Genomic DNA, 72,089 nt, shown 5'->3' with positions numbered 1-72,089 from the left:
AGTCAGTGATGTGGTATAATAATGACAGAGACAGGCACTGCTACTGCACTACTACTATCTGACCTTGCGAACACCAAGACTCTAAATAAAGGATTTTCCTTGAAAACCCCTTAAGTGGAAAACTGCCGAAGGTAAAAGCAGAAATTTAATTTTTTAAATATTTAATCTTTTCTTATTCTCGGTTCAAGTTTCTAAAAAAAAACAACAACGAAAAAAAAACAGATACAAGCTTGCATGCTGTGTGTTGCAGCTATTTTTATATATCACCAAGAATGTTTGCACTTGTTGGATTATTTCATTACTGTGAAGGTATGTAAGAGAAACAAAGTTTTCTTCATGAATTCATCACTCACGGGTTGAGTCACTGACATACAAATGATGAGTTGGGAGGGCGAAGTATTCCTTATATACTACAATATAAAAAAATACAGTTAGATAGTTAGAGATGGGGTATACTCAATAAAATGTAAAACATTATCAAATATATTCTTAAATTTAATATGGTTTAACACTTTTAAGGATCAGTGTGTGAGATTTAGTGTGATTTAGTGACATCTAGTGGTGAGGATTGCAGATTGCAACCAGCTGAAACTTCTCCCGGTTAGAATTTCTTCAGTGTTCATTGTTCAGGAGGTTTTTACTGGGAGCCAAATTATCTGTAGAGGTCTCTTCTTCTCCAAAACAAATGGCTCCGGCAATTTAAAGCAGCAAAAACACTGAATAAAGCAGGTTCGTGTTACAAAACAGTGTTTCTGGTTCACGTTTTTGGCATGTCGGAGATGGGGGGCCAGCCCAGTACCTGCTAATGTATGCTCACCTTTTTTCTCTGATAACTTAAGACCAGACCCTCAGGAGGTTTCACTGGAGTAGGATTATCCGCAGAGGTCTCTTCCCCTCCAAAACAAATGGACCTGATGATTTAAACCAGTGAAAATACCAAACGCAACGGTTTCACATTAAAAAAAAAAAAGTGTTTTTCTGCTAGCTATGGTGACTGACGCAAAAATGGGGGAATGCAAATGGCCCTGTTAGGAGCCAGTGTTTGGTTTGTCTGTTCTGGGCTACTGTAGAAACGTGGCAGTCCAACCAAAGATGCTCTACAACAAAAGCTAACGCATTACTAGCTGCGCCAATTGTACGAAACGATCTACACTTCTGTTCTAGAGTAGTAAACGTTGTGTAGACAGATGAAATCAGACTTAAAACAATACAACATCATATACAGTACAAATTTGATGTTTGTTCCTTATTTTGCTGCTCATTTTTATCTGCTAGCTTAATGTCTGATATCAACCAAATGTAAGATCACGTCAGCTGTTGCCAGATCTTGCGAGAGTATGTTGCTAAAACTGAGACATGTCACGAACAAAGATAATTTTCTCCTAATCTGTCGGTGTGAAAAAATGCCGTTTCAGTGTCAGATTGTCTTGAGGGGTTGGGGCTTATAAAAATGGGTCCAATATATACTTCACTGACTAAGGGGCGAAGGAAACAGTCTTAATCTGTACTGATGTTCACTCAAGGGGCGGGGCAGTGGCAAAACCCACGAAACACATACAGGAAATTAATCTCAAGTGGGCTGTCTCAGTTCATCAGCGGTCTCTGGTGCAATATGGCCATCTTATTACACAAGGACCTGCTCCCTATGTAGATACAAATGGCTCATTCTGAGGCAGCAGTTCCCAACTGGTACAGCCACGGGGTCCAGATTTCGCTTTAGTCATTACCTCAAGGTCCACACAGTTTAATAAATTCAGCGCCATTCTTGCGTTTGACCACGTCATCGAGATAGTTCAGTAAACCACACGTCAAAATAAAAGCTCTGTGCAAGAAATTCACTGTACTTAAAAATAAAGTGTGTTATTTTACAGACTTGACACGTTTGCAAGCCCTTTGTGGTCCATTCAGAACAGATCTGCGACCCACTTTTGGACCATGGCCCACCACTTGGGAACCACTGTTCTAAGGTAACGAAACACACTGGTCCTTTAAGTGGAGCTGGAGAAAGTAAAAGCAGAAATTAAACTCTTAAAACATTTAATACTTTTTTTCTTTTTCTCATTTAAAGTTTTTGAGTAATCAACACAGATACGTGTTTCCATGCTAAAAATAACAATGCATTTATATATGTAGATGAGTCAAAGTGAAGTATCACAGAAATTATAATTGGGGGAAAGGGAGCCTGCTGTGATGATCACACACAGTTTGAATTTAAAGAAAAGCAGTGTGTTGCAGCTATTTTTATACAATGTGACTGCGGTGCATCGATGTGTGCGTCTTAGCTTTATTTAACCTCCATCTGAAAGACAACCTCTCTGTTCCTGTGATCCTCGGATTCTCCACAGAAATTCTGTTTGTGAAGGCTTCGACCGCTCACCCATTTTAATGTCATTACTATTCATGTGTTCTTTCTACCCATAAAGTTAAATATTGTCATTTTCATTACTCCTCCATTTCTGATGTTAATGCACGGCAATCTGATGGAATGCCCTGTTTAATGTAGGTCTTAATTTTACACAGCCGTGCCGACAGAGGAGTAGAGTCTGTTATTGGCACTTTCAGTTATTTATTTTTCCATGACCTGGTAGTGCGCTCATTTAAAAGTAAACAGCCTCCTGTTTGACTGAGAGGGTTTTTTAATGGACTCTGCCAAACTGTATCCCAAAATTGGATTAGATGTAGAGGGGATTAAAGTGTAAAATGTTTCTATGCATCAACTCATTTTTCTCTGATATAACGTATTACAAATGCAGATCCCATAATGCACTGTGCATAAAAGCACGACTTTTTTGTCTATTGACAAGGTGAAAGCACTATTTGAGAATGCAAATTACACTCTGAGATTGAAAGGATGAATAAAAAAAGCAATTTACTCTGTCAATTTACTGTATTTTTGAGAATATTATTAGCAATCGCTGTTCGGGCGAGGCTCCGGTAACAGGGTGAAATTTTAAAAAGTAAACAACCTCACCCTGGTGTCCTGCTACACGTCACAGCTGTACAGTGAAGTGACCTCTGCTCCAGCCAATTTAAACACCGCACCTCCACCTCTGAGAGGAATTATAATGAGCCAGACAGATGCAACAGCAACTGCTGCATCATGTTGTCAGACGGTTTGGATCATCAGAGGTCTCGTGGTCAAAGTTACTGTCATATTGAGAAATTCAATTAAGATTGTACATGAACATACCTGCGTTTGTATCCCCAGATGTACAGTGTTAGCTGGCAGAAATCACTGGCTTCATTTGACCAGTGGTGGAAATATAAAAACCTTAATACCACAGTTTAAAATATAAGATGTTAAAGTCTTGCAAGTATTAAAGTGTCCTCAGTAAAATGTAATAAATCATTAAAAGTCAAAGCACAGTCTGATCTATTTAAAGGTCCAGTGTGTAGGATTTATTGGGAGATATTTGCAGAAATTGAATATAATAAGTTTTCTAAAGTGTATAATCACCTGAAAATAAAAATTGTTGTACCGTTTATATCTACAGAGGTCGCCATATTGCATCGCCATTTTCCTACAGTAGCCCAGAACAGACAAACTGGCTCTAGATTGGGCCATTTATGTTTTTACATTGAATACCATACTTCGCAGTTAATATATTTCTCTACCATATTTAACATGATGACAGAGCTACGATAACAGAGACACTTCATCAAAGAACAGTAGAGAAATGCTTGTTTACTGTAACTCATGATCTGCAGAAGATGTCCTAATTGATTTTATCTTGAATATACCACAACCAAAATGATTTGTCAAGTGACCCTGTGATGTAAAAGTAAACTCATACTTTCTTGATTATTAATACAAACAATAAATTACTCCATCTATTTAGGAAAAGCCACAGATTGAAAGCAGTGTAACCACTCTCAAATCTGTTCATTAACTTTGCACCAGCAGCCAGGAGTTGATTAGCCTAGCTTAGCATAAAAAATGGAATCACTGTTGAATCCTCCAACCAGATCCTCTAAAGATCTAAACCTCTAATTAAATGACCAAAACTCAAGTGATACACTGTGAACCTGGGGGATTTCGGGTCCTCGGGGGTCTGGGGCCTGAGGGCAGCTGAACCATTTTGCTGCTCCACAACCTTGTTAATATGGATGGGTCTTATCAAACATGTTATAAATCTTAAAGGATTAAATGAAGCGTCCACTCATCCAAAAACATATCTCATTTGCAAATATGTCAATACCCTAAAGGAATACCTCACCCACAAAAAGACCAATAATATATATATAATATTAATGCCATGCCATGTGACACCCTTTTATCCTCATTGATTATTGCCACAATTTTAATATTGTAGTAACACCCGTAAGTAGTTTGAGTAGTTTGTAGTTTGCAGTTAAGTTTGCTGTTTTATGTTCCATCGTGCAAATGTCACCTTCTTGAGAGCCTATAGTGTGTCTGTTCAGAATATGGTGGTTTATGCTAGTCAGGGGTGATTGATCTGAGACAACAAGGGAGGCTGAACTTCCCCTAAAATTTCATAGAAGAAATGGTCAAATATGCACTATTGAATTTACATTAAAATAAGAATTTACGTTGCATTAAACGTGCGCTAGGATGAGTTTAACATCATGACTACGATGTTCAAACGCGACCTCCCTGTCATACATTCTCATGTCAGCACGGTGGACGCGGAGCCTCCAAGCATTCCTATGAGACAGTGCTGAGCAGGTTTTTTTCACGCAGCAAAGCGAGACGCTCATTGGATAAATGTTCCTTTTATAAGTTACTGCCTCGCTACAATATGACACATTTTATGATGTAAACTTAAAGTGAGCTTCCCCTGTTTGAAAGACCAGCAGCCGCCACTGATGCTAGTTATTGTCATTTGTGTGTTAGTTTATAGTTTGCAAAGTCTTAGGGCTGCTGTGAAGCTGCACTGACTTAGGGCAACAAAGAAGTTTATCTTGGGTACGTCGGTACAATGGACAACCAAGACAGGACGGCAGAGGAGATACCGGCTACGCCAATACAGCCGGGCTGGACAGCCACAGAAAAGGTTCACAGGCTGAGATCAATGCAAAAAAATGTCAATTTATTTAGGACATCCGTGCACAAAAATAAAGGTGCTGAAAGTGCAAAAAATAATAGAAAGTGAATAAAAACAGCAGCAAACATTTCAGTCCTTGACTATCATCAGTGCTGTTTACAGTTTGCACCATTAGTGAGTGGCTATTACACTTCATGACACCAGATGTATTTTGACAGAGTTTTTGAGTCTAATTTTCATCTGTTACCTTTCGAAAATAGATTGATGGTGTTCAGAACTACTTCCTGTTCTCTGTGAAGTGGAAGTTGCCACAATATTCAGCTATAAAGACTCGTGTGTCCCAGCCCTCGTTTACAATAAAAAATATGAGTGTCCATGCTGGCTTCTCCCACCATTTTGGAGAGGGTCATACAATTATTATTATTATTATTATTATTATTAACAGGCATCCAGGGGATATAAAAGATTCTGATCTGTTTCGATGGCATATCGAGCCTTGTTTTAAGATACTGCATCCCTTGCCTTCAGGAGAGAGCGCATCAGAGACCGACGAAACATGTTTGAAGAGAATGACAAGCAGCTTATCACCCGTTTCTGACAACAAAGACATTCACAGACGCTCACCGATGGAATATGAGTATACTTAATATATGTATATTTCCTTATATAGAGAAATGGAGGCATGGCAGTATGCTGATTACAAACAACAGCACACGCCTGTCAGTTAAGAATGATTCTGATTCACTAACATAGATGGTGGTAAGAATGAAATTGACTGCTGTGCACGTGTTATAAATCTGGGGGTAATTTTGCATGCGCACTTATTGCATGCACAGAGTAAGAACATTTCAAGAGCAGGCCCAAAGTGAGCAGTGAGATCAGATATAGTGGATGGCAGAGATATGCTCATCATTATACTCAACAACAAACATACTGGAATTTCACATGAGCTCACTGATGTTGCAGCTTGTTTGCACCTTGGTGTAGTCCCACACTGCTCATCTTTGGTATAAAAATATGCAGAGAAGCACAGTCGGAAGTTATTGTATATGACAAGATTTATAATGCAAGTCATTTATCAAAATAAATGTACCCACAGGTAAGACAGTGATAAGGAATCTTATGTATAAATGTATGTGTAGATTGGATAAAGAAGAGAACAGCATAACTGATGCACTAGTTAATCCTAACAAAAAGTTGAACACGTAGTAAACTTCTAAGACATAATAACTCTGGTGTAGGAGTCATATGGTGCATTTCAAGAATAAGTGATAATGACAAGTTTTAATAAGGGTGCTTAACAGTGATGTGTGTTTTTGTGGTATTATGAGGGTGATGGGTGTTTTTTAGGTCTGCTTGATGGCTGTTTTTAGATGGTGTACCAAGTGGTGGCTCCTGTTTTTAAAAAAGGGGACCAGAGGGTGTGCTCCAATTATCAGGGTATCACAGTGCTCAGCCTCCCTGGGCAAGTTTATTCCAGGGTGCTGGACTGGCTGTTGAACCTCAGATTCAGGAGAAGCAAAGCAGATTGCGTCCTGGTTGTGGAACAGTGGACCAGCTCTTTACCCTCGCGGGGCTGCTGGAGGGGTCATGGCCTAAGAGAAGGCTTACAACCACTTCCCAAGGGGAGTCTTGTGGGGGGGTACTGCGGGAATACAGGGTACCGGGGTCGCTGCTACGAGCCATCTGGTCCTTGTATAACAAAAGTGAGAGCTGCATCTGTATACTGGACACAAAGTCAAACATGTTCTCGGTGGGTGACGGCCTCCGCCAGGGTTGTCCCTTGTCTCCGATTCTGTTCGTGATATTTATGGACAGGATCTCAAGGTGCAGCCAGGGGGAAGAAGGGGTCTGATTTGGTGACCTCAGAATTGCATCTCCACCCTTTGCAGATGATTTGGTTCTGTTGGCTTCATCACACCGTGACCTTCAGTATGCACTGAGGCGGTTTGCAGCTGAGTGTGAAGCGGTCCGATGAGAGTCAGCACCTCCTAGTCTGAGGCCATGGTTCTCTGCAGGAAAACGGTGGATTGCCCCTTCCGGGTTGGAAGAGAGTTACTGCCCCAAGCGAAGGAGTTCAAGTAACTTGGGGTCTTGTTCACGAGTGAGGGTAGAATGGAGCCTGAGATGGATCAGCGGTTTGTCCATCAGTCCATTGCAGTGAAGAAGGAGCTGAGCAAAAAGGCAAAGCTTTCGTTTTTCTGGTCCATCTATGTCCAAACCCTCACCTATGGTCATGAGCTCTGGGTAGTGACCCAGAGAATGACGTCATGGACACAAGCGGCCGAAATGAGTTTTCTCAGAGGTTTCTGGGCTCAGCCTTAGAGATAAGGTAAGGAGCTCGGACATCAGGAGGGAGCTCAGAGTACAGCAGCTGCTCCTTTGTGTCAAAAGGGGTCAGTTGAGGTGATTCAGGCATCTGATCAGGATGCCTCCCTGGCACCTCCTGTTAGAGGTGTTCCGGGCATATCCCACTGGTAGGAGGCCCCGGGGCAGACCCAGAACACGCTGGAGGGGTTACACATCTCATCTGGCCTAGGAACGCCCTGGGGTCCCCCAGGAGGAGCTGGAAAGCATTGCTGGGGAGAGGGACGTCTGGAATGCTTTGCTTGGCCTGTTGCCCCCGTGAGCGGACTTCAGATAAGCCATTGAAAATGGATGGATGGATGATTGAAATTTATACATAAAGTATGTCACTATCTAACTTGAACTAAAATTAATGGAATTGAATTAGGAGAATCTTCAGAAGCATCTTCAGAAACCGCATTATAAATGCAGTGTGAGAAAAGATAAGCAACAATGAGAAAGTATCATTATTTCAGCCAAACAGGAAATCTGTGTAATTAGTTGACTTTGTCTCAAATTATCAGCTTTGCTTTTGTTGCAGCTCAGCTCTTTAAACCATGTAATTAATCTATAGATGTAAAGATATTCCTGGTGCTTTGCAACATTCACACAATATCAACAGACTGACCTCATTTGCGGATATGGGTTAGAGTGTTTCCTGCCTACAGAGGCTCTGCGTAACTATAAGAAATGATCTCATTCTGGGAATTCCACCCTCCTTCATCGTGACATATATCTTTCACCTTTCAGTTGTGCTTTTGTAAACCAAACTGCGTGATCTATCTTTGCCTCTCTTTAAACTGACAATGTGGTGAAGTCCCTGTGGGGCGGATTGGATGTTGCATGAAAAGAAATGTTGCACGATGTTAATCAATGAATATTTTAATAAGTGTTTGGAGAAAAATGAAACAATTTTGTTTGAAAATGCTTTCAAACCTCAGCGATCCATCACTGAGCAGCTGTAGTGTGTAAGACAAGTGTTCACTACGCCGCACATGGATGTCAAAACAAGCTTAAGCTGCCTTATGATGCTGTATCACAGGACAGGTGTGCTACCATGCTAAAAGAACACATTAACTTGTCTGTGGTACTGTAACATATCTGTGTAATAAATAATGTTTTCCCAATCAGTTCTCACTGCGGAGGTGGGGAGCGGCTGTTAACCTCATTTGCTTTCACTGAGCCTGTCTCTGTCTGGGTATTTTTAAGTGTGATGTTTTCAAAGTCTTTGAAGAAAGACAACCTAGATTTTTTTTCCTCTGCAATTTCTGGGTGCTGTGAGCATCAGTCATATATTGCCAACAATTTAGAGATAAGTGATGATGAAAAAGGTTGAACTCAAGTATTACCTCAATTTAAAGGTGCAGTGTGTTTTAAATGTGGTTTCTTGCCAGAACAGGGTCATGATAAGGTCGCCTGCCAAGAGCTTCAGTCATCTTTGGCCTATAGTGTGCATGACCTGACATAAACTTATTATCCTGACATGACTTGAGCTAAATGATCTGACATGATTCTGGCCAAATTTGGTTATGTGAGGAGAAGCAATTGTTCTTGGAGCTGGTTGTCTGAATAACAGAAAAACAGTAGCTTAAGTGACAGGAAACACCTTTTAATGTGTACTGGAAAGCTGTATGTGTCAACTGATGCTGCTTGTTTGTCAGACACTATAAATTATCATGGTGTACTAATTCTTTGGCTTTCTAGTGAGTGAACCATCAAATGGCCAATCCTGTGTTTTGAGTCTCTTTATTCTGCAACATAATTGGCAACGAGGATGGGATGGGTTGTGGAAACAACATCCAGCTTGCTGCATCTTTTCACTCTGTGTGAGGAGCATATGGTGGCCACATAAAAAAGGTAGGAGAGCTTTAATTCTTTGAGTTTGAACAATGCTGCGCTTTAGCCAGTCACAATGGAGGGGGCGTGGCCGAGACATGCAAGTGTCCCCAGGAAATGTGTACCTACAGCGGATGTGAGTTACAACATGATTGAGCTAACTGGAGTAGTTTCATGTCGTATCCGACAACAGGAGGCTTTTAACAGATGACGTCCTGATGTTAGCTTTGCTAACTGTCCCTGTCAGCTGCAGCCACTGATGCTTTCTAGACATCGTGATTTCCCATAACTGAATAAATACCTCACATAGCAACACAAAACTGCTTTGCTAGCTCAATCATATTGTAACTAAGATATCCGCTGGAAAAAATATTTTATTCACAGACTGTTTATTGAGTTATTACCTTATTTTTATACAGTCTATGGTTATTACAGACACCGCTAACGGCTAACGTTAACAGCTAACGGTTAGCCCAGCTAATCTACGATAACCATGTTATTAATTACAAAACGTGCACACAGGTATAGTAACCTTTGTTCAGTCATTGTGTTTGTAGACTTAACAAACATCAGATTAGTCTACACGGTGATATAGTGACGTGAAAAATGTGATATATAGCTAAACTCTGCTGGTTTTCTACCCGAAGTATTTGTAAACAACACAGCGATTCCCTGGGGGCTCTGCCAGAAGTGAAGGGCGTGAGCGATCACCGAGGCTCCTGCACTTTTGTTAGTCCGGGCTGTGCCTCCAGAGGTAAAAAAAAGTATAGTTTTTTTTTAACCAATGGATTTCCAGATTGATGCGTCCCAGCCAACCTCGGCAAGTGGTTTGAGAGACAGGATCACGATGCCTCTTGGTGGTTGTTTACCTATGTATTTAGTGCTGTCCACTTGTGAGCCGATCAATCACCCAAAACGCATGTTAATACCAGGTGTAAACAGGGCCTTTGTGTTCCTCATGTCTCTAACTGGGGGCTGTACCTTCAACATGACTGACAAGCCCTCAGGGCAGCTCCTCTTTGTCCTCTCAGGTTGGACTGAGGGCAAACTGGACGCTATAGTGACTCACTATCACCTCTAACAGCACAAGTGGAATTACAAGACAGGACAGGCAGGGGCCAGCTGGTTAGCATGTTACTTGTAGCAGAAGTCTTCAACACAATACAGATGTCTTAAGGCGGATTTATGGTTGGGCACTCTACACTTTTGATAAGCGTCACTCAACAGAAATGACGTATTTTCCCGGGACACTTTTCTCTCATGTCGCACACATGGAGAATTTTGTTACATCGTAAATGTCAAATTTTGTCCCACTGTGTGATTGGTAGTCTTACTAACGTCGCCATGGAGATAGTAGTTTTCAATCCACACCGACTCCAACCTGCATTCAGCGCATCTGTCCACAGAGGCAGCCCTCTGTAAGCAGCAGGTCCTGGGGAGAGGACAGCAGTTGGCTCATTATACCTCTACAGGCCGGCCAAACTGCCCTCACCGTGCCGACTGACAATATTTTTCATGTCAGTGACACAGGAGGAAATCAACAGTGCTTGTATATATTGATTAATTGACTTTACTTCCCAGCTCAACGTAATGAGTGAGGGGAATCTGACGTTCACAGACAGATAGCTGATCAATTAATGCAGATATGGTTAATAAGTTAAAAGCACACACATATACAGAGGGATATTTGTGTTATTTATAAAGCTATCTGTGCTGATTACGCTTTACTAAATTCGACTGAAATATTCTTGGACTGTAAAACAAATGGAGAGGGTAACTTGGTTACTGCTTTTTAATTTCTGTGTCGAGCACCCTACCATAAATCAGACTTTAGACATAATGTCAAAACTAGTATTTCTTCTCATACTGTTGATAATGTTTTTTTGTTTTTATTAATGCTTTAAACTGAAATTGTGGCTACACGTTGAACCATTAAAGAATCACTTCACCCACAAAATGACCATTTATATATCAGTAATTCATGCTGAATTTCCCTAAAATTTGTTAAGGATTTCTCATGTGCCTCCAGTTAAAGAAACCTTTATCTACTCAACGGCTCATGCTCGTGACAGTGCAAGATGTAAACATAATGGCGTCGTCCTTGGCTGAACTGTAACGTTAGCTAGCTCAGTGGTGCTAGGTGAGCTAGCAGTAGATGCACTATTCCTTCTGCACGGTGATACAGTTGGTGGGTGTTGTTCAGTAGAAAGAAAATAGCTCCTACATGAAACTACTCACAACAAGGTCTGTGGATTATTTTGAGTAACCGGGTCATGACTTCTGGAAAGAGACATTGATGTTGAGTTTTTCAAATGCATTTTTTGGCACTTTGAGCACCACAAGCTGAGTGCCATCTAGTTCCATTATATTTGAGAGAAGGCGGACATCTCTAAGGCTCATATTTTCAACACTTGACAACTCGCACCAAAACACTCTAGATAGATTAATAGCACGCAGACAAGAGGAGAAAAATGTGTGTTTGATTTTGGGGTGAACTGTCCCTTTAAGCTACACCACATCTGAAGCTTTAGATACTTCATTAATCTCGCTATTAGGCACTCAGTGAAATCAACACCATCAGCACTGTTATTCATAATTCTGACCTCTTTCCAAAAATTCTTCAGAAGTTTTACTTTGCAATGCTTTTCTGGCAAAGCAAATCAGCCCTCGCAGTACTCTCATTTCATTTAATGAAGCCGAGATCATATTTAAATCTTGCACTGGCTCATTTTTAAGCCCACAAAGGAGCTCATGCTTAACTTTCCCAGCCTCAACCCACAGCATAAAGGCCTCTCATGGTGTTCATTCCAGCCAGGATTAATATTAAATACTTTGTTTTTACATTTATAAACGGGCTCACCTGCCAGATAGTTCACAGTAATGTCATACACAGGGCTCTTGCAGTGCTTGTAGTGAAAATGTTATGCATTTTTACATCCCTGCAGATGGTAGCGTCTAGGAAAGTCCATGCTACTCAAAAGTAGCTCAGGTTTCCTGGCATACCTAATAATACCACGTTGAAATTGTTACCTTCAGCAGGTAATGCAAGAAAGGTTGCAACATTTACAATCATAGTAGCAGACAGATGGTTTGTAATTGTTATCCTGGAATAATTTTCAAACCACAGAAGCATGTGCATCTGATCTACAGTGAATTCCACTCTACATGCAACAATATGACATGATATTCACGAGGTACAGGATTTAAGAAGGGGTTTGACATTCATCAGTTGTTCACAGGGATTACTGTCTACTCTCTCCACTTATATATATATATATTTTCTATTTTTCTGTAATTAATAATATATTGATGTGTAAATAAGTACTTATTCATTTATGGGTAGGTGTACACAAGGGCTGCCAGAGATACACAGTACATGATACACTGATTTCAGTTTGACAGAAAGCAAACATAACTACAGTTTTTACACACAGTCAACATTTAACACTTAATCCAGACTGCAAGCACCGACTGTAATTAAACCAGACAAAATAAATTAGTGAATTAAAACATCAGTGTATGTAAGACATTATATCTCAGAGTAAGTAGTGGGTGGTAAATCATACTCAGCCAGTCACGATTAAACACTACTGATGTTGTTCCCAAATCTAATATTGTATTATGTTGTATGAACGCCTGCCAAACAGAATCATATTTGATTTATTAAAGACCCTAAAAAACTCTGTCTCAGCTTCTTAATGTGAGCAAAGAGGACATGAATGGTTTTGGGTTTTCATAATAGTTTTTCTGTTTTTGCTGTTTGATGGTATCACTGGTTTTAAAGGGGAGGGACTCAGTTTGAAAAGGTGATGTCATGCACCTCCATGCAACAATCAGTATGTAGCAGTATATCAATCTTTTTTATGGCTATTGTTTTTTTTAATATAAATAACACTTAAAGGAGCGGTGTGAAGGTTTAGTGGCAGGTTGCAAGCTGAGACTAGCCTGGAAATCCAGACCCAAATCTAGAAAGATTAAGGGTCTGGCTATGTGTAATGCAAATGGCCCAACTCGAGGGACGGCACCAAGCATGCATTTGAAAATATCACTGCACGCAATTGGATAACACTTCAACCAATCAGAACAATACTTAGTGTTTAGCTACCAGCGGAGCTAACTGGTAGATTAGACTCTTGCCATAACCGGTTGACAAAACAGCAAAAACGTCCTTCTTGCAAAGGAAAGACTTGAGCGCCGTCTTCTGTTCCTCTTTTAGAGAAAAAGCCAAGCCTAACTCGTTCATTGTAGCGGCCAAAGCCGTTTCAAACAACTTGTGTTCATCTGTAGCCATCTTGCAATGTTTACTGACTGATTCCGGACTTCGTCGTTGCAGCACTGTCGTCATCTGTTTAGCTCGCCTCTGGCCCGCCTATATCAGATACACCGATGTGACTGGTGCAGCTCGGCTCCAACGGCATTGGTAATGAGCATCATTACTGATTGCCAGAGTGACTCGCTGAGCAAATTCAAATTTTGCTCTCGCGAGAACTCTGGATTTCCAGGGTAAGCCGAGACTTCTCCAATGTGCCAAGTGTGAACTCCCAGTTAAGCTTCCTCTAGTGTTTTCACCAGAAGCCGAATTATTCGCAGAGGTTTTTCTCTCCAAAACAAATGGACCATGGGCCAGAGGCATAAACCATGTGTATGCACAAAAACCACACACATGGACTGGTATTAAATCAGGAAGAATGAGCGGTGAGAATGTGTGGACCTCACACATTCGTCAGACCAGGTGTACACATGGTTTTAGCTGAGATATCTGTGGGTGATATGATAAGGAGCAGACTAAATATAAGTTGAGAGACAGATAATTGTTTTTAGGTTGCTTGCCAATTTCACTAATTGTGTTATTATTTTGGCAGTTTACATGACGCTCTGTAGAATGTCAATCAAAGGCGCATTAAAGTTAATTTTAATTATTTGAGTGATGAATGTCACAATCATTTTTATTTACATTTATTACTGTGTTAGTGATCATTAATTTATCCTGTGAAGCATTTTTGTAAAGTTAGTTTCCACATGAACGCTTGAAAGAATCATTGATAATCCTCATAACATTTAAAGGGAAATTTCAGTTTATTTCAACCTGTCTCCTATCGTCCTAAATTTGTTTCAAGTGACTAGTGACATAAAAATAGGGTGACCATATTTTGATTTCCAAAAAAGAGGACACTCGGCCGGCCACGAGATAGCCTACTTAAATGATACTCGCAGTTTACTCAAAGATGCCTTATAATTTTAATATATTTAAAATGTATATGTATGGATAGAAAATTCAGTTATATTACAAAATAATATCTCTCAAAGACAGAAATTTGAGTTTGGTCAAAAATGTAGCTATAAATTGTATTCGGGCTCGGGTCGGATTCGGTCAGCTTTCAGTGAAAATGTAGTGTAAAAATAAATAAAATCCTATTGTCTGTCCTGTTTATTGCTTGGGCACTGTTATTTACGTGACAACACCTGAACATAACACACACAGACACACAGTGGCTGTTTGTTTCTACCTCTCTCCTCGCTGGAAGTCTCGGACCTCCAGCCGCCCGCCTCCGCCTTGATTAAACGCTGAAAATAAAATAAAAGAGGGAGACAGGTTTTTCCTATTTTATCTTATTTTGTTTTATTTCTCCCTCTCCTCTCGCTGGAAGCGTCGGACCTCCTGCCTCCCGCTCCCATCTCAAACACAGAGGCCTCCCTCTCCGCTGAGCACCCACGGCGCACGTCCGGCCTGTTAAATAGCCTGTAACCGTAACAACTGTGTGACACAAACTCAGTGCTTTGGTCATTAAATAATGTCGGGCTCGGTTCGGGTTCGGACAGAAATATGCAGCCTGTGCCGCACTCTAACACACACACACAAAAACACATGGAAAACCAGACATTATCATCAGTTTATAAAACCCCCCCGGACGCCAGCCTACATAAAAATAATAGTTAGCATGTTAGCCGTTAGCCTAGATACAGCCGGGGCAACAGTAGCGTTAGACCTGTTAAAACGTAAGTGTACGGGCAACCTTCAAGTGCAAAGTTAGTCCACTAAACAAGCTTTTTTTCCACAAAGACCGCCTCATATCGTTAGGATAAATGTCAGAGAACATATAGAAAACAACATGTAAACGTGTTGTCTTACCTCACCGGTGTGGTGCCATGTTTGTTTACCATCTAGCTCTGCTTTCCATTCAAGGCTACTGTACAGGGTGCCACCTGTCACACAGCTTTAACACACTCACACACTGATGGAACAACCTATCTTGCTCAAGGATGCTTTGACATGCAGACTGGAGGAGCCAAGGATCGAACCACTGATGTTCTGATTAGTGGACAACCTAGATCAAATTGTGCTTTGACTTTTGATAATTATTACATTTTACTGAGTATACTTTAGTACTTTGTCTTCTATTTTTAAATTGTGGTATTAAAGGATTTCTTTTTCCACCTCTGGCCAAATAAAGCCAGCCATTACTGCCCACTAGTATTGCACATCTGGGGATACTACTGCAGGTATTTTTAGGTACAATCTTAATTGAATTTCTCAGTATGAACATACTTATTATATTAAATTCCATTTCTACCAATATAGCCCCCTAGATCCTACACACTGAACCTTTAAGGATGTTAACTGTCTTGCCTTTTAAGTCACAAAATGTATATTTTAAGAAAACTTCAGATTTAAAACATGTTTCCAGACATTCATATTCACATTAATGGGATTTCATGTAGATATTATAAACAGTTCTGTTGTTAATCTGAATGCCAGCAATCTTACACCTCTGAATATTGGATTGTTGTATTGTATTGTATTGTATTTAACAGTAGTATATAGCAAAGATCAACTCCTTCAAGTACGGAGCTCACTCAGCATCACGTGACCTTGCTTTACTAACCATGTTTAATATACAAGCTGTCACAATCCCCACGGAGCTCTTCAGCGCACGTGTTGCCCTAAATATGCAGGACATGTGTGTAGTTGGATGACACAATGCAGATTGTTTTTGTTTTCAGCCATTGAGCTCCATCCAATAAAACCACTTACATTCAGCCTAGACTTAATTGTGTAGCATTATTATGTATTCCTCTGCATCTCTTTTTGATAGTATTCTCCTCTGAGCTGGTCGAGTGGCCTAATTCAAAGTATTCAATTGACAATTCATTGGCAGGATGACATTAGCTTACTGGCACGCGTTAAAGTTGCATTTGCCAGTTGGAGCCGATTGATGTGTTGAAACCAAAACTGAAGTGAAAACACAGTGCAGCACCTACTGAGGTGTTAATAGAAGAGATTCAGCTGCAGGATCAAGGTGAACAACACCCACAGACATCACACTGTCAGCTTTTATAATGGAATTCACAAACCACATGAATGAGGATTTGTAATGAAATTCAGTAACACAGACAAATGCAATGCTATGATCTGATGAACCTTTTACTGCTACGATGCAGATGCAGATGCAGATTTTGTTTATGCTTAAATTTGGACCGCTGTCGACCAATTAGATTTAATTGGATGAAAAACAGACAAGTCATAATTCATCCTTGTTTTCCCCCCTCTATTTTCCCCCATTAATTAAGCGATGTGTATGTTCTAAAGAAAGGGGGGGGGGGGGGGGGGGGGGGGATTGGGCGTGAATACTAGAGCGATTTCAGAAATCACAATACCATAGAAAAATGTCACCCTAAAGTACGACAATTTGAAACCATCTTTTGTGCTTTTTATTTGCTGTTGTTGGACCATAAATTGAAGCTAATTGGACGACAGTAGAGCTGAGTCGGTGCAGCGCTAATATGACTGAAGGATCATTGGTGTAAATCTCTACTTGGAGAAAATCCTGCTGGAGTGAATGTGAAGCATTCATCTTTCTTCAGTAAATGCCATTAGAGTAACATTGTGCAATGCACAGAACACTGGATTGGTCTGCTGAAGCTGCCCAGTGGTCATCAGCTCAGCCAACAGATTGGGACAGGACCACCAAGGCTGTGTACCCGGTGGTATGTGTGCTCCAAAATAACACTGGGGGAAATGAAATATGACTCAAACAGCTTGTTAGCATCAAGATTGAGAGTCTACTTGCAGGTCTGTGAGGCTGTACTTGGGCACACAGGGAGTTTGAGCTACATGCTAACGTCAGCATGCTACTGTAATATGCTCACTATGATAATGGCATGCTGACGTTAGCAGGTATAACGTTTGCCATTTTCCACACCTTAGTTTAGCATGTTAGCATGCTAACATCTGTTTATAGCACCAAGTTAATCAAGTACAGCTGACAGGAAAGTCACAAGTTCTGCAGGTATTTAGACACAAACCAAAGAACTAGACAAATTAAAATGTTGACCAGATGATGGTGCTATATAAAGCACATGCTGCAATTCATATGCCAACTTTGTTATAACTTTTAAGGATGCAGAGGCAGATTGCACCCTGCTAAGTTACCATAATCAGCACCATGTCATAGCCTACTTACTAGAAATCCCAAATTTGAAGCTGATCTTTTCCCAGTTGTTTTTTAAATGTGTAAATGTAAAGCTCTCGGTCCCTCTGCACCAAAATGATCCACTTCTCCTCCATACTGACCACAGACTTACGGAAAAAAAGAAAGTTATCTACTGGCTGTTGTTGGTTGTTCCTTCGTTCTAAGAGTTGAACTTAGTTTATCAGGGCACAGATTTTAAGCCCTGAAAAAAAGGCGCAAGGAAACGCTTGCATGCTGTGACAGCATCATTCTCGCTTTTGAGTGCGCCTTCCATATATCTAAATTGACAAGAGTTGATTTGAGGGTGCAGAAAGTGCGGCATGTACAGGCCCTAATTACTGCTGTCCTGAGGGGACCATGAATGTCTCTACCAAATTTCTTGGGCAATCTGTTTGATAGATGTTGAGATATTTCAGTTAAAACTGAAAATGTCAACCTCATGGTGGTGTTACAAGACAAGACAGGAAATCAAGAACATCATTGGGATTAATCCTCTAAAGCCCATGAATTTCATTTCAATTTTTGTTCAGAATGTCATGACAATTCATGACATATGGCTCAAGAAGAAAAATGTTCCCCTCATGGTAGTGCTAGAGGAAAAGTCAGGTGATCACCAAAGTCACTACAGTTCATCATCTGGAGACCATGAATGTGTTTGGGCAATCCATTTGATAGTTGTTGAGATATTTCAGTAAATGGGGTGGTGTGACAGGAAAAATTGAGTAATCAAGAACATCATTGGGATTAATCCTCTAAAGACCATGAATTTCTGTACACAATGTCATGACCATTCATCCAATTGCCGTTAAGACATTTCGCTGAAGAACGAAAAGGTTCCTCTCATAGAGGAAAAGTCATGTGATCACCAAAGTCACTACAGTTCATCCTCTGGAGACAATGCATGTCTGCACCAAATTTCTTGGCAATCCATTTGATAGCTGTTAAATTATGACAGTAAAAACTAAAAGAGTCACTGGGATTCATCACCTGGAGACCATGAATGTTTTTTCAGAATTCCTTGGCAATCTGTCCAATAGTTGTTAAAAAATTTTAGTACAAAAAAATGTAAGGGGATCACCAAAGTGTTGACTGATGGATCGACTCTGCCATCCCTTGAACCACAAGTCTAGCGTTGTTCAGAGGCATACCGTAGTTCTAACGGGCCCCAGTGCACACTATTGTGACGGGCCCCGAAGACACGTTAGTTACTTGCTATACGCCTTAACTAGCTACCATAAAAGTCTTATCTTTACATCATCAAATAGAGACTTGACATTGGATAACACCAACATACATACTACCCAGAAATCACCTTGGCATATAAATGACAAAAATACCAAGTTTTCTAGTTTTTTTATAGTTTATGTAAAGTAAGCATATATTATATAACATATTTTGTTATGGATAGCTAGTGGATATTTTCAAAGGCACATATAACAAATGGAGAATGGAGTTTTTCTTTGAACGCAGGCATATTTCTAAGGTTGCTATCTAAATCATTCACAAGGACCTGTTTTCTTCCTAACATATTGATGGAGGGCCCACTCTCTCTATGGGCCTCCTTACCTAATGGGCCCTAGTGCAACCACCCTGCGTGCATTATACTTACGCCCCTGGTGTCGCTACAATGGCTAAAATAATGTGTGATAGTTCAATAAAATCCATGTACGATCACTAATCAGAAGCAAATATTTAGTAAGGTTTAAGTCGTCCATCACGGTTTTCGCACAATTCAAATGGTCACTCAACAGCTTGGATGTGTCAGTTTCTTCAAGGTCTTTGCAATGTAACTGACAAACTCAGGCTTTAGTAATGATATTCATTGAAATATTTGGAGGCATTCTACTGTCTTTCATATGGCAAGTTATTTGGTCTATTGTTCCATGGTGGATATGGAAATGCATTTCTAAAGTAATATTCTCTGTATATTAAGGGGCCACTGATTAAAGCGGATAACTGATGGAAACTTACAAGCTAGGACGCACCCACGTTTTTGGCATTCCAGACAGAGGCTTGATGATACATGGGTGAAAGTTTTAATTTACAATTCAGCAATTCATAAATGAAAGATAAACAAATCTTTAAATAAACCACTGGATGTTGGCTCTGGGACACCAATTTGTTTTCAAAGCACTTATAATTCCCGATTGCTGCACTGATGCAACACACACACACACAGATGCTCACACGTGCTCGGTCCACACAAAGCCTTGTCTTCATCATTCAGATGATTCATACTCAGCCGCAGTGGAATTGTGCCTTTATTGTCTTGGCTGATCAACTTGACAGACAGTAATGAAATGAATGACAGAAGATATCCCAGCATAGTGCTCAGCCTCCACACATAAATCCAGAGTCCCTGTCCACAGGAAGTGAAGGAATGGAATTCATTATCAACAAATTAATTAGTCTTGAAAGTCTCGCTAAAAACTCCATCTGCAGTAGTAACGCTGTGGTAGCTGTTAAAACAAATTTCGGTGGTCTAATATAAATCAAATAGTAAAAAAATAATAATAATCAAATGTTGAAATATTATTCTAATGTGTGTTTTTTTTTTTAATTTTTACCTTCACCAAGGAGGTGATGTATTCGGCTTGGTTTGTTTGTTGGTTTGTTTGTTTTTTTAACAGGATTACAGAAAAACTACTGCCCTGATTTTCATGAAACTTGGTGGAAGGGTGAAACAACCCATTACGTTTAGGAGCAGACCTAATCACGGGGTATATACGATATTATTATTTTTCACTTTGCAATATACGACATTCATAGTCTGGGTGAAGATTGCACACAGGACTGCCCCCTTATAGTTGACCTAACGTTAGGTGACCAGAAAGGTCATTAGTCGGAAAGATTTCATTGGTCGCTTAGTTGCAAAAAAACTCCCCCAAAAAATATGAAACTCTGTTTTTTAATTTGAAAGGACAGACACAGGAAGTGTCAACGCTCGGCAGTCAGACAGGAATCAGGTTAATTTCCAGGGCTGGTACCTGCGGTTATTCCACAGGCTAGTTAATAACATGTCGGGCGGGAAATCCAAAGTGTGGGATCATTTTGAGAAGGTGAAGGATGAACCCAAGGTGATATGTAAACTCATCTTCATTGGTCGACTACAAACATGACGTATCATCAGAAACATGGAAGTAGCTACATGCCCATTAGCCCACAGCGTCATTAACAGGCGGCTCGCTCAGTGTGTGACGTGCACTTGGAGATAAAATATAGGCCTATATTAATGAAGGTTCATTAGTACGGTTTTGTATTTCTCTGTAATGTAGCACAGTGTTAACAATGTTACTGATACTATTCTTTCTCACACCTTCAACTCAAACCGTTGTGTTGTCCTGCCAAAAATATATCATTCAATAATTACATTAATATCGTAAACATGCGGGCGACTAGTCGACTTGTGGCTCTAATGACGACTATTGGTCGACTAGGAAAATTCTTAGTCAAGGGCAGCCCTGAAGCCAGTATCTCACTATCACTATCCTGATTCATATTTTAAGAAGCTACAAGTATTTGCCTGTTTCATCTCATCCCATTGTGAATCTTTGGTCTGAACTGGGCTCTAAATAAGGCTTTTGAAGTGCTTGTTTGTTTTTTTAGAGATGTTTTTCATGTGTAAGGTTATATTGAAGGTTGTTTCATACATTTGTATGATTGATGTGCTCATTCAAAGGTAGCGTAATGAAAGGCTTTTTTACTTTAAAAGAGTTAAGTCTTTTTTTATGGTGTAGATTTCTGTTTCTCCGGAACAAAGGGGGGGGGGGGGGGGGGATAAATAACAACAAAAACAAAATGAACAACATAAAAGCATCTTTATCGGCCCAGAATTTCAAAATCAGTCCATCCCTCATTGGTAATGTTGGAATGCCCTCTAGTGGACAGAACATATAACAGCCACATTCTGACAGTGGCATTGGCGATGTGTAAGCCTGCGTATACAGTGTACAGGTACACAGTTAATATTAGTAATAGGCTTAAAATGAGCATTAAAAATTGAAATATAATTTGAATATTAAAAAAAATTAGGAATTAAATTTGAATGAGATTGTAGAGGAAGATTGACAGCGCTCATTTGCAGTTTGAGCCGTGATGCCCTTTCCCTGCCTCCTAAATGACATTTGTTCACACAGGTGCATCGCCACCTCTCACAGTCCTGACACATCTCTTCACTGCACTCAATCTTGCTTTGTGCTTTTTAAGCCTCTCTTCTTAACCCCCAATGATACAGTTTACTTGACATTCTCTCATAATGTGTTGCGCTACAGCTGTCAAGACTAAAGACCCTCATATCCTGTCCCATCACTCAGGCAGTCTGTTGGGTTTTCAGGTCTAGTTGACAGGAGCATCCTGGTGGCCCAGTGGCCTCAGAGTGGGGCTCTAAATAACAATCATGTCAGCCATCTGTTAATCTGCTCATCAATTTTGCAATTAATCCATTTGTTTGATCTATTAAATGTCAGAAAACACAGAAAAATGACCATTAGGATTTCCTAAATCCCAAAATGATGTTGTCAAATGTCTTGTCTTGTCCAACGCCTGAAGATATTCAATTACACTGATACAAAACAGAGACAAGCAGCAAATTCTCACACTGGAGAAGTGTCAACCAATCATCAGAATAGTTGTTGATTAATTTTCTTCTCATAAATAAATTCTTTCAGCACTAATTAAGACGCATATTACATAATTCAGAGTTTAGCTGCCTCATGTATCCTGACAGTAACAAAAAAAAAAAAAACAATAATTCTAGTTTCCTAAAAAGCCAAAATACAGACAAAAACAAGACCTCACTGCTGACGGCAAAAGAAAAATGTGCTGTTTTTTTAGTTTTTTTTTATTGTGCAAATACAAGTATTAATGGCCACAATATAAATTGCATAGCCTTTGACAGGTAGCATGTCGCATTGTGCTTCTGAGATTGCCCTTAACTCGTAATGAACAAAAGCTGGCTGAGACAGAGCAGCTGTAAGTGATGAAGAATGGCTGTAGCTGCTATGGATTTTTCAAACCGTCTGGGTTGACTCTCCTGACATTTAGGCTAACATACAGAGACAGTGAGCAAACACAATTTTTCACTGTAGCACCAGTGCAGAAAATGATGAAGTGTGCACAAGCTCTTGGTGGAAGACACCGGCCACTGGCAAAACCTGCACTGACTGCTGGATTGTACTTTACAGAGGAAGCAGAGGGGGCCTGTGATCAGAGGGTGGTGGTGACATATCACACTTCAAACTCATGAGCGTGTGTAACTCTTATTTACAAAGCATCCTTCTGTTATTCCTCTATATATATCTCTAATTTCCTCTAAATCTCATTCAAAATTCTTCTCTGAGAGCCATGACGCCAACATGTTTGGCATTTATCTCCAATATGCAGCCATATCCAATAAACCCAAACAGCTCATCCTGATTAAAGAGACTTTAACTTCACTGTTAAATAACTGGGGAGACAGAGACACCCTCTGGTCACTTCCTGCTGTTACTGCAGTCAGTGAATATCACATTTGTGTAATAATTTTGGACAGAAATTCAGATTTTGTTCCTACAAATGAACATATTTTACATCCCAGTGAGGACAGTGAACATTTTAGTAGCTCACTACTGAGCTAAATAATATTCATATGCCACATTTTAGCTTAATTACCCAAATTTCAACAGCTGTAGGGAAACACTAATCAATGAATCATCAGATTCTGGCAGCCTGCGTCCCTCTGTATTTAACAAATGAGTAATAATGGCGGCTTCAGTGGAAATCATAGCATTTTAAAAGCTGTCAAAGTGTTCTCAAAGTTCACTCCAAACTGCACAGTTGGAAAAAAAATATCAACATCTGTGCCATTAGAGAGGAAGCAGGGGAGTGAGAGGACAGATAGAGATGAACAGATAAAGAGAAAGAGGGAAGGAAAGAAAGGGGACAGAGACAGAGAGTAAACAAGGCCATTGGGGAAATAAGTCCAGTCATTTCCATGTGTGTTCCTCTGCGCCGGGGTTTAACAAGCTGTGCATAAAGACAAGTCTGTGTGGGTGGAGTTCCTCTTAATCATAGCTATGAATGTTCAGCGGGAAACCTACCGGGAGGAGAAACTTGTTAATTGAGATCTTGATCCTCCAGAGGTGTCTGCCATAACTTCAAGCCCTCCATTTCTTTTTTTTTTTCGGATGTTTTATTAGCTCATGCAGGCCACACTTGAGGGCACAATTTAATGAGGTTTGTGCATTGTTGTTATTTGTGGGAGCCACCAACCATCCAGCATATATAGAGAATTATCTGCGAAAATAAGGCAAAGATATTCACACAGCAGACTCCAGATTTCACCTGGATTTGTTCTTGTAATTGTGAGGAGTACTATAAGGGCACTTGTGCCTTATTTTGATTCACGGATTGATGCGCCGAGTGGCTGCAACAGTAATTAGGCTGCTAAAATATACAGTTTTCTTTCAGTGGTCCACACATACAACACCAGGAAATTATTTGCATCTTGCTTTCATTTCTGTCAGATACAGGGGATGTTGTTTATGAAATAAGAGCCATCATATTACAGTCACACCCAGCCTCTATCACAAACTGTGGGTTAGCTAATTTAACAGGCCAGTCTGCTTGAATTCTGTTTACTGTTTAATTTGCTGGCTGTGTGTCTCCTCTAGAATTTGTGTCCGTTAGCTGTAATACACTAATACAGGGGTGTCAAACATACGGCTTGAGGGCCAGAACCGGCCCAACAATGGGTCCAATCCTGCCCTCTAGATGACTTTGCACATCTAATGCTGATGCACATGTGAAGGCTGAGAGGTTTCAAGAGAAATTTAAACAGTGAGCAGATACTTTATGTAAAATACTGCCTTAGAGGCTTTTCTACTCTGACCAGAGTACAGCTCTCTTTTCAGTATGGTGCCTTTGGAACCAAAAGTAACCCTTCAGACATGGTACCTAGACCCTAGTGTTTCCACTGCAAACAGTACAGTATTAAATGTGGGCTGGGTTGTTGTCACTCACTGTATTTCCTCCTTTATCAGTCGGCGCCTCGTTTATCGTCCACAGAACGAGGCTGCACGCCAACATTATCAGAACAAAATAAAACAGGCTGCAGTGAGAGTCTCTCTCCATGGGATATTTAAAAATAGTGGGTTTGTGCATTTAGTCCTTCTCAGGCAAGCTCGGGGGTTTAGTGTTGCTGTAGTCCACAGGAACGATGCTCCACAACGCTTTTTTTTTCTCTGAGTGAGGATTATAATATATTCTGTCTCATAACCCGGCCGAAATTGATAAATGCTCATGTCTCATGTCATATAAAAACTAAAGTAATGGTAAAAGTTGTCATATGGAAAATTTAAGGTGTGTTGATGGATTCATGTTGTCAGCTCATGCACTGAGTAACATTACAAGTTAACGTTCCACCTTAAAAGTCACCGGCAGTCGGCCCAGTGAATGAAGTTATTTTTTCTCAGACTCCAGCTGCTGTGAGAGGCAGCAAAACATCCTTTCATTTTATAGTTACAGTTTACTAATGAAACTCTCCACAGTATGAACAGTGGTTACATGAGCCTCAAAACCAGCCACAACTCAGCCCTGAGCAGAGTGACCGTCCTCTACTGACCAATCAGACTGCAGTGTTCACAGCTCCACCTTTTAGTACCAGATCTGTGTGCTAGGTACCCCAACAGAGGGGGGACCAAACATGGGGACGCTAAGGAACGGTTCCATTGGTACCATCCACAACTTTTCACAGTGGAAACAGAAAAAAAAGCGTACTTAAGAGTACATAATTTTTCTTTCTTGTTTGTTTGTTAAATGAATAAACGTTTACAGAATGAAAGAAAAATTAGCAGGCTTTGATATTTATAGGTTATTTTGCAGCGGTTTTAGTGGTCCAGCCCACTTGAGATCAAATTGGGCTGTATGTGACCCCTTAACTAAAATAGGTTTGACACCCCTGCACTAATAAATGTCTAAATAAACTCATGATAAAGGTTTTTAATAATGAGTACATCTAGGTATTGGTTATTATTATTCCTATTTTTGCCTCTATGCAATGCAACTTTATAACTGCTGTAAAAATTCAATTAATAGCTCAGGTTATTATTTGCTTAAATCACTGAACTCAACAGACATATAATTGGGACAACCCTTTAATTCCTTTCACACAAAACTGTTGCTCATCAAAGATGGGAAATACGATATTTGTTTCACTGCACCCTGCGTCATCCTGTTAAGACAATGCTCATAACTTGAATTATCTTTTATGAAAAACCATTTTGATTTTTTTGATTGGTGGACTCTTACAGACTAAAGGAACATTAATAACTTACAGAGTAATTGAGAAATGGACACATATTCTGACTTTAAAACAGCGTCAGAGGAAGAGAGTCACTGACTTGTTTTTTCGTCAATCTGGTGCTCATGGTTTCAGTAAAATGAAATCAACCGAACTAACAATGTGTAGCATCTCCAAATTGACAAAAAAAATTAAACATTTGTATGTGTGTGCAATCTAAACAGCTCACTAACGTTTGCTCAAGTAGGTAGTCAACAGTCTGGTTTTATACATCCAAGGAACTTCTATAAAAATAAACTGCTTGGCGACCAGATCAGGCTTCTAATTGAGACAGGTTAGTAAAAGGGACTGGGCGTTTAATTGAAGTTTTATGTTATTTGCCTTTTTTGTTGTTGTTTTTGGTTGGATCTAATTTTACGCTTTTATTTTTGTCATATGTACCAGGGTGGCTACAGATATCAGACACTTAAATGTCATGCTTTTTAAGACCTTTTAAAGATCATTTTTATCCAAACTGAAGATAGATTTTTTGAATTAATCTTTTTTTTTATTCAGGCACTGCAGGTAAGTATGATGTATGTAAGTAGTGTCTTTGTGGCCCCATGCAGAGGTAGTATTTATGTAGGAATATGGTTATTAGAGTGAGTTTGGTTCAGTCATATTTTGCCAACAGGTAACTGCAAGAATAAAGTAACAAGACAGTCTTAGGTTTAAAAATTTGTAACATCAGAAATGTGCACTTTCACACAGAAGACCTTGACTCATTTTGACAAAACTTAACAGCTGGAGAAATGAAATTTGATCAAATATTTGTGGCAATTTAGACCTTACAATTTCAAATTTGAGACTATTTGGTGACTCTAACTATACGTTCAAACCAACAGTGACCAGAGCTTCCAAAACGGCAGAAGTCATTCATTTTCAATGAGAAATGGCGACTTGGGCGACCTGGTCGTCAGCCGCACGTCTTAGGCGACCAAAGCGACCGGAGCGATCCGGAGCGGAGTTAAAACTTGCTTAACTTTATGGCTCTGACGAGGTTTGTCGACAACCAATCGGAATGCTGACGTGATTTGATGATGCGGGTCCCAGAGAACAAGCCATGTAACTTTGGTTCCTACAGCACACTTGTTCCGACAGTGGATATAGACAAGTTTATTACTTGTGTTCTCGCCCACTCAGTCGTTTATAATGTGTCGCTGTTCGGTTACAGAGACCAAAATAAAAAGAATGAGGCTTGGGACCGCGTCACAGAGGTAGCTGGTTGGTCTGGTGAGTTTTAAAGTGTGTAATGTTCATAGTAGAGGAGAGAATTACAGGCTAATGTTGCGACGTAGCATGCAAGTCCTTGCTTGGTTTGAATGGGCTGACATAGGTTTTCTGTTTTCATTGAACAAACTTAACTTTCTGTTGGCCAACTATGAGCTTTTTGACTGGACAGCAAGCAGCAACTATGCTGCTTTCAAGCCAGTAGTCCGCTTTGCAACTCCTTTAAATTGACAAGCATGATCGAACATTCAATGATTCACGTGATGAGCGACTAGAGCGACCAAAGCTGCCACAAATATTTTTGACAGTCACACTTCTTGGGCGTCTGCGAGAGACTTTGCCTCTTTGGAAGCTTTTGGTTTGAACGTACACTAAGGCCAAATATTCAAAAAATATCTATTCAAAAAATTATATTTATGACATTTTAAGGGCTTGAAGACACCCTGGCCTACATACATTTTTTTTATCTCACCAGCAGCTGTTTTATTGAGCAAATATGGAATAATTCCCTATTATTAACACTGTATGTTTTAATATTCACATATCACAAGCCCTGATGATTCTGTATCTCATGTGTGTGCACAGGGAATCATCTCCCTCCTCTGTTTCACAGGTTTACCATTAAAAGACGTCTTTGATCTGTCAACTCCTTGCCTCACAGTGTCTGAGACATGTGAAGATGAACAACGTGAACAAAGTGAGCACGTGTAATTATTTATTCAAATTTTTGCAACTGTGCTGACTCCCTAACTGTTTGCCTTTTCTTGTTCCTGAATTGAATCTTTTTGTATTACGCCAACATGAGTGCATTTGTTTATTAGTCTCAGCAGCACAGCCCTCGCTATGCATTAACATGTTACTGTAGGTTTTACTGTGCAAATAAAGACTAATTTCGTGATATTCATGTGCTGTGTAGTGTTTTACTATAAATCCCTAGGTTGAATGTGTGCACAGGAAGTGGTTTCCTTTCCATTTGTTTCACAGGTTTACCATTAAAAGATGCCTTTGATCTGCCGGCTCCTCTGCTCATTGGTTTACCTCAGACATGAGAGGACGTGTGAGGATTATAACTATGTGAAGAATCAGTGTCACTGAGGACAGTGTGGGAAAACCTTTAGGTTAATAAAAGACTTTCGTTTGGCTATAACAAATGAAATGCCAGTCAAATACATGTGTATAGTGTCACAATGATTTTATGGTGAAGTCAAGTCCAATAGAGTAAAGTCACATTACATTTATTTAACTACAATTCCAGGTATTTGTACTTATTTGCATTTCAGCTACTTTAAATTTCTACTTCATTAAATCTTAGTGGAAAATATTGTACTTTTTACACCACTACATTCATTTGACAGCTGCAGTTACAGGCTACTTTTCACATTAATTTTCACATAAAAATACACGATAAGCTCATAAAAGATTAAACCACTGCTTCCCAACATTTTGGTTTGTGAACTCTCACAAAAAGGCAGTTTCTACTGGGGCCCCTTGTCATGTTTAAAATGTCTGTGAGCTGTTAGCAGCTCCAGTGAGAGAAAACTTCACAGGTGATGGATGATTTAAACTGTCCGAGGCCTGAAGAGGTCAAATTATTCAATATTTCACAAAAGAGCAGAGATGAGAGACATGTAAAAAATATCTCTACAGATCTGTGAGGCTGATGTTTGTTTTTTCTTATTTCCTACCACATTAATCATCTCATGACCCCTCAGGTTTATCTTGTGACTGTGGAGGGGCCTGATCGCCGGGTTGGGGAACACTGGACTGAACTACCTGACTGTGTGTAAAGCAGTAAGAACTAGCTCCACTTCACACTGATGCATCAGTATGAATGTATTCATGTGTGCCAGCAGAGGGTCACTCTTTGCTGCTGAACAAGTACTTTGGATACTTGACGAACATTTTGCTGATGACACTTTCACAGTTTTACTTAGGCAGGACTGTAAATGCACAGTGATGGAAGTACTATGATACTATTTAGAAAAACCATGATATTTTTGGAGCGACATGATGTTTTTTGTATATATTTTTAAGGGTAAATAATTAGCATTGTCACCTCACAGCAAGAGGGTTCCTGGTTTGAACTTGGGGTGTGGAGTTTTGCATGTTCTCCCTGTGTCAGTGTGGGTTTCCTCCGGGTACTCCGGCTTCCTCCCACAGTCCAAAGACATGCAGGTTAATTGGTGACTCTAAATTGTCCGTAGGTGTGAATGTGAGTGTGAATGGTTGTCTGTCTCTATAGGCCCGTTTCCTCTGAAGAAGTTCCTGGTACTATTTGAGGGGCAGGAACTACTACAGGAACGTCCTCTTGAACGTCCTCTCGCTCGGCCCTCTCAACCGCTGTGTCTCCACTGAGAGAGCGGAGTACGAGGAGGGTTGCTGTAAAGTTACGGGCTCTGGATGTGACGTAATCGTTGCGCGACCATTTTGACCGGGGCAACGTAGGGACGCCGTTAGCTGTTAGCCCTTAGCGGTGTCTGTAATAACTCACTAAATGGCCCGTGAAAAAAAATATTTTTTCCAGCGGATGTCTTAGTTACAACATGATTGAGCTAACTGGAGTAGTTTCATGTTGTATCCGACAACGCGAGGCTTTTAACAGATGACGTCCTGATGTTAGCTTTGCTGCCGCTGTTAGCTGACCCTGTCAGCTGATGCTTTCTAGACATCGTGATTTCCCAAAACTGAATAAATACCAGACATAGCAACACAAAACTGCTTTGCTAGCTCAATCATGTTGTAACTAAGATATCCGCTGGAACAAATATTTTTTTCACAGGCCATTTAGTGAGTTTTTTTACATGACAGCGGAAGCTATATGAACAAGCTAACCCTCGTCTGCTGAGTTTTAAAAATGCCGGCTATTTTGTTGCTTTCTGTTGACGTCACATCCCTCCTTGAGTATATCCAATCAGCACCCAGTAAACCCCAAGCCCCAGCCAGGAGTCTTTCGGGGCCGTTCTGAGTACCTACTCCAAGGCAGGGACTTGTTTAGCCCCCATAAAAGTTCCAGAACTCTGTCCTTCGGGGGTGGTTCCTGCGGTGGAGACACGCACCAACAGCCCCAGCCCAGTAAAATTACCCCGAAGTTCCTGCGGTGGAAACAGGCCTTATGTGTCAGCCCTGTGATAGTCTGGTGACCTATCCAGGGTGTACCCTGCCTCTCACCCAATGTCACCTGGGATAGGCAGAAAGATTTCCCACCACAAGTCTTCATCTCACCCACATTTAGTCCAAAGACAAACTCTAGAAAAGGTCCAAGTAGGTTCACTATTTCTTCACCTGTCCTTCTGATAATACCTTCAATTTGGTTTCTGAATTTCAGACAGTCTCAGACAGGTCTGTGGATTTCGTCACTAAGCTTTAACTCCATTTTACAGACATATATACACTTTGTGCTTCATCATGTCTAAACAAACATTACGGCCACAAAGCTTTCCTCAACTAAAGTAAGGTTCTGAGGACAGAGGTGTCGTATGCTGACTAGACTGCAAAACCCCTTTAGGCAAATTAGTGACATTAGGATATGTACGTATATTTAAAAGCACCACCGAGGAGCTGCATAAGTAAGCTTCTTGTGCAATGCTTGCCATTCTCTGTAAAAGTAGAGAATTTGGTTTAGCTGTAGATTTCACACTTGATGTTTCTGACAAAATGGTTACACCAGTTATGTTGTACACATGTGAAGTGAAGTCAAGTTTCTAAAATATACGTTAAAATGACAACCTGCAATAATCTGGTCTATGGAGAGTTAGGAGGATATCCACCCTATGTTGCAGATGAAAAGAGAATTATCGGCTACAAGGGGAGGCTTACAGAGGGTAAAGAAATTAAGTTCAGTCGAATAATGTGCAGCTATTTGCTCAGGCTGCATGATAAGGATGTAAATGTGTCACCATGGGTGCTGCAGGTTAAGCAGATACTGGATGGATGTGGCTTGTCTCACCTCTGGCTCACACAAGTCTAACAACATCAGCTGGTTAAAACTAGGTGTTGAACAGAGGCTAAAAGATCAGCTTATACGTAAGTGGCAAAGTGAGCTGAGAAGTATGACACCATGTGATATATACAGTACAGGCCAAAAGTTTGGACACACCTTCTCATTCAATGCGTTTTCTTTATTTTCATGACTATTTACATTGTAGATTCTCACTGAAGGCATCAAAACTATGAATGAACACATGTGGAGTTATGTACTAAACAAAAAAAGGTGAAATAACTGAAAACATGTTTTATATTCTAGTTTCTTCAAAATAGCCACCCTTTGCTCTGATTACTGCTTTGCACACTCTTGGCATTCTCTCCATGAGCTTCAAGAGGTAGTCACCTGAAATGGTTTCCACTTCACAGGTGTGCCTTATCAGGGTTAATTAGTGGAATTTCTTGCTTTATCAATGGGGTTGGGACCATCAGTTGTGTTGTGCAGAAGTCAGGTTAATACACAGCCGACAGCCCTATTGGACAACTGTTAAAATTCATATTATGGCAAGAACCAATCAGCTAACTAAAGAAAAACGAGTGGCCATCATTACTTTAAGAAATGAAGGTCAGTCAGTCTGGAAAATTGCAAAAACTTGTCCCCAAGTGGAGTCGCAAAAACCATCAAGCGCTACAAGGAAACTGGCACACATGAGGACCGACCCAGGAAAGGAAGACCAAGAGTCACCTCTGCTTCTGAGGATAAGTTCATCCGAGTCACCAGCCTCAGAAATCGCAAGTTAACAGCAGCTCAGATCAGAGACCAGATGAATGCCACACAGAGTTCTAGCAGCAGACCCATCTCTAGAACAACTGTTAAGAGGAGACTGCGCCAATCAGGCCTTCATGGTCAAATAGCTGCTAGGAAACCACTGCTAAGGAGAGGCAACAAGCAGAAGAGATTTGTTTGGGCCAAGAAACACAAGGAATGGACATTAGACCAGTGGAAATCTGTGCTTTGGTCTGATGAGTCCAAATTTGAGATCTTTGGTTCCAACTGCCGTGTCTTTGTGAGACGCAGAAAAGGTGAACGGATGGATTCCACATGCCTGGTTCCCACTGTGAAGCATGGAGGAGGAGGTGTGATGGTGTGGGGGTGTTTTGCTGGTGACACTGTTGGGGATTTATTCAAAATTGAAGGCACACTGAACCAGCATGGCTACCACAGCATCCTGCAGCGACATGCCATCCCATCCGGTTTGCGTTTAGTTGGACGATCATTTATTTTTCAACAGGACAATGACCCCAAACACACCTCCAGGCTGTGTAAGGGCTATTTGACCAAGAAGGAGAGTGATGGAGTGCTGCGGTAGATGACCTGGCCTCCACAGTCACCGGACCTGAACCCAATCGAGATGGTTTGGGGTGAGCTGGACCGCAGAGTGAAGGCAAAGGGGCCAACAAGTGCTAAACACCTCTGGGAACTCCTTCAAGACTGTTGGGAAACCATTTCAGGTGACTACCTCTTGAAGCTCATGGAGAGAATGCCAAGAGTGTGCAAAGCAGTAATCAGAGCAAAGGGTGGCTATTTTGAAGAAACTAGAATATAAAACATGTTTTCAGTTATTTCACCTTTTTTTGTTAAGTACATAACTCCACATGTGTTCATTCATAGTTTTGATGCCTTCAGTGAGAATCTACAATGTAAATAGTCATGAAAATAAAGAAAACGCATTGAATGAGAAGGTGTGTCCAAACTTTTGGCCTGTACTGTATATATTTCAAAATTAAACAAGAGTTTAAACTGCAGATGTGTCTGTTGCATGAAAACCAAAAGTACAGACAGAGTATTTATAATTCTTAAAGTCACAGGAAGATATCTGTGATTATAGCTGTGTGGGAGATGAGTCTCAGAGTTTGTTTGAATGTCAGAAGCTTCATGACTTACAGAGAAAGGTATTGGTCAAAGTATTATTTAAACCATCCATCTATGTTTAAATTAATTTTGTTATTACAATCAGATAAGCCCAAAGTCATCTGTAAACTAGATGCTTTTTTGAGGAATGTCCTTCCTTTGTTTAAGTAACATTGGTTGTACTTCAGCCACGCCGTGTGCCATTGTTTCATTATTGTATGTTTGTACTCCATACCATGTGATACGGTCGTGGGTCAAATAAATGAAACAAATAGAAATAGAAAATTGACATGACAGTTTCAGAAGAAAGAGCTCAGTTTGTCACTTCATTTGGGATTGAAGATTCATTGGCTCAGAGTTTTTCAGTTTGTAATTTCATGTAGTTTGTAAAGGACAACAAATGTGTAAATCAGTAACAGAAGGAACTAATTTAATCAACTTGATCTGATGTGGCAAGGAACAGCGCAAAATTCGGAGTAAAGGTCAGGCAGATTTCAGTCACTGATGCAGAGACAGCAGAGTACACAGATGTGTCAGAGACATTTCATTAATTCCGTCCTAGCTGAAGTTGGTCAAACACAAAGTGAGTTTACAGTGTAACAGGATGATGAAGTTAAAATTCTACACAGCTGTTCTGTTTCTCAGTTTTACTTTAGTTTGATCAACAGAGTAAAAAAACATGAGCATTAAATACAGGACCAACTAAAATACATTAGAAGTTATGTGCATTTATTTAATCTCCAAATCTTTACGTTTGTTGTCCTTGTGAACTTGTTTACCGAAGCTAAACTGAAGAATCAACATCTGTGTAAACAAAAGCCAGAAGCTAGAAATCTAAGCCGTTCATGCCGAGTCCCGCTTGAAGATTTTTTTTTGGCAAACGCTCTGTGGATCTGATACGAGAGCTGCATGAAACAAGTCCGTGTTGGGGCGGCTGTCAATGTCCATTTCACAGCTCAGCTTTCATCTGCCTCCAGGTTAATGTTGTTACCAAACTTGGCATAGAGCTGGACCTTCAGATCGCTCAATACTTGCTGTATCGCTGACACTCGCTCCTCAAGGACTTTGACCTCCTGCTCCAGTGTTTCCTGATTACAGAACATAAACGCCAATTACACGACAACCACTACATTTTCCCCACAAGATGCAGGCAACTATGGAGGACGAAAAATGACAGAAGTATATATAAATAAATAAATAATTAAATACAGAAAAAAATCAATAAATACAGGATTAAATAAATAAAAGAATAAACACATAAATAAATAAATAAAAATAAAAGTAAGACCTCCTACTCATTAACATACAAACACAGAAATACAGAAATAAATAAATGTTGTGGTACAAAAAAATGCAGAAATAAATTAGAGACATTTATGTCCCATTTAACTATCAACTGTTTATTAATTCATGTATTCATTTCAACTTTTTTTTCTTTAATTTATGCACTTAACTTCAGCATTTATTTCTGTATGTATTTCAAAATGTACTTATTTCATTTATTTATTTCCACATGCATTTATTTATTCATGTATTTATCCTTGAATTCATTTATTTATTTCTGTATTATTCTTTTTCTAATTTAAGCCTGTATATTTTTATTAATTTATTTATTTCCTTACTCTTTTTTTCCCCCGTATTTATTTTTCATTCCTGTGTTTATTTAAACATTTATTTATTTATTTATTTATTTATTAATACTTGAGTCATTTTTCATCCTCCCTAAGCGTCATTGGGTTTAAAGTATTTTCGTAAATGGGCTTTAATAAATTACCCCTTCTAGTTGACTCAATATTCCCAAGGCAGGAGGAGAAAATGTGATGAGCAAAGAAAAAAAAACTTAAAATTACTCTGTATATAAATGTGCACTAAATCATCATTTGTCATTCAATGTGTGTGGCAGACGGCTCCACATCAATCAGTACAGGCCTGTGTAGTGTGCTTTGTTGTGTGATGAAGCGGCAGCAGATACAAGGACAAACAGGAAGTGACAGAGGGGAGGACAAGTTCTGATATGAAGGTCAGTGCCTTCCCTCTCTATAGTTGCAGAGCTATGAAGCACTGGTGCAGCCCAGATCGTCTCCTACAGGTGCAGCACAGAGGATCTCGAGCACCCCAAACTGCTTTGGACTGTTTCTCACGAGTCTTGTTGTCGTCACAGTGCTAAAATAAGTTGCATTTGTGACATACAAGATGATATAAGATACACTTCATTGTCCCCAAGGGCTAACTCTGCTTGGGCAGTGGTAAGCGATATAGGCCAGATTTGAGCTTGATCAACCATGACAGGCGACATGTCAGTTTCAGATATAGCAAATCATGTGCCGATCAAATTAACGTGCATACGCCGCACAATGTTTCACCTTGTGCACAGAGCGGCACAGACAGTAACTAACTTTTGTCACAGCTGCAGCAACCTGTTCTCATTCCCAGGTCGGCAAAGACCAACACTTTATTACGCCGCCTTTTCAGCTCCTCGCGTGACTTGTGACAAATTTAGCGACATGTTCAGACCTAAAGGGAAGAATCTGTAATTCACTCCCATGCACGCTGCTCAAAGTTATCACAGTGACCGGCTTTTCTGCCGGCAGCACAGGGTCTCTCCTCTTGTCTTGAGCCGTGCACACAGTGTGGAGCAGGCAGGAGGTCAGGAGACAGAGGGAGCTAATATAGCCTTCTGTACACACTTATTTACATTCTTGTAAATAGATGCTGACTCATAAATAGCTTTGTGCAAATAAACAGATGCAGTTAGATTATAAATAGTTGACACTATAAAAGGCTTAGGGTGTTTTCACATACAGTATAGTCCTTTTTAAAAGTGGACCAACATAAAAGTTCTTTTTGTGTTCACATTGTCAGTTCATTTGAAAGAGGACTCCGTTCTCTTTCTGGTCAACTTCAGCTCTGATGGAGCCTCAATCCTCTTCCTGTTTACACTATAGCCTACATAGTTTGGGCTTTGCTTTGACATGGCACTGCAGTGTGGTTATGAAGCCCCTCGCTTCCAGATGAACTTAAAATTGAGACAGAGTACAAAGTAGAGAATAATATTAATATTTTCTGTGATTCCTCTTCTCTGATATGTTAATAATTCATTTGAGCATATGCAGATTTGCTGCACATGTTCTCTTTTGGGAAAGTAAAACATGTAAGACAAAGAGGGAAGTACTCTTCTGCAGGATTTTATTTGTGCAGAAAAGCTCTGTCCAGTAACGTGGAGCACTTTTTATTTTGAGTCTAAGTGCGAGTGAGAGATGGTCCTGTATCCTGGTGCAGCTCTGAAGAACACAGTCAGTGTTTTATTGTTTTAATTGATTTTTCCATTGAAAAAAAGTTACAAAACTGTTTGTGTATGCCGTCAGCTCTAGTTCTTACAAAAAGAGAAAATCGGAATCGGCAGGTCAGACTTAAATAAAACTGCCAAAAAACTGCTATCAGTGCATCTCAAGGAAAAGAGCTACAAACATCTGCAATCAACTTAAATCAGCACATGTATTGATCTGTATATGAAATATAAAAATATGTGATTCAAGCTATTAAGATGAAAAACACTACATGTAAAATACTTTCTGATTTGAGATGTATTTAGTGATTTTAACTTTGATTTCCAGCTGCATCACAAATAAATGCTGTTTGTCAGATTTACAGATTTTTCTGTGTGTACTTGTGATTTGCAGCAGCTCAGCAGTAAGTCTAATAGAACAGGCATTGAACAGTGTCTGTCCAGGCACTACAAGTAATTATCAACATCACTGCGACCACATTTGTCAAACCATGTGCTCAGTGAGATAGACTGGATAGGTTTTTGAGTGTTGTGTGGATCTTTACTAAGTTATTTCCACCTCAGTACACATCAGAATGTCTTTTGGACCACTACGACAGCTCTCTCCATGAAAGTACAAGAAGGAGAGTGCAGCAGAGATCAATTAATATGGTGCGTGAAGGGATGCGTGAAGCATGTGAAAACCTTTACTTCCGAACCTTTTGATTTGCAATGGAAAACCATTTTTTTATTTTAAAAACAGTACGTGACAGGGACAAAACCCTTGATAACACGTTAGGCTTCACTCACACTGAATCATGAATTAATACATCCCAGACCTTATTATAATCTTTTAATCAGCAGCTACTCATTCACCTAAAACGCCGTCCAATAGGACAATCATAGAGGCATTCATAAATGTAGATTCCTTTTTTGGAGAGAAGACGTTCAGAGGACAGTCTGACATGTTTCACTGACACAATCAACAATTTACAGGTTTTATTTTTCTTAGAGGAAAAAAGTTGTGCAAAATAAACACCTTTTAACTTCATATAAATCATTTAGTCTTGTTTTTATTTAAAACACAACTGTGTCATGAAAATACCATTCTTTATATTTTAATCGAGCACAGGTTATTATTAAAATAAAATGTATTTTATCATGTTTATCATGATGCCTTCCTTTGTTCTCTTTTACTTTGATGGATCATGATGTAATTTTGTGTCAAAGCAATTAGATAAAAATGATCATGATCAACAGAATGATGGGACAGAAAACAGTTCTTGATCTGACATTTTGTTGTCTTAAATACGATGAGAGTACGTTTTTTATTTTTATTTTTAAAACCACACTAAGGAATAGTGAGTGAGTGAACTGATTTTAGTGTTGCTGTATTTACTGGAATTTCTCTAGAAGCAAACTGCTCATCAAACGACTTTCTAAATCTTTCATAATATGCTAAATTCTCCTCCACACTCCTTAAACTTGATGACTTTGGCTTAATGGGGCTCTTTAACTGGTGATTACTGAAGAGTGTGAAAGGGTATTAAGAAACTTACCTTGGCAGCCTCCAGCATCTCTTGTGTTTCGTCCTGGGTGTGACTGACAAAGACGTCGCCAATTTGATAGGGAATCAATAGAGTGTCATCGTCTAACATCATTAGGTCGTCGCCGGCATCCTGTAGGTTCTGCAGAGATTTCTGCAGGGAGACATTAGGGGACCATTACAGAGTCTCGATTAGGGCTGTTAACAAATTAGGATTAACAATTCAGCAGCTACACTGCCCTTCAGACCACACTTTACTGTAACCTGTTTGAACAAATTAAAGTTCAGTGTAATCAGTGACTGTCAGTGAAACGATACGGCCATTTTCAAAGGCTGTAATTTGTGGCTCCGATGAGCTGTACCATGTTAATCTAAGAGGTGTTGACTAGGTAGAGTAGTCTCTGTAAACACATGTCTGCGTCTGAATTCACAATCTGTAAGCAACAGGACAAGAATGTGGTATTCTGGTTTCTGTTTGTAGTCTGAGTAACGCTAACCTATCATGTTTGAGCGGCTTTGGTTGCATGCAGGTAAACAGTCCGTGTGGAGCACAATAGAGGCGGAATCTGCAGTCACGTGCGAACATGTTGTTTATATATTGTCTCAGACCAATAGCCGATGGGTTCCAAAATTGCTAATCAGACTGTAAACAGTGAGTAGGACACAGAGGGGGAAGTCTTTGCTGTATCCAGATATCCGCTGGGTACACCAGGACACCCAAAACATTTGCTGTTACCCCAAAGGCTAAACAGTCAACAGGCTGACAGTCGATGGGTGCTGAGATTGAAGGTGGAATAACTATTGGAAACACCCCTCTGTATAGTATACAGCATCAACTTCAACAGCAGAGCAAACTGCAGCCTCCAAAATGGTCGTTAAGTTTAATCAACACCTTCTTAAAATAGTTCAATATATTTCAATCCTCATGAAAACAAGACTGTTGCAATAGACACTATTCATTTTCATCAACTTGCAATTGAGTGATGTACACTATCTTAAGTTAGTCAGCTAAGAGACACAATATCAGGTCTGAGCATGATTATATTATTCCCAAATCCTGTGACTGTCCAAAATATTTCAGAATAAGATTTCCGTAAACATAGCTGAACACACAGTGAACCCTCCGTGTGTGATATTCACAACACTCAGTGCTTACTTTCTTTGCCTCTATTTCATTTTTCAGCTCCGTCATCCGACTCGTGTTCCTGGCGAATTTATTGATCTTCTGTTGGTCTTCAAAAGTGACGTTGACATCTTCAACTGCCTGCAAACAAGAGGACATGAGTTAAAGCTGTGGTTAGTTGCATCCCAGCAGTGACCCTACTGTACTTGAATGAACATGACTATTTCCATTTTCTGCTCCTTGATACTTCTACTCTACTACAGTTTAGAGAGAAAGCTTTTTGCTCCACTACATTTATTTGACATCTTCAGTTACTTTGTTATTAATGACAAAATATAATCAACATATAAATGATGATGCCATTTTAGAAGATAAAAGGAGACATTCACAAGGTAGCAGTGTATTAAGTAGTTGAAGGGTAGCTGGTATTTTTCCAACCTGGACTTTTTTTAATACTAGTCTAGTGCTGAGCGAGAGGGCTGCAGCTGACAACAGCCAAACAGACTGCAATGTAACCACTCAGGGGATTGTTTGCACCAGCTCAGATTTTTATTTCAAGTGCCAAACAGCATTATGTAAAGGGTCCTTACAGAGACAGACATTTTGTTAAGGAGGAAGATCCTTTTTTGGACAGAGACAGCCTGACACTGCTCTTGACGAAGCCACAGTAATTTTATCAGCATAAATCGGATCATTCATTTCAAGTCGACAGAAACAAAATAAAACTCACAAAAGCTAGAGTGGTTCATCTTTTCACTGTTCTTACAAACACAGACTGTGGTTTGGTTAAAATAAAACCTTATTTTACAGAGTTAGAATGGAAAATATTGGGGGGTGGGGGGAAGTGGTACATCATAGTATCACAAACAGTTCAGGTTGTCAGGTGTATGCAGCATTTATGATGGTGTTGGTCAGTGTGTCTACTTTGCATCACATTTACTGCAATAAAAAATGACTTAAGTCAGATGAACAGACTGAAAACTTTATCTCATGAGGTAAAACTGATGTTTCTTTGGGAAAATAATTTGCAGTTGTGAAAAAAAGGTAATAAATCCCAATATATTATATTGCAATACATTTAATATCGCATTGTATTGTATTGTGATACTGTATTGTGTGTCCTCCGGTGATTACCACCCTGAGAAAATATGCTGACTCTATACACCCCTTAAATTGCAGTTCATTTAAATGGAGTCTGGTGGGTTTGCAGATAACAATTTTGGCGCTGTTTACTGTTTAACAAAAATAATCTTACAGTTTTACTCTGTAGTGGTCCTTTCCATGAAGTTGTCAGACACTTAACATAATAATCATGTCAGTGGCAAAAACACTAAAGGTGTACAGAAGCCCTGAGTGGGAACATTGGAGCCTGTGTCCTCAATACTGGAGAAGATCCAAAAATTGTTGTTCCCATTTGTCAATTAGACACAAAAACTTGGGAAAATATGATCCTGGTTTACCATTTGAAGTGAACCCCACATTTACTAGCTAAACAAAGCAAAGTGATGTAGTTACACTTAAATGCATCAGTAATTATAATTCAGCAATAATACACTCTTCTGTAATAGGCATTCTGCATCATAAGAACTTTATACTTTAGATATTGTAGCTACGTTTTGTTGCTAATAATTAGTTCTTTTAAATTAATATTTTAACGCATATCTTTTGCTTGCAAAAAAAAAAATCATGACACTGTTACCTTTGCTTAAACAAAATATCTGACAACTTATAGCACAACTAGTCAACGTTTCACGGTTAAACCAACCCCTGCTGGCTCACTAGCGTTAGCTTAACGTTAGAAATGAATGGTGAAATTAGCCACCGGTGGCTAGCAAGCTAAAGCCGACAGCCTGTGTAGTGTCCTGTCACTGTAGCCGAATATCACAGCCCTCGTTTGGCTGGTTATAATCATCATTATCATAAGGTTGGTAAATTCAGGACTCTCGGCTGACAACACAAGATAAATTCAGCAAGTGCGTTAGCTAGCTAGCTAACACTTAACGGTAGCTAACGTATCCTCCCATCGCTGACAGCTGCACGAGGGCATGACTATGCTTTTTAAATACGACTGGCGCCGGCAACTGTGGCTTTTTAACCCCACATACACCTCTACTGTTTATATTTAGATCTACATAATAGACTGAAACTGTCTCTCTAAGACTAAATACAATTTATTTTGATTTAATACTTACTACAGTTCCCTTCATAGTGGCTGCCATCTTCGCTTCCTCGCCTGCACAAAGACGGCGGTGCTCAACAGGACAGTATGACTTTACCGCCACCTAGCGGGGAGGACAGCCTGGAGCATGACAATGGGCTGTATTTGCCAGATGATACAGGGTATTTGACCTCTTGTTTCTTCCTCTCAGTCTAACAGAAAATAGACATACAGGTAAAATAAGGACAATAAAGATAAACAAAGGTAAACATAAACATTTGACTGCTATAAACATTCGCCCTGGGGTAATAAGGGGGGTGTTGACTAGTTGAACTGGTTGTGTCCAGGGTGTACGTTTTTAACAGTAAAGATGACATTAAATGCACCATTTTGCCAGCTTTCTTCATTTAACAGCATATTATGGTTGTTCCTCCATCGAACACCTGTGTTTAATATTAAAAAGGTGATAAAATGTGGCATCAAACATGTACAGCTAAACACTCACCGAGATCAGACATTATCAATTTCACCATGAGTGAGAATCAGGCTGGTTTGGTATCATTAACATCAATTATCTTGAGAAATGTGCTTACAATATGTCAAACAAGTTATTTTATCAACCGGAACTGCTGTTCTGTAAATATTTCTACAGCAAACAGTACTGCACCCAAGTTCAAATATTTACTGAATAGCCTACATCTGCAGAGCTGGAGCACTATTAATCCAATTTAGCCTCGCTGCTGAAGATAAATGAGGAGTATCACATCAAAGATAGGTCAGCCCTGTTAGATATTTGCAACCACTCAAGATAAATGGTATTGTTTTGACTAAATTGTGACATGTCGTCTCTTCCTACCAGTATTACAATAAATGGGCTTTTTGTAAAGGGCTGTGCCACAGATAAAACTAGCAGGAAACCATGCGTTGGTGCATCATGAAGAGTTTGCTTGAGGTCTCTCAGCTGCAGGCCGTGCATGGAGTCAAAAGTGCACAATCCAAACAGGGGAATCCAACTCCCACCTCAATGTGCAGGCTATAGGCTACAATTGGGACATTGTGTTCATGGATTCCAAAGCCTCGTCATAATAAAGTCAATAAATAGGCCAACTGCACATTTGAAGTTTTGCAGTTGTTTAAAACACATTCAGATACTTTGGTTGATTTGCATAAATAGGCTTTTGTCAGCATGATCACAGCACATTTACTCACGAAAGCGGCGAACGACACATAAAGATGAGGGTGACAAAAGAAGGAAGGAATCAGTTGGTGAACTAAAGTCAGTTTGTCTTTGATCTGCGAACGCCTCTCAGACGGGCCTGTTTGTATTGATGCATTGACAGGCCATCAAAGGCATTTAAATATGACAACGTGGAAGTCTTTACAGACGGATGATGTCATTACAGAGCTTTTTGTTTGTCTTGATTAGCTGTGATAATAAAGCAAAAAAAAAAAAGCTCTTTGCAACTCAAACAGCTCTTTTATCAAATAATATCAAAGAAATATAGCAGGTATTTTTAGGCATGTCAGTGTGATTGTTTTTTAAATGTTCTCACCATCAACAAACTGATTCTGTAAAAAAAACCAATCCAAACCTACCTGATCATAATGATGTTTGCACTTCTCTATCTAAAAGTAAAAAACCTAACCTGGCTGTGAGTGCAAACATTTTGTTTTGACCGTGTGAAAGTGTTACAGCTCAGTATCCTTCACACACATCCTGTTACTGCACAGTTGCATTTGTAAACAACAGTGTGCTGCACCGCCTTATCACCGTGTGACTGATTAAAGTGTCACCAGGCTATGATCATGTCGGGGTATTATCAGAGAAGTCACAGAAAGATTACCCTGAGCTAATCATGAGCTTTTATTAAAGATCACAGACACTCTGTCGGGGCGGATAGTGGACTCTTCACAGGAGCAAGCCCAGGTGATTACTTAAAAACAGTCCCACCCATTTTTAAAGCACACATTAAATAGCCTGTTAACAGCAGCTGATATACACAGTAGAGTTGGAGCAGGAAGCCAATCTCTCTGACACTGTGACACACTCTTTACATAATTCTTCTCAAGGAGGATATCACTTGCAACGCTTGCAGAGGTTTAGCGAGGTAAGATATTTAAATGATGTTAAGACAGTGCCAAACTACTGTGTGAATAGATGGTTAGATTCAACAGACTCATGAGAGAAGTTACTCACTATTTGCATTGTGTCTTTTCTTGTTTATGCAGCATAACAGATCATTCCTGGTTTTTTTTTCTTTTTGTTTCAGTTGAGTAAAAGAGCTTGTGTCTGGAGGTCTCGACTGGGAAAAACATGGGAAACGATAACTCCAAGACCAAAGAGCAGACCAAGGTAACTTCTTTTAAAAGTTAAACAACAAAGATCTGCAATGTTGTGATACTTTATTCCAGCGCTGGTTAGCCTTCTTTGACCTTCCGTAGGCTCAGTCACTTGTATTTGCTCATTTATAAAGCCACACTGGGTAAACTCCCTTCGTACATTTGTACTTTGCTTGAACAGAGATCTGACTGTAGCTAGACTAAGTGTTGTTGTCTGTTCTGAGCTGGGAAAGAAAGCTACGGTAACTGGTCTCTCTACCTAGCTCTAAAGCTCTCATAAGTACAAGGATGACTGAGGTGGTCGAGTCTTGTCATCGTGCATAGGTGCTCTAATATTTCTACATGTCTCTGTGTATCTAATGGGTTTTTATGGTGCGGTAGTTTGGCTGTAACTTTTTGTGTGCTGCTGTCTTGGCCAGGTCTCCCTTGCAAAGAGATCGACAATCTCAACAGGACTTACCTGGTTAAATATGGGTTAAATAAAATAAACATAACTGCACAGTATATGACTTTGCTGCCTCGAAATTAGTGCTTAGATGCACATGGAAATATATGTCAGTCGGACTAAAGGTTTGAGCCCTTTTTCATAATGCTGAATTGTTCAGGAGGCTCTTTACAGTCAATAAACCCACTGTAAACTACTGTAGAAGAAGTCTCGTGGTGCTAACATTGACCTATATTTCTTTATCATCGTCCATAGGGTGGGACGATAAACGAGAAGCATAAAAATGGATCAGCAAATGGCCTCTCTGCAAACATCACATCTAATGGGTTGGAGATTGCTGGTGAGATTTTGTAATTGTTAACATAAATATTCTGGTGAGTAATGCATGATGAGGATTTAACTGTAAAACAACACAATATCTAGCATATGAATGAAGGTGAATATAAACGGAGCATCACTTTGCAGTTCTCTTCAGAGGATCTGATAATAAGACTTATTTTTCGGCTCTTTGTTCGTTTCATTGCATTTGACTTTGTTGGAAAATCCTGCACATCATTCTGTGACAGACAAAATCAACTGAACTTTGCGTGTTTATGTTAGATTAGTCTTTTGGATTTTATAATGCTCTGCAAACAGCGTGACTCACAGCTGGACTGTGTCTTGAGTCTTCCAGTGTAAACTATAGGCGTAGTCTGAGACACTGACAAGGACTATTTGACCTGTCACGGTTCGGTTTGTGTCTCTGTGGTGACAATAGTGCTGCATGATTCCCACTGACACCTGAGTTTGTCTAAGAGCTAATGTTGAGCTAATGTTGATAAAGATAATGTCAGTTTCTTGCTTTGACTTGCCCATGTTTACTTCATGGAGCACCGCACAAGTAGCCTCAATATCATGCATGAGTTTAATGTCACATGCAAAGAGCCCAACATTTAAATCAACATTGATATCGATCATAGTGTAAACAGTAAACTTCCTTGGTAAAGTAGATGCACACACTTGAGTAATTATAAGAGGAATTATTGCAGCATAAAAATAACAGAGATCAGAGCTTGTTTAAAGGGACAGTTCACCCCAAAATCAAAAATACATATTTTTCAGATATCAGCCATAGAGATGCCTGCCTTCTCTCCAATATAATAAAACTAGATGGCACTAATCTTGTGGTGCTTAAATCGCAAAAAAATATACCTGAAAACTCAACCGCTTCCAGAAATCATGACCTGGTTACTTCTTAGACCTGTTGTGAGCAGTTTCATGTAGGAACTTTATTCTTTCTACCGACCTACACCTGCCAACCGTATCACTGTGCAGAAGGACGTGTGCATCAACTCATAGACAAGAGGCTCATGCTCATTGTAAAACATATAAACATTTATGGTGTCCTTATTGGCTGAACTGTAACGTTAGCTAGCTTGGTGGTGTTAGGTGAGCTAGCAGTATTTAGCAATAGGAACTATTTTCTTTCTACTGACCTACACCCAATAATTGTATCACTGCCCAGAAGGAAGCATGCATCTACTCATGGACAAAAGGCTCATGCTCATGACAGAGCGAGATGTAAACATGAATGGCATCCTAATTGGCTGATTGGTAATATTAGCTAGCTCAGTGGTGTTAGGTGAGCTAGCAGTGGTAAGCAATAAATAACAAATATTTTCTTTCTACTGACTACACCCACCAACCATATCACCCCACATAAGCGTGCATCTACTGCTAGCTTACTTACCGGGATCTGAAGTCTGGAATATATTTGGCATTTTCGGCCAAAGGAACTTTTTCATAGTGCTAAACACCCCTATTTTTGTTGTGTCCACACTGCAAAAACTGTAAACAATACTCGTTCTTAGAACACTGTTTTGAGGGACCTTTTTGGCTTCTTTCTTTGAGTAGATACTCTCCAAATGAATGGACCGGGAACTGCCATTTTAAAGACATAGCAACACAAAACAAAAGCTCATAACAAAAAACAACAACAAAAATATGAACGAAAACATGACCAAATGTACTGACAGTTAACAACAGGCTTTAGTGAGCATATAAGTGACAATGAAAATACAACGCGATTTTGATTTGTAAAAGTCAAAGTGATGTAGCTATACCCATGCCTCTTTCTGAGTGGTAATACGATTGGCGGGTGCTGTAAATAGTTCCTACGTGAAACTGCTCACAACAAGGTCTGTGGATTATCTTGAGTCACTGGATCCTGATTCCTAGAAAGAGACATTGCTGTTGAGTTTTCCAAATTATTATTTATTTATTTGTTTTTTTGGCACTTTGAGCACCATAAGCAGAGTGCCATCTAATTCCATTACATTCCACAGTGACAGACATCTCTACATATGATATTTTCAGCACTTAGCAGCTCACACCAAAACAATCTAGATTGAACAGCATTACAGGCAAGAAGAAATATAAGTATTTTTAATTTTGGGTTGAACTGTCCCTCTAATTCTCTCCTTAATTCTTCTTTTGCTGTAGTTGATGGTGAGACTGTAGTCCAGCAAAATGGCGAGGCCCTCTCTTTAAACCTCGACACAAAATCAGCGGCATCTGATTTCATCGTAATCGAAACGGACTCCAAACCTGTTGAAGCTCCAGTTATTTCTGAAAACCTTGAAACCGTCATCCAGAAGGATGAGGTCAAGGAAAGTAAAGAAGCACCAACAGATGTAAGTCTTCCTACCACCGATGCACAGCCTGTAAGTTTGCTTTTCAAGTTTGTTTTCAAAGGATGAGTCCGACGACATGTTCTGTATGTTATCAAGTCCACAAATCCCATGCAAAGACGAAAACCATCATGTGTTGCCCTTGGTGACATGTTCCTTCGTTATGATTAATATTGGCAATGTAATTTATTTTGACTTAATTCCACATACATCGTCCTGCTGCCTGAAATACTCAGTACAACAAATGTCTTCAAGAAATAGAAATAAATGCAGCATTTATTCCTGTTTGAGTAGCATTTACTAAAAACTACAGCCCACCTCTTTTGGAGAACAATTTAGCCTTTTTTAAAAGTTAAACCATATATTTTTAAGTCATTTTTGAAGATTAACATCTGTTGGCTTATTGCTACAGAGGAGGTTAGGTTATTCAAGAAGCACCGAGAGAAGGACTAATGCATTGGTTGGTTCTGGTCTTTTCTTAGGATTTGTAGAAAAATGCCAATCTAATCCATTTATGTTTGCTCTAATCTACAAAATAATCTGCCTGCCAAATTGTCAATCAATCAATCAATCAATCAATCATCTAGATTTAGTCAGTTACATAAGCCACTTTTAGTAGTACATGAACCAATCCAAGAACTAATTTAAGAAAGACAAAGAAATAATTTCTGAAATCATGAAACAATAACATCACTCAAAGAAATTTTTCTGCTGTCTGACTCACCATGTGATCAAGCACTTGGTCGTTAATTGTGTCCCAGAAACAAAAAACTGCTGTATTTTATCTAAACACAAATGTTCATTTTCATGATAAAGGAGTCGACCTCAAGTGGAGAAGAAGCTGCCATCGTGATCGTCAATGTGCACCAATTGGACTTTGAATACCCATATCAAAAAGCTGAAATATCAACGCAAACAGACAGCAAAATGCAAGCAGATATTTCAACGCAAACTGGAGAAGATGATGATGATACAACCACCAATACAGAGGTCCCAATGGAAGTGGTCCTGGAGAGAGTTGTGTATGAGGATGTCATATTCAGAGCAGAACTGGTGGAAGTTACTGAGGCCAAAAACTACGAACTTAAAGAAACTGAGCCAGAAAATGCTGCAGAACCCAAATATAACCCATATAAATCCATAATAGACAATGAAATAGTTGCAGAGGAAGATAATATTGAGGAAACCATACCATTCGAGGTGTCCTTCAGCCTTCCTAAAGTGGTGGCAGATTGTGTTGAGGCAGTTTTCGCCACTGCTTCTGAATCCATTGACTTTGCTGCTGTGAACACGTCAGACCCAAGTGCAGATGAAGTCATTACTGAAGGCAATGGTGAAGGACCTGGAGACATGGCAGCTGATGGAGTGCTGATTGAAACCGCTGAACCTGAGTCTAATGCTGCCACTCCTGAGGCAGGGGAAGGAAATGGTGTTCTTTCCCTTGACGAAGAGCTAGAGACTTTGGTGATGGAAGCAATCTCAGAGGTTGGTTGTGAAGAGTCAAATGTTACACCTGCAAACCAACAGGAACTCTCTGTCCCTCTTGTGACAGTACTTCCTGTTAGTGCAGAATCTGTTATAATGGAGACAGCAGAAACTGAAGAAGCTCTGCCGAATGAATCTGATGTTGTAATTGCTGAGGAGGTTGTTGAAGAGACAAATACGGAGCACTTAGCCAACCAGACTGCAAACCAAGAGGAACTTTCTGTCCCTCTTGTGACAGAAAATCTAGTAAAGGTGGAATCTACTGATGAAAAGATCACCACTGACGATGTGGTTGCAGTCAAGGACGTACCAGGAATACGCAAAGAACTTGATAATGAGCCTTTGAGAAACTGCAAAAGTTGCCCTGTGAAAGAAATTCTCATCGTAAAGGCTCCTTCCAATGAGCTTATCACGATTGAGGAGGATAAGTTAAGCTTTTTTCCTGAATTTATCACTACAGATAAGAATGTTGAGGCTGCTGAAGTTGCAAAAACTGACGCCAAACCAGAAATGGTTAAAGAAGCACAACCAAGTCCCGTCATTGCCAAAGACAATGCTCAGGTGATAATGGAGGCAGTAACGGATCCCCTCATTATCACCAATGAAGAACTTCCTAAAGACACTTTAAGCTCTCCTGATGATGAAGTCAAGCCTGGGTCTATTCCTGAAGTTGTCACTACAGATGACAAGGTTGAGGTTTGTGAAGATGTGAAGACTGATGTGGGACTGGAAAGAGTTCAAGAGGCAGAGCCTTGTCCTGTCATTGCCAGAGATGATACTGAGGTAACATTGGAGGCAGCAATTGATGCCCTCTCTCTAGAATTTGAATTATGTGCCATCACTCATCCTCAGGAGTCTCTCATCACCCCCCAAGAAGAAGAGGTGATCGCTGCATCAACTTTTGTGCCCCTTTCTACAGAACAAGGAGCAAGCCTCGCTATTCCAGAGGAGCCAGCTGCTGTGGAGATGAACGAAGAAGCTATGGAGGCTTCATCAAATGAAACCGAAGCAGTGCCAGAAAGTGTTGAGGAAAATACAACTGGAGGAGACGAACTGGAATTGGAGGTTGCCAGTTCTGAAGAACTCGTGGAAGAAAATGACATGGCAGAAGGAAAAACAGAAGTACGTTTAGAAGTCATGACACAAACCAAAATCTCTAAAACACCTGAACAAATCCCTGTGATCTCAGTTGAACCTGCATTAGAGAATCCAAACCCTTGTCAAGAAGATGCAATCATGGAGGTGTTGGAGAACATACTAGAATCAGTTGTTGAAGCTATTTCAGTGAAACCTAAAGTAACTGAGAACACAGTTAAGAAACCTGCAGATGTACCAGCAACGGACACCACAGAAGAGTCTATGCCTTGTGTTTCAGCCCAACTTGTAGAACTTGTAGAGGAGAATGTCACCCCAGCTAAAGTGCTGTTGAAAGACACCGCTGAAGGAACTGCTGTGGAAGTCTCTGAACGTATTGAACAAGCTGATTCCACCCTCGCAATATCTAATGACCATGTGGTGAGCCTCCTTGAGCGAACACTAAAAAGCGACATGCGTGTGGTCATTGTCAAGACGATTGAAGTTAGAGAAGACATAACAGAAGAGATACTGCAAGATCATACTGGTGCTGTTTTAACTGCCATTGAGGAGAACCCCAAAGATGCCACTTTAGATGAATGTAGTGAGGCTGTTCTTGACTCCATCGTAGAAGAAATAATTAGAGAACATGTTGCAGCTGAATTTAACCTTATGACTTCAGAGGAGGTCGCACCAGAGGGAAAGACTGAGGAGAATGAATCAAGCGTGAACTCAATGGATTCAACAACAGACTCACAAAGTGTCACCAGCACAGACATGGAAGCTTTAGTTGATAGGTTACAATCAGCTTGTGTGTCAGCTGTTGAAGAATCAATGTACAGCCTTGGTGGTTTACAGCTTTCTTCACTGGGACACAGAGTTACTGTTGATATCAACGTGGCCCCAAAGGAAGAACAGATGTGAAGTGTTTGTCTGAATTGTCTGAACTTTTGTTTTGAAAAATATCTGCCTACCTCTTTAGGATATTATGTGTTTAATATGTGGTAGTAACTGTTTATAAATTATTGTATGCTTAAATGTTTTAAAAGTGGACTCTTGGAAGATAAAAAAAACGAGCCAAAAGAGATCAAAATAAAAATCAAATCAAATTGCAACTGGATTGTAAAAGGATTTGTGTCTTATAATTTATGCACGGTGCCTTTTTTTTTTTTTTACATATCATCAACCCAATAAAGCTCAGATTGTGAAGTGCTGAAACATTTTCCAATAAAAATGAAAGTTTGTCTTGTTCATTCAAGATTTTGTTTCATTTATTTGCATTCCCTTGGTCTGATTTTAGTGACAAATAACATTATATAGAGTCACTTTTGTTGCTTTATTATGCAATTAAAAAGAAAAGGGTTGAGATCATAACTTTCAACACAGAAATCAATAAATGTTTTATTGGAAATAAAATAAGTTTGTGATTAAAAACATATTAATGTCAATTTGAAACTTTGCACATCCCAAAGTTTTGTTTGCAAATCTAATTCTTTTCTTGCTGTTGAGCTGAATCTTGAGGGCGACAGACGCTTAAAGATGTCAGGCACATCTCTATCGTCCTGTCTGAGTGACAGCATGGCAACATCCACTGTGGTAAAGGAGAGATGCAGTTTTGAAGTCCATGGACAGAGGGAGCGGAAATGGCAGCAAATTAATGTATACTTCTGTCTCCAGGCATTGTTATACTTCTGCGTCAGCTCTATGCAGAGCCTACGCTCGTGGCCTACGCCATTGTGAGCATTTATACTAATGTCAGTGGTGGAGTTTCTGTGAAGTGGTGTAAAACACACATTAAACACACATTAAACATGGCTTAATAGAGACACTTTCAAACACAAGTACACAAATCAGCTTCACTGTAACTCGCAGCATTCACAGACAAAACATTTGTCTTTTGCTGGACACATTTTCGCCACAAGTACAACATGTTAATATTATTAGCACAAGCCTATGGCATTTTACATTGTATAAATTAGCCTAGCAGCTAGCAGGCTTTCTCTATACTATTAGCTCGGATAAATCACACACAAGACTTAAAATGCTATTTTGTGGAGAATTTATTGTCTTCACAATTGATTGTTTCTTATCTGTGAAATAGACAGGAGGTCTGTGTCGCCATGACCTGTAGTTACATTTCTGGGCACGTCAGGCTACGCTGTAGGTATGGCATTGATTTGACACAGAGGTTTAGATCCCTCTTTAGTATTAGCAAGAGTGATATGTTTAAACTGGTGCATGTGGATCGCTTTTGTTTACATTGTAACGGGTTAAAAATACACATTATTTTGTCAGACTGCAGCTGCTAGCTCAGCTCAATTTTGCTAGTTACTCCCTCGTCATTGGTACACTATGTGTACAGGCTGCCTATTATCCTGCATGACATCGTGCATGCAACAACTAGTTGACTAGTTCACCACAGTGGATGCTGCATGCTGTCACTCCAGTCGAAACTAGTCAATAGAGACGTGTCTGACATCTTTTAGTGTAGGTCCCACCCACAAGATTCAGCTCAACAGCAAGAAACACTTTCAGACTAGCAAACAAACATGTTGGATATCCAAAATACCTTTCGGATGAGCAAAAAAACTTTTGTACTAAATTTTGTAAAAATTGTTTTGACTTTAATACATATATAAATATAAAATCCAAATATAAGGGTGCTCTCAGACCTAGAGTCGTCTCCTTTGGTCTGAATCAGGGATTCATTTTGTTCCAAAGTTGTATAATTGCCTAGAGTTGGTTGGTGTTCTCACGGCAGCATTTACAAGCGGACCAGATCAAATGCCTTGTGTGAGAAAGCTGCTCTTGATTGGTCAGAATTTCCATGTGGGAAAAATCCAGGAAGTAAAGCAAACGTTGAAGAAGAGTACACTTGCAAGATAAATGTGACACTTTCTAATGTCACAATGGAGGGGCAACTACGCAGGTTGATTTTAGCGCTGCTCATCGTGGACTATATTGCTGTCATTGTTCATTTTAGTCAAACCATACAGTTTGAAAACGAGGCGCGGCTCCAACTAGAAAACAATGTTTTGACGCATTGGATGTGCTGAATGTGCATATTAAGGCAGTACAGGAGGAGGTGCACATTAATAATCCTCCAGGACTGTAACATGCTCATATTTAACCCAAACAATGTGTCATGTGACTGCAGTTGGTTCAGAGTGAGGACGGAACACGTTCTCACCACAAACTAGAGTTCGCTTGTAACCAGACTGAGACCACCTCTTCAAGAAGGTCTCGGTCTGGTTGTTTTGGTGCACACCTGAGTGTGATTGCTGTGTTCACACCTGCCCAAATGAACCGCACTTAGGGGGCAAATGAACTTGAGTTTGATTGAACCGAAACCAAACAGGGCAGGTGTGAAAGCACCCTAAGAGGTGTGGTGTGAGTTAACCAAGGATAATAGCGAGGTGCTGATCACTGGCAGTAAACGTGAATATAGACAACAAATGTCTTTTATTTCGATGATGACATTTCAGCTCTCAGACCTTCTTTAAGATCATCAGTCATTTTTCCAGATTGTTGAGGGCGTCATCATCATAAATAAAAGTATTGCATACAGAATTGCATTTGGAGCCAGAGTGTGTGACACATGTTTTCTACAATAAAAACATTTTTAATCACAAATTTATTTTACTTGAAATGAAACTTAAAAGAAATAAAAGTATCTCCATAAAGTAAAACCTGCTTTTAGAAAAGAAAGAGCAGTAGTGACTTCGTCTAAAAAGAAATACGAAATTTGAATCACAGCAAAGAAAAACTGAAGTGAACAGATTCACTAAAAATGATCTTAATAGCAGAGTTGGTCTGTTCTTTATTTTCAAAGATACTCACCACGGTCAAAACAGCAAGGTATTTGAGTTTTCTGACATTTTTCAGGGCATAACTCTCACACATTGTTGAATATCAATGAGTGAGGGGTGGGACACACACATTAATAAAAGGCTGATTGTTGACAATGCCCCGAGTAGGCAGAGGCATGGTTGGAATTGTGCGCCCTTCTCAATGCTGCGATTAAGACACTCACTGCTTGCATTATCAGCTGCGCTGCTCTAACATAACTCTCAAAGGCTAATTCTTTGTGATGGTATATAGGACACAGCTAACCTAAAGGCAGAATCAACAGTGCCAGAGAGTGTGACTGCAAACGCAGGGCCAGAGGAAGAGAGAGCTCCTCAAACTGAGAACGGAAACGGTCAACCTGCGGAAAACCAAACGGACGGTAACCCAGAAGAGAATCCAGTTATGAACTTCTTCAAAACACTTGTAAGTGGCACAATTTGAGTCATTAAGTGTGGTTTATGTGCACTTGATATTTTATTTGCTTGTAAAATTAGACTGCTGGGGAAAATAAATTAAAGAATTGCTGTAATCAAGAGCGGAAAAACAAATCCATACTTGTTATCTCCAAATATTTCTGAAGGCAAACAGCTGAAGTTAATGTGTGTTCTAATTTTAACTTAAAGCCTCACTGAAGCCAAGAGATTTGTTAATTTGTCAGATAAAGAGAAGATTAGTGGTAATAAATTCAGCAGTGAAGATGATGTGTTGAAATTTGATTGGTGATTCCTCTTATTTGAGGCGAGATTTATGGCACTAAAGGCATCCATAACAAAATCTGCCATGATGAGAGCGCCTGATGGAAAACCATGCAACAAGCAGCTATTGTATTTCCTCTTCATCGTGCTGTCTTTTGGACTCATGCTGTTTTAAAGAGTTACCATTGCCCTAGCCCCATGCTAATCAAGTCTTTGAACATGCGGGAATGTGGTGGCCTATTGTTCAACCCATAGCGTGAGCTCACAAGGGAGGCCTGTGCAGTTGGAAGTTGAGATTTGTGAAGATAGAGCGAGGGCAGGCCTACGCCATCGCCGGAGCACAATGGCTGTCACAATGACAGCGCATGTACTGTATGTGCTCTGTCAGGGACCTCAGTGTGCCTCAGTTAGCTTACCATAAAGGCCATAGTCTGCAGTCATGAAAGGCTTCTGTTTTATCTAAATAATTATTTTTCTGTGCCTGTTACATCAGCCATATACGCTCATCCAGAACGTTTCAGTCTGCAGCTTCATTGCCAGCTATATGAAATAACATCAATGCGTACACTTTAACATTTAAAGGAAAGTTTTTCTTCTTGTTATGTGTGTGGCATGAATAACTTGATTAAAGATATTTAATGTTCCTTCCCTTGTTGCACAGATGACTCCCAAAACAACCAAAAAGGAAGCAGCAACTCCTGATGCCACGAAAGACCAGGTGAAGACATATTTATGAAACATTACATCACATATTAACCATGTTAAATGATTAACTGACCATGACACTCACAGATTGCTATTTACCCTTTTAAAAGAATATAACTATTTTAATGGCATCATCACGGTAATGCAATGTATTATTATATTATATTTATTTTTTAATTACTTTTCTATCTAACCCTTTAAACAAGTTGATAAAGCTGCTGCATTAATGTTGCACTCAAATTTGTCTCAGTTGCTTTGCGGACCCGTGTTGTCCAGATATATGCCAAAAGAAGGCATTCCTGCACGGCGTAAAGATGCAAAGCAACAGAATAAATGTTATGTTTTAGCCTACATAAAAGCTTTTTGCTAAAAAGAATATATTCAGATGTAACCCCATAGTAATCACCAACATATTGGTCAGTAGCTGTAATTTGATTACACATTTTTCTTAGTAACCGTAACTGATTATAATTACATATTTTTTGTAATTTAATAATGTAACTTCTAGGGCTGACCCAAAAAATTTGAAGCTTCGAAGCTTCGCTCAATGGCACGGGATTCAACTGTGAAAAAAAAAATTCGAAGCTTCGGCGCTTTCTTTTTTCGTTTTTTGGAGAAACACAACACAACACTAACCCCATCAACGAGCCACGAGCCGCGGCTCTGAGTGCTCTGAGTTGCGCATCTGTTTGACTGTGCTGCAGTGTGTGCTGAGGGTTTTAATTTAAGGTGCTCACAGACTCAGGCGCACTATAAGCGGAGTGGACTCCGCGAGGAATGTCCGCAGTCATTCGGGCTTCCATAGATGAGCGCGCTTCCGCGTTGTAGTTTCCTGTAAAAATGTCCGTGAAACACTACATTACCCCCAATTCTTGCACGTTTCTGTCATGGCGATGTGAAAAATACATGCCGAGCAGTCTTTTGAGTGACACTGGTGCGCGGAGTGGAGTCCACGCGGTCGTAAAATCTGAGCTTTGCGCGCACAGGGCTTGCGGACGTCCACTTTTAGTACGCGCGGACCTCCGCAGACCCCCCCCGGCCATCGTCGTCGAATGCAAATTATATTCGTTCTGAGCTCAGAAGCTTCGAATGTCCAAATATGGAGTCAAAGGTCAGCCCTAGTAACTTCATTACATGTACTGTAAAACTTCGTCTCATCCCAGTTAAACTTCCAGTCTCTTTTACTAGCCTGGTGTAGCTACATATTTAGACAAATAAAGGCCTGTCTCAATTAGAGGCCTGGTCTGGTTGCCAGGCAGTTAATTTTTATCGAGGTTCTTTGGATGTATAAAACAGGTCGTTGGCTACCCACTTGAGCTAACGTAATTTATTCAGATATACCAGCCTGGTAAACAAGAAAGATGAAAAAAAGTGGTGACACCCTGCCTCTTAAGCAGTCATATAATCAGAATATGTGTCCATTCTTTGATTACTCTGTAATCAAAGACTCATATTCTATCAAAAGAATCTAAAGGGTTTTCCATTAAAATTTGTCCAAGTTGTGAGTATTGTCTTAACAGGATAAGGTGCTGTAAAACGAGTGTTGTAACTCTCTTTCGGATTCGCTGTCTCTCGGAGCTCGATCAAATTCATGATTTATGATTAATATATTATCTGATGCCTCTTTTTTATACAAGTAATACCCATACTGCTTTAAATAAACAATTTGATTGACTTACCGATCTTTGCTGAGCAACAAGTTTGTGTGAAAGGAATTAAAGGCCTGTCCCAAATATAGGCCTGTTGAGTTCATTGACTTAAGCAAATAGTAGCCTGGGCTACTAATTGAAGTTTCATGGTAACTAGTTACTCCCCAGCACTGATAGTACCACCGTAAGGTTATTGAGAATGGTTTTGATATTCTTGTTTGACTTTCTTTCATTATTATTTTAAATATTTTGGTTTACAAAGCTGTAACCATGAACCTAGTAATGTCAGGAGTTGATTATTTAACTAGTAGACCTATGTATATATGTTTATTTTGATTAAACACAAGGCTCACGGTTTTTCTTCAGGTTGCTAACTGGCATCCATCTCTGTTCATTTCTCATTCTGCTTGTATTTACCATATTCCTTATTCCAAAAAAAGAGAATATTTTATTTCTAAAGAACCAATAAGCATTTACACACGAACACAAGCTTTTTTTTGCAGATCTTTGTTTGCTTCACTTGAACTTAATCTTTCCAACTGCTTCTTTTTCTGTTGCCAAATAGTCCCAGAAGGAGACTCAACCAGCAGCAACCACCACTGTGAGCACATTACCCATAAAGTGTTTTAATTTGTTTTTATTTTATTAGAAAAGCTATATTTACTGAGTTTGGTTAACTTACATAGATGCCACTTTGTTTGCTTATGTTGCATTTTACATACTAACTCATTTTTAATAGTCTGATTTGGATGAAAACATAGTTGCTAAACTGACTTTACCATGTACCATTCCCCACCTTAAATTGTCATTTTGTGTTTGAATATGTATTTGCTGTTAAGTGTGACTGTTTCATTCAACACCTATTCTCTCTTGAATAGGTTGCACAAGTATCTGAGCCGCCCGCAGCACCCAAAGGAATGTCTGTCCCACCACCACCTCCCCCAGAGCCACCGAAAATGGAAATCAAAGGAGAACCGGCTGCCAAACCTGTCAAAGCCTCACCAAAGGAACAACCAAAAGCTGCTGCAAAGGAAGTCGGGTCCCCAAAAGGAAAATCAGCCAAAGCTGCACTGAGCAATCTCTTCCGTCCAAAGGTAAATACACAGCAAACTGGAGACTGCCAGATGAGATGATTATTTTAAGGGGTGGTTATTCATGTAGACTTTTCAGTGAGTGAGTGTTGCACTGCGAGATCAGATTATAACGTAGTGTGAAATATACTGTATGTGAATTTGAGGTACTGCTAGGTTTCAAGGCACCGAAAGCCAAGGGTGCTTCAGCAAGTGGAGCCAATGTCCCAGCCAAGACTGCAGCAGTGGTACAGTAGATTATCATATTCTCAAACTGACCGTGGCTCATCCTGTTACTAACTGAACAACAGCTGGTTTGTCTGGAGGTGGCAGAAACTCAACTATTGGCTGTTTCCAAACTGGAACCGACAGCAGCGATTGTCTATAAGTTGGTTTTTATCCTGTTTTGAACCTCGTCCAAGAGAATCAAGTTTTTGTAGCTCTTTTTCAAAAATATGACCCCTCAGTTAGATGCGCAATAAAAGTGTGACTTTCCCTGGAAAAAAAGCCTCATACTACCATTACTGTTTCTACCACAGTCCGTATTTCCATCATGCATTTTGTTTACAACATTAAAACTGCATTATTGATTCCTTTAATGCAAAAACTAGTTTGACATTTTGGGGGATACACTGTTTTGTTTGCTTGCCGTGAGTTAGTTGAGAAGGTCAATAGGCCTACCATATTCACATCTGTGCCACCAATTACAAATGTTATCAAATAAAATGGTTGTTATCAGTGGTTTACAGCCGTTATCAGCCCAATAAATGCCTGTCGGCGCCTGGAGCAGTTTTATTAGGCTTCACTTTCACCTCTGTTGGGTTTAGGCGCCAATGCGTGGTTAGGTTTAGTAAAAACAATGGCATGGCTTAAAATAAGTCCATTTCTTACTAACATAATGTAATGCCACATGGTTAAAATAACTCAACATTGACTTTTCACAAGGGACACAAACCCCAGTATCACTGGTGAAAGTCCTGTGTTTTTTTGACCCCCCCCCAACCACCTTCATATGCAAACTTCCTTCCTCTTTTATACAACCGTTACGTCACCTGACCTCCTCTGTTGCCACCTAACAACAGAATCACAATGTTTATTGACAATAACTTTCAAATAAAAAACTCTCACGCCATGTACATAAAATCAAACGTCGCTGAGCAAATGTTGCCTCACTTGGTTAGCTTTTAGCCCTCTAAGAAATGGGCCTCCCAAAAATTAATATCAGTTGAAATTTCTGCTATATTTAGAATATTTTTAGTGCTTCACCTTGCTGTCAGACAGCCTTTCTTGCAGGCAACTGAAGCCATTAACTTAGAGCCACCAGACTTCATTGACAGAAAAATCAAAACATCATTTTACTTTGCAGAACACTGGAGTTGCTGATCCACCGTTGCCTCAATTGGTTAGTGTGTAAGATAAAGCTGAGCAAATATTTAAATACCGCATACACTTACACCAATATTGATTTAACCAAGTGGCTAAAATACGTTTTGTTGTGGCCCCATCCATAGCTGTATTGCCAGGAGATTTAGTTTATCATAGATGACAGAGAAGCAACAAAGTACATAAAATTAGCACAGCAGAAATGTCAGATAAGTCGAACCACTGCCAGTTGTCTACCTGGAAGTGATTGTTGCTGTTACCACAACGTCACAGTGATTAGGTCTATAATCATAGCCATTTAATGGGCTGACAGTGGCGTTCTGAGCCTACGAGTCCATGTAGCAAGACCCTTTTAACCCATATCTATGAGGCTGATAACCACTAAAAATGGCCATTTAATTGTGTTAACATTTGAGCCTAGTGTCTGTGCGCTAAGTATGAAGCTAGAGCCGGGAGACCGTTAGCTTAGCTAAGCATAAAGACTGGAAACAGGGGGAGACACCTAGCCTGCCTCTGCCCAAACAGAGTACCCTCTACAGCAGTGGTTCCCAACTGGTCCAGCCACAGGTCCAGATTTCTGCTTAGTCATTAGCTCGAGGTCCACACAATTTAATGCATTCAGCGTCATACTTGTGTTTGGCTACATCATTAAACTAGTTTGCAGCGTCTGTCAAGCAGCTGTCCATCAGTCACTCACTCTACAGCAGGAAACTGCACTTAAAGTAAAAGTTCTGTGCCGAAAATTTACTTAACTTACAAAATAAAATGGACACACGTTTGAAAGTCACTTGCGGTCCGGTCAGAATGGACCTGTGACCCACTTTTGGACCATGACCCACCAGCTGGGAACCACTGCTCTACAGTGCCTCTACAGTTCAATAATAAACACATTAAATTGTTTAATCTTTGCTGTTAAGTCGTCCTGTTCTTAATGAGGGGTTGCTAGGCATGCAGCTAAAACTCCAGGAAGTCAATGCACCCAGCTACAAAACCTTGAAATTAAAACAAACGACATGCAACATAATTAGTGAGCATTACAGGTGCTGGTAAGTCTATTCGTGAACTTTGGAGAGAGCCAGGCTAACCTTTTCCTTCTGCTTCCAGTCTTTATGCTAAGCTAAGCTAAGCTAAGCTAAGTTGCCTCCCGGCCTTAGCCCCATACTTAGCTTTAAGACATTAGGGTTGATCTTCTCATCTAACTCTTAACAAGACAGCAAAAAAATCCCCCCTAAAATGTGTAACTATTTCTTTAACCACTTCATCTTAGTCAGCATTACCAAGCTAACATATTCATCACTTTATAATAAAACTTTTCCTCTGCTTTTGAGGACATTTCCTGTCTGTCGTTTTGCCTTTTACTAACAATAAGAATTCCTTCACTGTCCTGCAGACAATCAAGGATGCACCACCAGAGCCAGCAGTAGAAGTAGAGGTACAACCAGTTGTAGAAGTACAGGTAAACTAGAGAGCATGCTTAATCTTCTCAGTTGTATTCAGGGGATGTATTTTAATGTCAGTTTGAATCTCAGTAGTCTCTCAGAAAACTTCTCACTAGCACAGTGGGTCTTACTTTGAATCATCTTTTAAGGATTACAGCTGTGCTCATTACAGACATGCCATATGCAGTGAATTACAACATTTCCACATCTTAATTTGCATCACTTCAAAAATAAAAAAGTAGTTTTGCTCTGCAGGAGACACCAGTGGAAGTGCCAGAGCCAGTTGTTGTAGAAGTCCAGGTAAATCAAAGGACGGTTCTCAATCTTGGGGGTTTTGTCTTTTTTAGGGAAGTGGAATAATCGTCTGATCCTCTGATTATATCACATCACTATGTTTCAATCGAATTGATTTTTTCTCACATGCTGTGATTGATTTGCATCTGCTCAGAGTGAAAATAATGTTGAACCTCAGGAGACAGCAGAGGAGGTGGCACAGCCAGTTGTAGAGGAGCAGGTAAATCAGCAGGAAGTGCTCGGGAATATTAATTCTTAATTTTCTTCGCTCTACAGGCACCTCTGACATGATGTTGTACCAGATGTACCAAATGTTATGCTGAACCAAACATAATATTTAATTCATTTCATTTAACACACATGAAATTTGGCATTTGCAGTCATTATTTTTCAAATTGTATCACCAGTGTTGTCTGTGGTATATTTCCATCATGACAGATGAGTCAGTCCATGATTTACTACATTTCATACAGCACTTGAATTGATGGGAAAACAAATAATTTTTCCTTTCCAGCAGGTGGTGGATGCGGCACCACAGCCAGAGGTAGAAGATGAGGTAAATAAAGGAGTTCGACATTGTGGGAAATTCGCTTATTTCCTGGCTTGCAGAGTTAGATGAGAGGATAACTCTGTTAGGTGTGAGGCAACAGCGAGCAGCTGGTTAGCTTAGCTTAACGTTGAGGCTGAGAGTGGGGGGAACCAGCTACACTGGCTCCGTCCGAGGGAAACAAAATCCACCTATTAGCACCTCTTATGCTGTGTAGACGGCAGATGAACAACACCTTCTGAACGACATGGGAAAGCAACAGAATGGACGGTAAAATGAAAAATGCATGATGATATGTTGCAGTGGTGGGGTGGGGGAGCCGTGCTGTCTGTGTAATCATGTTCTCCCTGTGTCAGCGTGGGTTTTCTCTGGGTACTCCAGCTTACTCCCACAGTCCAAAGACATGCAGGTTAATTGGTCGTAGGTGTGAATGTGAGTGTGAATGGTTGTCTGTCTCTGTAGCCCGTTTTAAACAGGAATTGTGCAAATTTGCAGGAAAGCTCAATCAGTCTTCGTTCAGCATTGGCAGTATAAAAACAAAATCGGGGAGTGTGGCAAAATGGCACATGACGGTTAATGGCCGAGGAGGGCGCGCAATTCCTTGTCTCCCCAGTTGCTCATCTTTACTGTGTCTTTCAGGTTTGCGTTTCCCTCTTGCTACTAGCTGCTCACTAATTCCTGCGATCAGCTGTTTCCTGTTAAGGCCCATTTATGCTCGACGTTAAATACAGATCCGGATACGGACGGAGCCTTCTGTCCGTGCTCCACGTTCATTTCTTCCGTATTTCTGCACGTTTCCATAAAGCTTACGGATACGGGCCAAACGGAGCAGTACCACCAAAAACCGTGGGGGCAGTGTTGCTGTCACTACCTGATATGTAGCTCTAGTGAGACACGAAGAAGAAATAAAAATGGTGGAACTTTTTCGCCTTAGACGCTGAAAATAAAATAAAAGAGGGAGACAGGTTTTTCCAATTTTATCTTATTTTGTTATATTTCTCCCTCTCCCCTCGCTGGAAGCCTCGGACCTCCCGCCTCCGCTTTGATTAAACACTGAAAATAAAATAAAAGAGGGAGACAGGTTTTTCCTATTTCATCTTATTTTGTTATATTTCTTTCCCTCCCCTCTCCGCACTCCCAGCCCTGCACATACCCCCAAAGCTCGTGTATCCCTCTCTGTGGAGGCCCCCCCCCTCCCAGCTCCACTCTGCTCCCAGGGCCGACCCTCGCGCCCTTCGACTGGGGTCCCTCTGTTTTTGTCTTTGATGCAAGAGGTACATTATCAATATCTCCTCCACAGTTGCCATGTTTGTTTTTGAGTTTGTTGTTGTCATAAACTTTTGACTCTGGACTGCCCCCTAGTGGATATATTGGTTAACATCCATGCCAACGTAAAGGGCGCATGGAAGTATGTGGGCAGTGACGGTAACATCGTTTGAAACAGACGTATACATTTTCGTATGTAAAGGGAGCATAAATGGGCCTTTAGTCCACCGCCAGTGGGTCGCACGTGCGGTGTCATCAACAGCTCCTCTCGTGGCGGAAGGGCGCCTCGTTCTTTTAAACCAAAAAGGTTCCGCCAATATGACTACCCTATGAGGCGGAAAATTAGGCACCTCAGATCAACTCGCCAATCTGCCGCTGTGTCTAAATGCTCGCAGCTTGCCAGCAAAACGGCCCAACATTCGCCAAAATCTGGCAGTGTAAAAGGGGCTTATGTGTCAGCCCTGTGATAGTCTGGTGACCTGTCCAGGGTGTGTATTTATTATGTTACGTAATTTTTCTAGAAATGTCAAGTAATTGTATAGGTATATAGTTCAGATAGTCCATGTCCATTAAACACATATAACATATCAAACAGTGAGGTTTCATACCTTTTGAATGGAGCCAGGCTAGTTGTTTCCCATTTTTATTCATCATGCTAAGCTAAGCTAACTGTTGCCTGCATTTTATTTAATAGGAATGAAAATGGTTTTGATCTTCTCACCTCTTTGCAAGAAAGGAGGAGAGCTTATTTCCTATAGTGTCAAACTATTCCTTTAAAGAAAGAATCTTCACCGGAGTTTGAATCATTCCCTTTCCTATTTCCCTCAATAACATTCTTTACATTTCTGCACGGTGGCGTGGGTTTCTCAATTCCTCCTTCGTACAGGAACTGGTTCAGGTTTTTCTGCCTCCTCTCTGCTCTGATCCTCCACTTTCCCCCACTCTTACATCGTCTTTGACTTCACAGGTGGCAGCTCCTGGCTTCACTCTGTCAGCTTCAATCACTGTCATGCCTTTAATTTGTTAATACCTCATGATGTGTGTTTTCTTCTCTGCTGTGTTGATAAAAGAAGGTGGATCCCTCAAAAGCCGGAACTCTGGAGGCTGCTGTGAAGCCAGAACCACCACCGCCTGTTCAGGAGGAAAAGAAAACAGGCTCAAAATCCTTCCTTTCTCTCTTCAAGCCCAAAGTAAGGACCTGTTCTCTCTTTAAATGTTTGAAAATCTATGAATTACCAAACAGAAAGTAACAGATTAATGTGAATTTGAGGTACTGTTAGACCACATGACCACAAAAGTCCAGGCAGCCTCCACAAGTGGAGTTCGGCTCCTCAGGAGAACAGCTGGAGTGGTAAATACAGTAAAATTACCTCTCGAGACCAGACGCATTATTAACCAGAGTAATTCCATCAATTACATCTGGTATTAAACCTACTCTTAAACAACCTTTTTCTCCATTTTTATTATATTTGAAAACCATAACAACACACATCAGTGCTTCTGCGACCATCGCTCATAATGTTGCAGTCACAGAGACACGCTGGGTCCTAACAGCTGGTACATCTTAATGTCGCTTCAAATGTTGCATCTGATGTCATCTCAAAGTCCATCTGCGTTAAATGAGCGGAGCACATCAGATATTGTTATGTAATGATACAGAAGGCTGCTCTGGCACTGGAATAATTCAGTGTTTCCATCAGGCTGCTGATCCCAAGAAGGCGACCCCTGCCCCAGCTGCAGCAGCAGAGACAGCCAAACCCAAGGAGGAACCCAAAGCAGCAGCCAAGTCAGCAGAGGCGTCTGTAGACAACAAACCAGCTTCAGTGGCCTCCCAAGCTGCAGATGATGCCAGCGGGCCCAAGAAACTAGAGAAGAGGAACTCTGTCCAGCTGTTGTTTAAATTCCTGGTAAGGAGAGTGACACTTTTCCCCCTGACTGTGTATTCAGGTCAAATGTTAATAGCCCTGTGTAAACCACTAGATGGCAGCAGCAGCATATGAAAGCACAAAAGGTGTGGGCCCTATTTCACAGTGCAGTGCACAGCATGTGAATTGTTTTGCACGGTTTGGTTTTAATAACTTGCAGTTAATAAATTTGACTTGAATCAGGGGACACATATTCCACGCAGTGTTGCGAGGGATGCTGTTCAGTGAAACGATTCAAGTAAGAAAATGAGGAGGCACTTCTGGAAAAAGAGCAAAGATCTCAAGTTAGAAAATTGTTCCCCACAAAAAGCAACAAGAACAAGGTTTGTAGGAGACTTAAATCAAATGCCAGGAAAAAGCCTAATGGGTTAGATATGAATTCAGATTTTATGTGGCTCTTTAAAGGTCCAGCGTGTAGGATTTAGGGGTATATAATATTCATCTTTATGCTTTCATTAGAGTATATTCATCTTAAAATAAGAATCACTGTGTTTTATTTAACTTCGAATAAGCCATTTATATCTACACAGGAACAGGGTGGTTTAAAAGAGGAGAAGTCACAGCGTCATATCGCTTCATATCATTGGAGTACAACCAGTGATGGAATGTAACTAATTACATTTACTCAAGTACTTGCACTTTACTTGAGTGTTTTCTTTTCATGTTACTTCATACTTTCAAAACACTATATTTCAGAGGGAAATATTGAACTTTATACTTCACAACATTTCTCCAATAGCTTTAGTTACTAGTTACTCTACAAATTAAGATTATTGCATAAAAAATATAAGAAGAGTTTATAAAATATGCTATAAATAAATATAGTTATGAATAAAAAAGTTAGCAATTAGTCAATTAAACAATTAGCCGATTCACAGAAAACGAATTGGCAACTATTTTCTTTTCTCTTTTTTTTAAAAAATATATATATATAATTTTGAGGGGGTTTTTTTTTTGGGGGGGGGGGGTATTTTTTCAAAAAGTTTCATTTATTTATTTATTTGTTTATTTATTTTGATTTATCTGCATTGAGTTCTTTTACTTTTCACACTTTGAGTGTTTTTTCCTGATTATTCTTACTTACTTGCCCAGTAAAATCTGGTCTGCACCTGCCAAAAGGCTCAATAACTGGAGCACTATCATGGAACATAAAGATGATTGATTCAGTTCACTGAGGTGTCCGCAGCCAGCCCTGGGCCGTCATATATTTTATACAAAAAATAGAGATATGGATGAGAATTACAATTCTGCAATAACTGAAAAGATCTTTAATAAAAGACTCTGAACAAATGCTTTTTAATTCAATTATTCTGTTGTATATCGGCTGCCATTGTCTTGCTGTAATCCTCCAGTATCGCAGCTCTGGTTACACTGCGCCTGTGTCATACCCCCCAGGTTGTTTTCATGTAATGTTTGTATGTTTTCCTGGGAAAAGTAGTGCACCAAAATTCACACACATCCCACGTAATGATGAGCCAGTAATACATGCATGACTCGCGTACTTTGAAAGGCTACAATCGGGTCACCAATGTGCTGATGGTAGTAAAGTAGGAAGTGTCCCCAGGCAGTCAAGATAGGAGGCAGGATGGGTCACAAAACACAGGACTTTCCCCAGGACACTAGTTTTCTGAACTGAGTAAACTTCAATTGAACTTTGAGTCATTTTTCTCCTAAACATAAGCACAGCAACCTAACTTGGCTAAACCTAAGCTCTGTAACTTTCTGTTAAGTGTGTAACTTTCCGTTTAATATGTAACATCATTTGTGTGAGGCCAATTCCTAGTGTATCATATGAACTGCTGTATGAGGATATGTTGCATAGCACATAGCTCCCATAGGGTCAAAGACTGTTTCCCAGCCATTATTTAAGAGCTTTGCATACAGAGCAGGTCCTCCTTCACCGAGTTCATCATGTTGTTTTACAGTAGTCCAGATTGGACGAACCAAACACTGGCTGTAGAATGGGCCATTTCACATTTTCGCATTTTCACATTTGACATCACAGACAGGATGGAAATCAGGTTAGGAAACAGTAGGAAACAGCATGGAAACCTGTGAAAACTTACAGTGGTTACTTCTTTTTATATATCTTACTTATTCAGTCTCTCTTTTAAATGCAGTGCAGACTAATTTGGCTCAGTGTTTGAGCGCTGCTTGGGCAGAGACGGACGGTATTTTGTATTAGCGCATCATTGCATCTCCCCAGTTAAGGAGCTTAATTAGCACGTTCACCTAGGTGTTTGTTTCCATCAATGCCAATCGGTGCTGGAGCTGATAAATACCTGTGACTCTCAGTCCGGTTACAAACAAACTCTGGTGCAGTTCGTTTGTGGTGAGAACGTGTTCCGACCTGGATCTGAACCAACTGCAGTCACATGACACATTGTTCGGGTTAAACATGAGCATGTTACAGTCCTGGAGGATTATTAATGTGCACCTCCTCCTGTACTGCCTTAATATGCACATTCAGCACATCCAATGCATCAAAACATTGTTTTCTAGTTGGAGCTGCGCCTCGTTTTCAAACTGTATGGTTTGACTAAAATGAACAATGACAGCAATATAGTCCACGATGAGCAGTGCTAAAATCAACCTGCGTAGTTGTCCCTCCATTGTGACATTAGAAAGTGTCACATTTATCTTGCAAGTGTACTCTTCTTCAACGTTTGCTTAACTTCCTGGATTTTTCCCACATGGAAATTCTGACCAATCAAGAGCAGCTTTCTCACACAAGGCATTTGATCTGGTCCGCTTGTAAATGCTGCTGAACACGAACCAACTCTAGGCAATTATACAACTTTGTAACAAAATGAGTCCCTGATTCAGACCAAAGCCTGACAACTCTAGGTCTGACAGCAGCCTATAATAAAAGATTAGTTGATGCTGTAATGAACAAACATTTACATTTTTTCTCCCTTTTAATTTCAGGGTCAGAAACGTAACTCGACAGATGCTGGGGTCCAGACAGAGCCAGTTGTCGTTGCTCCTGCAGCCGAGAAGGCCAAATGAAACCAAAACCAACAATGATGTTTCCCTGTACAGACTCCTTGTCTCCTTCCTGCTCTCACTCAGTCTTTATATTTATCTCTCTCCCTCTCTCTCATTTTCCTCTCAACCCTTTTCGAATTACTTTAACTACATTTATTTGTTTTGTTACTGTTTAGAAGTTACTATACGGAAGGAAAAGTGACTGGAAGGATAAAAGCAAGTTGTGAGAAAGGTGGGGAGGTAGTTGAACAAGTGGTGATTTGAATCGGTCAAAGGCTTGGTTGTTGAGATATATATATTTATATATATTTTTGGTCATAAAAATGTCTTGACAAGTATAGCAATGTGAGTGTGAAACCTTTTCTACAGACATTTAATGTGATTTCTGTCTGTTCTTGCAACCTAACACACTGGGCTTCATCAGTAGACAGTACCATGCTTTGCTTTCAGCAGTTAGTTTGTCAGACACATTTAAAAACACACACACACACAGGATCTATTTTTACAGTTCATACCGGAGAAATCACGCTGCTGTGGCGACGCAGATGATAATATGAAATGACACTGTTAAAAGTACTTAATGAAATTAAGATTAACAGCTCCGAACAGAGCTGATAAGAGGAGCATGGTCGTATAACAAACTGCACTTTTTAACTTTATGTAAGCTATATGTAGACTAAAACACATGTATCCTAACAGTCATGTATCGGGCCATATGGGAGAATCACAATCTTTACTGTTCTGTGGGGAACTGATTGTAAGTGTAACAAATGCATCGAAGGTGGCAGAATGGTGTCGCTGTGCAAATGTGTCCTCGTGGTACGTTTTGCAGTAGTCATAAATCACAGTCGATTAGCTTTTCATTTGATTGCAGCACTTTGTGTCATGTAATTTAATGGAAGTCTTTATGGTGTTAGTCATTTGTGTTTGGCATATGTGCAATTAATATCATGCTTATGTTTGCCTATATGTAAGTATATGTGTATGTGTAACTTCAGCTATCTTGAAGACAATAAATATGTACACCATTCCTTTGTTCTTTATCATTGGAAACTTAAATGGAGAAACCTATTCAAGCAAAGGCGTAGGTTTTGTTTTTAACATACGGGGGACACATATGAAATAGGGTGTTTGAGGTCTTTTCCCAGGAAATTTTACGCATCAAACACATAGACTGTAAAAATATTGGACATAGCCACTGTGTAGTCAACCACTAGTTTGTGGACTCCTTCTCTGAAGCCTGAAATTTGGCATTTTAGCTGTCACCATCTTGGATCTCGGAGCCAGAAGTGACCATATTTGGATGAGAGGGTAGAGCTGTGGAAGAGTGAGGGGTGGATCTGGCTCATAGGCTGTGGTAACGCCTCGCCGACAGCCGATCACTCAAAGAAGCCCCGCCTTTAATTATGTCCAAATTTAAGCCTTAATAAAATGTAAACGAGTGAGTTATGTATATACCAATTCACTGCCTGAGAGACCAGGCTGTAAACATGTTTATTTCTGCTGTAAAGTTGGGCATCTTAACATGGCTGTCAGTTGGGATTAAAACTGTTGTGAAGCCAGCCTCAAGTGGCCAGTTGAAGAACTGCAGTTTCTGGTGCTTCTACATTGGCTTCATTTTTTTTTAGGTTGTTTCATGCATCATTCAACAAAAAGCAATGCACCATTATGTAATCATGAGCAAGTAATTTGTGTATTTGGGAAGACTGAAATCATGTGACCAATGTGCTAAGGGGAGCAAAGAAAGAAGCAAGGACCCAGGTCCAGGTACCGAGGAAGTGTGCCAGGCTTTGAAGCCAATTTTCATAGTGGCCAAATGGTGTAACTACACAGTCACAGGATGCCCTGCAGCCCAAAAAGACTTTTCCCCATTGACGTACATCGTGAAAGAGACGTCTGTAAATCAGTAGATACATGTTTTTTAGCGCCACAGTCCCCACGATATGACTCATTTCATTATCAGGATTTCATCCATTCAGTCCGATAACAATTGGAACGTCTAGAAGAGCCGCACAATTGAATCAATAGGGCTTAACTCTGTTTTGGATCCAGCCTAAAGTGGCCATTTGAGGAACTGCAGTTTTTGTGCACTTTTATGTTGGCTTCAGTTTTCAGGCTGTTCTCACGAACTGTTCATACATTTTCCTGCAAAAAGTAATGCACTAAAATTTGTACATATCCTATGTAATCATGAGCCAGTAATTCGTGTATAACCCATGAATTTGGGAAGACTGCGTTTATGTGATCAGTGTGCTGATGGGAGTAAAGAAAGACGCAGTCCCATTAGGAGACTTTTTTTTTTTACCTACAATGTGAAAGAGACATTGGTAAATTAGTAGATACATATATTTAACCCCCGCAAATTGACGCGTTTCACATCAGGATTTCATCCGTTCAGTCCAATAATGACTGAAAAGTCTAGAAGAGCCACACATTTGAATCATTTCATCCCTATCCAAGTTAACGGAGCACAAAACTGCAAGTAGTGGGTTCAGCTGGCAGAAGTCTCTAGTGCTCCTGCTCTATGGGCCACACAGATTAGAAGTAGTGCCGATCATCATGCGCCACTGAGCACCTTTAATAGGAATGAATGGGATCCTGCCCCAAATGCTGTATCCAGGTCTTTATTTACATCCATGAGCAGGTTGAGGTGGTGGATGGGTCACAAAAGACTGGACTTTCCCCCAGGACAGTGGTTCCCAACTGGTCCAGCCACGGGGTGCAGATTTCTCCTCAGTCATTTGTTCGAGGTCCACAAAGTTTAATATATTCAGCGTCATACTTGCGTTTGGACATGTCATAAAGCTAGTTTGCTGTCTCTGTCGAGAAGCTGTCTGTTAGTCACTCACTCTACAACAGGAAACAGCACTTCAAAATAAAAGCTCTGTGCTGGAAATTCACTGTACTTAAAAATGAAGTTTGTTTTTTACAACACTTGACATGTTCCCAAGTCACTTGAGGTCCATTCGGAATGGACCCATGCCCCACTTTTAGACCGTGACCCTTCAGTTGGCAACCACCACCCTAGGAGACTGGTGTTGGGAACTCTGTGAACTTTGAGTCATTTTAATGTACGTTGTTAGAATGTTTCTTATCTTAACCCTAACCAAAGTAAGTTTATTTGCCTAAACCTAACCTCCGTAACTTTACATGAAGTATGTAACTTTACATTAAGTATGTAACACCTTGTGTGGGGCGCTAATTCATAGCATATCATATGAACCATTGCGTGAGGATACGTTGCATTTTTCAGCCCCAGATGTTGCTGCTTGGTCAAACCCTTAATTTTTGGATACATTTTTATGCAACAGTTTGTGCCTTTTCTATGTAATTTTACACTGGAGATGCCATTAATTTCCTTTGCTACTTTCTTACCGTGAGAGACAAATGCACATGTTCTTAATATCAAGGGGGACATGTAATCAAAAATAACTGGGTTCTGTAATAACTCCAAAAATATGTGGGTGAGCAAGTTTAGCAAAAATAAAATATGATATGATATGATAATATTATTCCAACTTATTTTAATGCACACGAGGGAAAGAACTAAGGTGTGATATGTGAGTCACACCTCGCTCTGATGGGTGTAGAGGCAAATACTGTAAGCCTAACTCATCTGTGTGTTTATCTGTAACGCTGACAGGCAAGTGACGGTTAAATGACAGACATGGTTGCAAAAAAGCAAACTGACCGCAGCGCAGGTCATCATTTGTAACTGTGACAGACAGAAAGATGACTGCTGGACATCACTGTGGAATACTAATCTACATTTCTCAGAGTCCACGAGACACCTTGGAGATAAAAGATGTAAAACAAGATCTAAGGAATTGTATATTTCAGGTAAAGGAAGCCCTCAAATCTTCTTTCACCATTTATGATGTAATTCCTGTGATGGATGGGACAGTGTGCAGCCTTTGGAAGGATGTGTTTTAGATAGTAATGTCTGAGACCCACCATTCACCCACCATTAAGTGATGAGTCGTGGCCCCTGAAGGCATAACTCACGCTGCTCCTTTGTTATCAATGAGACACACTCTTCATGCATTACCCTCTATAATAGTTGTGATCATTTTAAATTGTGCATCAAAGTAATTGCCATGGCACTTAAGGAGAAAAAGTGAGGTATTGCTTGCAAGGTATAAGACATGTGGTCCATTGTCTGTCCTTTCCCCTGAGGATCGTTTCAAATTAAGATGAATGTGTGACGTTTTTTTTGCCGACACTATCGCTGGTATGTGCGAAGGGTTCATTACTAAACATAAAATCATCACTTGCTATCTTAAAGTGAAAAACTTTATATCACCCAAACTGAGCCTCACCACCAGCTCCTGATGACTTTACTTTCTTATGCTCTTATTAGGAAATTCACTCAGCTTCTGATGCATCTGGATATCCTGGGAAAAAAAACAGTGCAGATAAGGATAACAGCCGCATGTCTGTACACGCAGAACACCACAACTGTGAGAGTTAAACAGGAAGGCTTTGCTGTACAACTCTGGAAGCAGTCACATTTCATGAGGGCTGGTTAATCCCTTCTGTGCACAATCACAGACTAATACAATGAAATACAGATTAAAATGCATATAGATTGTACACGCTGCACAAGATCTGCTTGACCACCATGTTGCTGCAGTTCATCCCGGGACAATGCATGCAATTCTGTGAATGCACCGAGCTCAGAGGGGGTGGAACAAGGGAACAGTGGGCAGGGAGGCCTGACAGGAGGCCTGCTGTCAGCACTAATGTGCATCACAGCACTGCTCACTACTAGCAGATCTGTTCTGTGAGGAAGCATTACAGTGAAACAATTCCTCGGGCTGGTGAGAAGACAGTAATCACAGATTTTGATCTGATACCAAATTAATGGTGGCGAGCCCCTTAAAGCGAGGGTGAATCAGCAGGTCCTGCAGGCACAACGTGTGTGTTTGTGTGTCAGGGAGGCATTCTAATGCAGATGCTCTCAAGTGACTTTTAGGGCTGGTTTTTGTGGGTCTTTTCAGGGGAATGTTACATCCTGCTGGAGGGACAAAAGGTGTCCGAGGTTTGATGCCAGAAATGCTATAAATGATTAAGCTACTCTGATGCCTTTCAAAATACTGAAACGTAACTGTCATGTGATGTTGTGTGTTTAAACA

The 72,089-nt window shown here is 40.1% G+C and overlaps 2 protein-coding genes across 8 annotated transcripts; one reads left to right on the top strand and one right to left on the bottom strand.

The window, feature by feature from the left end:
• Window positions 1-33,452: 33,452 nt before the first annotated feature.
• Window positions 33,453-41,287, bottom strand: pfdn4 (prefoldin subunit 4). The gene is made up of 4 exons (XM_033628668.2): window positions 41,166-41,287; window positions 39,007-39,114; window positions 37,864-38,004; window positions 33,453-34,127 (listed from the first exon to the last, which is right to left on the bottom strand). The coding sequence occupies exons 1-4, from the start codon at window positions 41,190-41,192 to the stop codon at window positions 33,996-33,998; spliced, it is 408 nt and encodes a 135-aa protein (XP_033484559.1). The 5' UTR covers window positions 41,193-41,287; the 3' UTR covers window positions 33,453-33,995.
• Window positions 41,288-43,046: 1,759 nt separating this feature from the next.
• On the top strand, window positions 43,047-67,984 carry bcas1 (brain enriched myelin associated protein 1). Of its 7 annotated transcripts, XM_078169787.1 has the most exons (16): window positions 43,047-43,239; window positions 43,402-43,484; window positions 44,172-44,256; window positions 46,398-46,618; window positions 53,246-53,416; window positions 54,350-54,406; window positions 56,608-56,643; window positions 56,921-57,136; window positions 59,886-59,951; window positions 60,190-60,234; window positions 60,383-60,448; window positions 60,743-60,784; window positions 63,112-63,231; window positions 63,312-63,392; window positions 63,742-63,948; window positions 66,895-67,984. In XM_078169787.1, the coding sequence occupies exons 2-16, from the start codon at window positions 43,446-43,448 to the stop codon at window positions 66,973-66,975; spliced, it is 1,533 nt and encodes a 510-aa protein (XP_078025913.1). In that variant the 5' UTR covers window positions 43,047-43,239; window positions 43,402-43,445; the 3' UTR covers window positions 66,976-67,984. The 7 variants fall into 7 exon arrangements, with proteins under 7 accessions (XP_078025913.1, XP_078025918.1, XP_078025915.1 ...); XM_078169789.1 differs by lacking the exon at window positions 63,312-63,392 and having other exon boundaries at window positions 43,053-43,239; window positions 63,115-63,231; XM_078169788.1 differs by lacking the exon at window positions 63,312-63,392 and having other exon boundaries at window positions 43,057-43,239.
• Window positions 67,985-72,089: the final 4,105 nt, after the last annotated feature.

The sequence above is a fragment of the Epinephelus lanceolatus genome, chromosome 8, assembly GCF_041903045.1.
Source record: "Epinephelus lanceolatus isolate andai-2023 chromosome 8, ASM4190304v1, whole genome shotgun sequence".
In the NCBI taxonomy this organism is placed as follows: Eukaryota; Metazoa; Chordata; class Actinopteri; order Perciformes; family Serranidae; genus Epinephelus; species Epinephelus lanceolatus.
This window is presented reverse-complemented; position numbering and strand designations above follow the sequence as displayed.

Coding starts and splice junctions, on each gene's coding strand:
- bcas1 (XM_078169787.1), top strand. CDS start 43,446: ATGGGAAACGATAACTCCAAGACCAAAGAGCAGACCAAG. Junction 43,485..44,171: donor AGACCAAAGAGCAGACCAAG/GTAACTTCTTTT, acceptor CATCGTCCATAG/GGTGGGACGATAAACGAGAA. Junction 60,785..63,111: donor AGCCAGAGGTAGAAGATGAG/GTAAATAAAGGA, acceptor TGTTGATAAAAG/AAGGTGGATCCCTCAAAAGC.
- pfdn4 (XM_033628668.2), bottom strand. CDS start 41,192: ATGGCAGCCACTATGAAGGGAACTGTA. Junction 39,115..41,165: donor CCACTATGAAGGGAACTGTA/GTAAGTATTAAA, acceptor TCTTGTTTGCAG/GCAGTTGAAGATGTCAACGT. Junction 34,128..37,863: donor AGATGCTGGAGGCTGCCAAG/GTAAGTTTCTTA, acceptor TTCTGTAATCAG/GAAACACTGGAGCAGGAGGT.